General features: G+C 39.5%; 10 protein-coding genes, 1 long non-coding RNA gene and 1 pseudogene across 13 annotated transcripts; 6 read left to right on the forward strand and 6 right to left on the reverse strand.

Moving 5' to 3' along the window:
• LOC109949474 lies at nucleotides 3060-5860 on the forward strand. Its single transcript, XM_020565129.1, has 3 exons — nucleotides 3060-3633; nucleotides 3708-5214; nucleotides 5464-5860. The coding sequence occupies exons 1-3, from the start codon at nucleotides 3060-3062 to the stop codon at nucleotides 5858-5860; spliced, it is 2478 nt and encodes an 825-aa protein (XP_020420718.1).
• Nucleotides 6180-6742, reverse strand: LOC109949475. The gene is made up of 2 exons (XM_020565134.1): nucleotides 6702-6742; nucleotides 6180-6620 (listed from the first exon to the last, which is right to left on the reverse strand). The coding sequence occupies exon 2, from the start codon at nucleotides 6606-6608 to the stop codon at nucleotides 6180-6182; it is 429 nt and encodes a 142-aa protein (XP_020420723.1). The 5' UTR covers nucleotides 6609-6620; nucleotides 6702-6742.
• On the reverse strand, nucleotides 12734-14584 carry LOC18774567. Its single transcript, XM_020566862.1, has 3 exons — nucleotides 13943-14584; nucleotides 13103-13852; nucleotides 12734-12984 (listed from the first exon to the last, which is right to left on the reverse strand). The coding sequence occupies exons 1-3, from the start codon at nucleotides 14552-14554 to the stop codon at nucleotides 12871-12873; spliced, it is 1476 nt and encodes a 491-aa protein (XP_020422451.1). The 5' UTR covers nucleotides 14555-14584; the 3' UTR covers nucleotides 12734-12870.
• Nucleotides 17591-19986, reverse strand: LOC18774026. Of its 2 annotated transcripts, none has more exons than XM_020567466.1 (4): nucleotides 19755-19986; nucleotides 18910-19539; nucleotides 18118-18825; nucleotides 17591-17849 (listed from the first exon to the last, which is right to left on the reverse strand). In XM_020567466.1, exons 2-4 carry the CDS (start codon nucleotides 19534-19536, stop codon nucleotides 17745-17747), a joined length of 1440 nt encoding a protein of 479 aa, XP_020423055.1. In that variant the 5' UTR covers nucleotides 19537-19539; nucleotides 19755-19986; the 3' UTR covers nucleotides 17591-17744. The 2 variants fall into 2 exon arrangements, with proteins under 2 accessions (XP_020423055.1, XP_007205138.2); XM_007205076.2 differs by having other exon boundaries at nucleotides 19734-19986.
• On the reverse strand, nucleotides 21414-24803 carry LOC18772136. Its single transcript, XM_020565334.1, has 5 exons — nucleotides 24536-24803; nucleotides 24340-24398; nucleotides 23123-23860; nucleotides 22261-23046; nucleotides 21414-21769 (listed from the first exon to the last, which is right to left on the reverse strand). Exons 3-5 carry the CDS (start codon nucleotides 23729-23731, stop codon nucleotides 21665-21667), a joined length of 1500 nt encoding a protein of 499 aa, XP_020420923.1. The 5' UTR covers nucleotides 23732-23860; nucleotides 24340-24398; nucleotides 24536-24803; the 3' UTR covers nucleotides 21414-21664.
• Nucleotides 26706-27357, forward strand: LOC109949476. Its single transcript, XM_020565138.1, has 2 exons — nucleotides 26706-27293; nucleotides 27343-27357. The coding sequence occupies exons 1-2, from the start codon at nucleotides 26706-26708 to the stop codon at nucleotides 27355-27357; spliced, it is 603 nt and encodes a 200-aa protein (XP_020420727.1).
• Nucleotides 42451-44449, forward strand: LOC109949478 (annotated as a pseudogene).
• On the forward strand, nucleotides 48750-49720 carry LOC109949482 (DNA repair protein XRCC3 homolog). The gene has a single exon (XM_020565152.1). The coding sequence runs from the start codon at nucleotides 48839-48841 to the stop codon at nucleotides 49718-49720; it is 882 nt and encodes a 293-aa protein (XP_020420741.1). The 5' UTR covers nucleotides 48750-48838.
• On the reverse strand, nucleotides 50210-52069 carry LOC109949485. The gene has a single exon (XM_020565155.1). It carries the CDS (start codon nucleotides 52067-52069, stop codon nucleotides 50210-50212), a length of 1860 nt encoding a protein of 619 aa, XP_020420744.1.
• LOC18775593 lies at nucleotides 54394-56795 on the forward strand. 2 transcript variants are annotated; one of them, XM_007207738.2, is made up of 5 exons: nucleotides 54394-54626; nucleotides 54711-54758; nucleotides 55046-55681; nucleotides 55768-56454; nucleotides 56578-56795. In XM_007207738.2, the coding sequence occupies exons 3-5, from the start codon at nucleotides 55073-55075 to the stop codon at nucleotides 56647-56649; spliced, it is 1368 nt and encodes a 455-aa protein (XP_007207800.1). In that variant the 5' UTR covers nucleotides 54394-54626; nucleotides 54711-54758; nucleotides 55046-55072; the 3' UTR covers nucleotides 56650-56795. The 2 variants fall into 2 exon arrangements, with proteins under 2 accessions (XP_007207800.1, XP_020422300.1); XM_020566711.1 differs by having other exon boundaries at nucleotides 54394-54530.
• Nucleotides 56991-57533, reverse strand: LOC109949878. Its single transcript, XR_002272184.1, has 2 exons — nucleotides 57378-57533; nucleotides 56991-57232 (listed from the first exon to the last, which is right to left on the reverse strand). It is a non-coding gene; the product is annotated as an uncharacterized LOC109949878 (long non-coding RNA).
• LOC18773950 lies at nucleotides 66242-67288 on the forward strand. Its single transcript, XM_007205995.2, has one exon. It carries the CDS (start codon nucleotides 66417-66419, stop codon nucleotides 66897-66899), a length of 483 nt encoding a protein of 160 aa, XP_007206057.1. The 5' UTR covers nucleotides 66242-66416; the 3' UTR covers nucleotides 66900-67288.

The raw sequence follows: 70175 nt of genomic DNA on the forward strand, positions 1-70175 counted from the left end.
TATGCCGATCGAGGATAGCCGCGATACCCAGCATCATACCCCCCGCGATGGTACTTCTAGAAGGAAATCTTCGGAAGATGCCACTCTCCAGGCAGAAGTGGAGCGTCTCCGCGACAGTGTCACTAAAATGTCGGAAAAATACGAGCACCTTCATTGCAGGAATGTTGAGCTAGAACATGACTACCGTGTTTTAAAGCGGAACTGGGAAAGGACTCACACCCAGGATGCCCAGCAAGACCTCACCCAGAACGTTGGGCTTATTCAGTCGAACCAGCCAGTACATTCCAGCCACAGTGCCTCGGCCCAAGCTAGGCTCCGCAAGGGTAAAGACCACCTTCATCCGGAGATAACCCAGTCACGACCCCTTTGCGTTCCCCCACCGAGGGACCGGCCCCATGAACCAGTCAGGATCTACCAAGATTGCAGGGATCGCTTCTCGGACCGTCAGCCAAGGCCGATCCCTATCCCTGTCAACCTCGAAGACCCACGGGTGACACACCTGGGCCCCTCGCCAGCCCCCGTCGGCATACCCGACAAGGAAGGTGTCGGGGACTCGGATACTTGGGAATTTTATAATTCAGAGACTGGCCAAATTACCACACCGAGGCGCTGAAAAATTGGGAACAATCCCCAGTCCCTGTCTGCCCCGCCCCCAGGCCTTTGCCACCTGAAACTCTTCCTCATGCCGACCCGGCCATGAGGCTTCTCTTTGAAAAGGTCAGGCGCCTGGAAAGCGAACAACATCGCAGTCATCAACCCCTCTGGGCAAAACCACGACCAGGGCCCTTTACCGAACGCATCTTCCACTACCACCAGGAGAAAGATATCCAGCCACTCCGCATCGCTTTCTACACTGGCACGGAGGACCCTCTCACCCACATCCACTCCTTCTAGTCTGCCCTTGGGTGCAAAGGCCTCACCGATGAAGGCATGTGCCTCCTTTTCCCTTCCACCCTCAGCGGCGCGGCCCTGAATTGTTCTACAGGCTCCACCCCCGCACCATCAACTCCTTCACTAGTCTCAAGCAGACGTTCCTGGACCATTTTATGATCCAGACTGATCGCCTATACTCTGCCGACGACTTGTATATGCTTAGGCAGGCTGAGGACGAACCCCTTCGGGAATATGCAGCTCGGTTCAGTCATGAATACTCCCGCTGCCAGACACTGACGATAGCGCTGCCTTCGGTGCTTTTAAGAGCGGCCTCCGCGAGTCCAACTTCCGCTACCTGGTTCATAGCAACAGTTGGAACACATATGCAGAGCTGATGAAGCAGGCGGCGATCCATGCTAAGGCTGAATACTTCAATTCCAAGCGTGGCCCAGCCAACCTGGCGGGCAACACTTTCGCCGACCCTCCACCTGCTTCAGCACCCGCCCCAGCCCCACCTCAGCATTCTACCCCTGCCCCGAGTGCCCAGGACAACCAACAACATAAGCGGAAGGATAGCTACCAGCATCCCTTCGGTAATAACAAACGTGGAAGACATGGCAACCACCACCACTCTAGCGGAGGCAACCCTCCTAGGCCTGGTGATCGGGCCCCTCTTCCCTTCACACACAGGCCCAGGTTTGAGGTTTTTACGACTCTCAACACCACCTATGAGAACGTCCTGGTGCGTGAAGCCCCTATCATCCCCAAGCCACCCCCCGGAGACCATCCAACAAGCCTATGCCAAACACGGGGGTCTTCTGCCGCTTTCATCAATTCAGCGGCCATCACACCGAGTCTTGTGTTGCGTTGTGCAACATAATTGAAGGGCTAATACGGGAGGGTAAGCTGGACAACTATGTGCGCAACATACCAGCCCCGCCTAACCCTCACCAACGACAAATCAACATGATCTCCACCATCAGCGGAGGTCCTACCCTGGCTGGCACCTCCAACAACTCCATCAAACATTATGTCCGCTCCACCTATGCGCACCAGGTCTTCAGCACCGAGCAGGGACGCTTGCCAAAGACCCACAGGACTGGCTGGGCCCCCATTACCTTCTGCGAGGAGGAGGAGCGTGGTGTTATCCTCCCCCATGACGATCCACTCATTATCCGGGCTGACATTTCTAACTTCGACGTTGGGCGTATCCTGGTGGACACTGGCAGCTCGGTCAGTGTGATGTTTGTCGATGCCTTCAATGAACTCCAGGTCCCGCCTCACCTACTCGACCGAAGCATCACACCCCTTGTGAGCTTCTCGGGTGATGTGGTCCAGCCCATCGGGAGCATTCATCTCCCTATCTCAATTGGGGCCGCACCCCAGCGGACGACGATCACTACCCCCTTCCTTATCGTCGATTGCCCCACAGCCTACAACGTCATCCTCGGCCGCCCAGCCTTGGCCCAAATGAGGGCTTTTATTTCCACGCATATGCTGCTGTTGAAGTTTCCCACTCCTAATGGCCCAGGCACGGTGCGTGGCGACCAACTCGGAGCCCGAAGCTGCTATGCTTCAGCCGTCAAATCCACCAATCGCCAACACAGGAGTGAAGCCCTAGCAGTAACCAAGGCTCCCGCCCCTCCTCAAGCTGGCACATAACCACCTGAAGACCCAAGGGAGGAGTCCATCGCACCACAGGCCGAACCTATGGAGGACCTGGAGCTGGTTACCCTCTATGACGATATCCCGGATCGACAAGTCCGGATCGGCACCTCCATCTCGCCAGAGCTTCGCTCTGACCTGGTCGCCTTCCTCCGCCTCAACTCCGAAGTCTTCGCATGGTCCTACAATGACATGCCTGGCATATCACCAGACATCATATCCCATAGGCTTAGCGTCAATCCTGCCGTCAGACCAGTCCGACAGAAGCGTCGCGCTTATGATCCCGAGCGCTATGAGGCCATGAGGGTGGAGGTGGATCGATTGAGTAGCATCGGATTCATCAGGGAAGTTGACTATCCTACATGGCTGGCTAATGTCGTGATGGTCCGCAAGCCAAGAAAGGGCTGCGCATGTGTGTCGATTACACCAACCTTAATCGGGCTTGCCCAAAGGACAGCTTCTCGCTACCCCGCATTGACCAGCTAGTCCACGCCACAGCCGGCCACGCCCTCCTTAGCTTCATGGATGCTTATTCAGGTTACAACCAGATCTTCATGCATCCAGAAGATCAGGCCCACACCTCTTTCATTACGGACCGCGGCCTCTACTGCTATAAGGTGATGCCCTTTGGCCTCAAAAACGCCGGGGCTACTTATCAGCGTCTGGTGAATCAGCTCTTTGCCCCACTGATTGGCAATACCATGGAGGTCTATGTCGATGACATGCTAGTCAAGAGTCGCACAGCTGACCAACACATCCCTAACCTCTCTGCCATGTTCACCATCCTGAAGCAGTACAAAATGAGGCTTAACCCCACCAAATGTGCATTCGGGGTGGCTTCCGGCAAATTCCTAGGCTTCATGATCAGCCAGAGGGGTATTGAGGCCAATCCAAAAAAGATCCAGGCCATCTTAGACATGACGGTACCTAAGACGGTCAAAGATATCCAAAGCCTTACAGGGCGTGTCGCAGCCCTGACCAGATTTATCTCCAAAGCCACTGATCGCTGCGCCCCATTCTTCAAGGCCCTTAAAGGCACCAAAAGAACATCACCTGGACTGCTGAATGCAACACGGCTTTCAACGAGCTCAAGGAGTATATGGGCCGGGCCCCTTTATTGTCAACCCCTGAGCACGGAGACATCCTCGTGATTTATCTCTCCATCTCAGCTTCGGCTGTTAGCTCTGTGCTCATCCGATCAAAAGATAACGCGGAACACCCAGTGCATTATGTTAGTAAAGCATTGCAAGATGCCGAAGTTCGATACCCGGACATCGAAAAATTGGCGTTCGCCCTGGTCGTCTCGGCAAGACGCCTCCGACCATATTTCCAAGCTCACACCATCCATGTCTTAACCAACCAACCGCTCCGACAGGTGTTGCAGAAGCCAAAAACTTCTGGGAGGCTGGTTAAGTGGGCCATTGAACTTGGCGAGTTTGATATCCATTACAAACCCCGCCCGGCTCTAAGGGGACAGGCCGTTGCCGACTTCTTATCCGAATTCACGGAGCCTCAAGCTTCGTCAGCTATCCAGCCCATAATCGAACCCAATCCACCGCCCAGCCAGGACCAAACCCCCACCGAAGGCAATCTCGACCTAACCCAGCCTCTGTGGACCTTATTCGTAGACGGCTCTTCTAATGCCCAGGGCTGTGGGGCCGGCCTCGTTCTCATCTCCCCAGACAAGGTTTCCCTCGAGTACGCCCTTCGCTTCAAATTCCAAACCTCCAACAATGAGGCCGAATATGAAGCACTCTTAGCTGGTCTTCGGTTAGCCAAAGAGATGGACGCCAGGAAAATTCAGATATTCAGCGATTCACAACTCGTGGTCCACCAGGTCAACCAGGACTTCACGGCTAAGGATGCCTCTATGACGGCCTACCTCCAGCACGCTCGGCACTTGCTGGCGACCTTCCACGCCCACTCTATCAAGCAAGTGCCGCGCTCCGAGAATAGCCATGCCGATGCACTAGCCAGGTTGGCATCAGCCTTGGAGCAAGGAATGGGTCGCCACATCCACATCAAGTTTTTGGCCCAGCCCAGCACACAAGCCCCACTCATCTGCACTATTGATCACAGCCCTACATGGATGGACCCCATCCTCCAGTTCTTACAGAACCAAACACTACCGGCTAATCCGGCAGAGGCACGAAGCGTTCGCCATCGCTCTGCCCGTTACCTGATCATTAACGGCTCCTTATACAAGTGGGGTTTCAGCCTTCCTTACCTCCGATGCCTGACTCCAGAGGAGGGTCACTATGTCCTCCGAGAAATCCATGAAGGCATATGCGGTAACCACTCGGGCACACGCTCGCTGGCCCATAAGGCAATCCGCCAAGGATACGTTTGGCCATCACTCCACACTGACGCCCAGGAATTCACCCAGAAATGCGACAAGTGTCAGCGATTTGCCAACATTCCACAACTCCCGGCTGAACCGTTGACTGCCATCGTCAGCCCTTGGCCATTTGCCCAATGGGGACTGGATTTCATTGGACCTATGCCAGAGGGCAAGGGTCAAGTCAAGTATGCAGTTGTGGCCGTAGACTACTTCACCAAGTGGGCTGAGGCTGAGGCCTTGGCCACCATCACTGCAGCTCGCATCGAATCCTTTGTGTGGCAAAACATTGTATATCACTTCGGCATCCCCAACTCCATCGTCACCGACAATGACCGGCAATTTGACAACGCCAAATTCAAACAATTTTGTTCCAACCTCAAGATTCGTCTGTGTTTCGCCTCCCCAGCCCATCCTCAGTCCAATGGCCAGGTCGAAGCTGTGAACAAAATTATCAAGAAGACCCTCAAAACAAAACTTGACAAAGCCAAGGGCTGCTGGCCAGAACTACTCCCAGAAGTACTCTGGTCCTACCGCACCACCTTCGGCACATTCACGGGTGAAACGCCGTTCTCCCTATCATTTAGAACCGAGGCCGTGGCTCCGGTAGTGATTGGCCAGCCCACATACCGAACCTCCACTTACGATGCCACGGCCAATGACGAGCAGTTGGCCCTCAACCTCGACTTCATTGACGAGCTCCGGGACCAATCGAGCATGCATAATGTCGCGTACAAACAACGGATCGCCAAATATTACGACTCCCGAGTCAAGCCCCGTGCTTTCAAAATGGGGGACTGGGTCATGCGCAAAGTTTCCTTGGCTACCAAAAATCCCAACGAAGGTACCCTCGGCCCTACATGGGAAGGTCCTTATGAGATTATCAAAATCTGCCGCCCCGGCACTTATCAGCTTCGTGATTCCACAGGCAAGACGCTGCCTCACCCGTGGAATGCTGACCACCTCAAGTACTATTACAAGTAAACATATCTAGACCCTAGGACAATACTTTGGTCTTGATTATTTACTGTAAGGTAGAAGTAAGGTATCTAGACCCTAGACCACTTGTACCTTCTGCCTTTCGGCACCTATTTAAATGAAACGCCTGACTTCGGCTCATTTTCATGCATTCACATGGCTATTACTTTACTAACACAATTGATATCACACAAGTCTCATATCACAAATCAAAACACCCTTGCTCCAGGCAAGGACAAGTGTTCATACATAAACAAAATAAACAGTGTTCCAACACAATCACTAAAGTACATAATCACTATAACACATAACGAAGGCAACGCCTTCAACACTCGGTCGACGGGGCATCCTCACTGGCCGGCTCAGCCTCTGGTGTCGGGGCGCTAGCATCAGCAGGAGGGGTCTGTGCAGTAGGCTCGCCACTGGTGTCAAAGTTAATCTCCACCGAGGGGTTGAACCTAACCAACCTATCTTCCCAGCGAAGCTGCTCATCAACCAGTCGGTCCATGATATAGCTCTTCAGCTCCTCTGAGGATCGGAAGGACTCAATCGCCTCGACTCGGGCAGCAGCCACCTCCTCGGCCTTCGATCTCTTCAGCTCCTCCACCTCCTTGGCCAGGGCCGCCTTTTGAACCAGCAAGGCGTTCTTCTCTCGGATGGCCTCCTGCGCCTCCGCCATTTTGCTCTTGGCTAGCTCATCCTGCCTCTTCAGCCTCTGGATCTCCTTATCAGCCTTAGCCATGCTGACGTACATCTCGCCAAAGGCCTGCAAAACAAAAACCATGTTAGTCAATCCACACAAAAATAATCCAACACAAATACATTCAAAATGGGCCTAAACACTTACATAGGCAGAGGTGAGGATCGTCTTTTAGGCCCGGTCAATGAAGGAAGAAGCTGGAGTCCTCGCCAGAGCCTCAGGGTCGCTCTTCACGCCTTCCAGGAAGACGTTCACTAAAGGCACCTCCTGCCGGTGCATAGCCAGGTTGACCTCCTTCTTCTGTTGGGCGTAGCCTGCCAAAGTCTACCTTCTCTACCCCTTCAGCAAACACGTCCTCCATGCCGAAGGGTAGCTTCGGCGGTGCCTGCAGATCAAAGGGCGGAAGTCTCGGCCCTGACCCCATCATATGCTGATGAGCCTCCTCCAAGGCTTTTCTTTTCCCCAGCACGTCCGCGACCCGACCCTCATCATCATCCCTGGGTCATTTTCCAGCACTCTTCTCAGCTTTCCTGGCCCGAGACTCCCTCAGCCGCTTCTGCATCTCACCCTCATCAATGTCTACGGCCACCTTCGTGCTCCCCCTTATGATGCCAGCCACTGTCAAAACAAACAAAGCAATTCTATTACTCAAACTCACAAAGGCTCAGCACACAACAAAAAGATAACCCAGGTACTTACTTCCTTGCAGCAGTCCGGACTCAAACAAATTCTTCTGCGTGACTAGGTTCCCGCACTCACGCTTAATCTCTGATAGCTGCGCCCTCACCCACTCAACCTCGTCTTCTTGCTCCTTGGAGATAGGGCCCCACTTCGCTGAACCTGCACCGAGAGTTAGAAACTACTTAGCCATTTACACTGGCACAAACAAAGTACAGAACCAAAAATAGGAGCCAAGACAACACAATCAGGCATTAGACAATCTTAAGGGATGGGGCCAAGGACCTATCAACTGGAAGTGGGTAGGAATGTGCTGGACAACGCTCTTCCCTGGAGGACTCTCCCAGTCCCCGTAGGCCATGCACCACCTGTTCCTCCAGGACTTTTGCGTTGTGGGCTTGTGTCCAATAAAATAACCCCTCTCCTTCGCCTTTCGGCAATTGGCCTGTACCCAGCCAAAAGTCCCCTGCTGCTTCGAAATGGAGTACAGGTACATGAATTGCTCAAACGTTGGCTCCCCTAACCCAGCCAACCACCAGGCAATATACACCCCATGAAGAAGAATCCAAAAGTTGGGATTATACTGCCCCGGTGCATACCCCAACTTGGCCAACATCATCTGAACCCACGGATGAAACGGTAGTCTGAAGCCGTACCGATATATATCTGTAAAAATCATCACGGAGCCATCCGAAGGATATCTGACTACATCGGCCTCAGTGGGTAACCTCAAGCCTACATAGGCTGGCACACAAAAATCTGTTCGTAGCTGGGCCAATTTCGCTTCTGTAAGTGTATTCCGCCGCGGCAACGGGACACCAACCCGGATGTCTAATCCCTCTGATACCGAAGCCACGGCTATACCCACAGACCCTGATGGTGATGCCTGGTTGCTCGAACCCACTTCTTGCGTTTGAGGCAAGGCTAAAACCCGATTTGCTATAGCCTCTAACTCTATATAATTTCTCTGCATCTCCCTATATGCAGCCGACCCAGAGTCTCCCGATGGCTCAGCCCTCTCACCCCCAGGCCCTATCATCCTACTTTCTATGGTTCCTTCTACCATACCCTCTGTCTCTGAACTTTCCTCTTCAGAACATATATATTGGCTCGGCTCTTGACTCTCAATATCATCCCCACCAAAGGCAGGGGGGTCAGGACTTTCTCTATCAGAACTTTCAGACATCTAAAATATGCACAAACAAGAAAAAGGAACTAATGCACATGCAGAGATGATCGAACCACAACAACAAAAATTTGAAAAATCTTCATGCCAGGCAAGAATTCTACATGTTCATACATATGTTCAACATGTTCATCATGTTCTTGCTCATGTTCAATGTGTCCTTCCTAGCCTTCAACATGTTCATGCAAAACAATACATTTCAATTCAAAGGTTCTAGCGAAATAAGGTCTAACCTTGTTCGTAGCACCACGAATGGATCGCCGGATATCGCCTCTCCTCCCCTTCAAATTCTCACAATTTTTCTCAACTCAACTCAGTGTGGTGCCTTCACCACTCCAAGTTCCTATTTGTAGCCAACTAAGGGTACCCACGCCTCGTTTCACGAGCAAACCCTAGCACCCTTTCATATTCCTTCCTAAATCCCTTGTACCTACACACAATTTGAAATTCAATTTTCAAATATACAAACAAGAAACAAAAAACAATCGGGAGAAATTTAGGGACCTTGCCGAACGGCAAGGCCCGTGCAAAAACAAAACGGAGAGTCCCCAAAATTTCAAGTGTGCTAACCTACTTCATAAGCCCAATCCTATTACAAGGCTAAGCCCAAATTTGATCAAGGCACCCAAATCCATTTCACAACATATATCATGGGTGGCTTGCCGAACGGCAAAGCCCGGGACGCAACAAAAATGAGACTCACCTGCCGCATAAACGGTCTAGCTCAGCTTTGACGTGCCGAAGGTCCAGCACCTCGGACAGCACTCGGTCTCGGCCCAAACAGAGAAAAATTCTCAAGAAGCCGTGACCCACGGAGCCCGGCTTCCAAATCTGCACACACTCATGGGATCAGCCAACTTGCCAAAACAAAAAAAAAAAAAAAAAAGGGCACATAAAGGAATTTCAGAAGGCCTTGACGAACGGCAAGGCCCACGCGGAGGATGCTGAAGGCTTCGAACACAACTCACCTCAGCCCCAGCCAAGGTCACCAAAGCCCCAGCTCCAGTTCACACCGACTTTCTCCTTCCAAGACCACGATTCAAAGCCTAGCCGAATCTACAGATCACCAGCCGCCAAACCTTGCCGAACGGCAAGACCGTGATCAACTCCGAGACCACTCGAGCTACCACACCAAGTTGCTAAGTCAGGCAACCCAGTTACACACAAGGCTCGGCTATAAAATCACGCTCCGAAACCTAATCCCTAACAACTACAAAAAGGATTGTCACCACTTTAACATAACTCAAAGCTACTTGCCGAACGGCAAGGACACGAAACCGAAGCTACCAGCAAACTACTTACCAACTCAAAGCTCTTTGACGACTCTGCGCTACCAGCCAAGCTTCAGTTGCCCAGCTTCTAAAAGGCCTCACGAAACAAGGTCTGGCCTGAGCTACCTCATATTCGAGCCTCAAGGCGTCCTAGCCTCCGTTGAACAACCAAACTCTCAACACCCTTGCCGATTGGCAAGGGTCGAGCAGAAGCTCCTTAACGGCCTCACAAAACCAGGGCTGGCCCGGGCTACCCTTGCCGAATCTCCCTCTGCAACTTGCAACGTCTCAGGTCCTCAAAATCCACTCGTCGAAGGCATACGGCGCGAACCCTAGCTCCTACTCTCCTCTTATCATTTGGCCAAGGCCCGTCTCGGGTCCAACCCTTGCAAATCATTAGCCCACGCCAGCTTGGTCCCTTGCCGAACGGCAAGGGCCATGAAAATTAAAACAAACACAACACGCCCACAAGGGCCACGGCCCAGCCTTCTTGCCAAAACTTCCTAGGGCCACGACTAAGCCCATCTTGTTTCCTTGCCGAAGCAACTTCGGCCACCACAAAAAAAACGGCTAGACCCTTGCCGAACGGCAAGGGCCATGGAAGAAGTGGCGAGTCTCCAAAATTTTCAAAGGACCCGGCTCCCTCGAAGGCCTAGCTCCCAAAGCTCAAAAAAAAAAAAAAAAAGAAAAAAAAAAGAGAGCTAGACCCTTGCCGAACGGCAAAAGCCATGGAAGACTTGGTTTCTCTCCAAAATTTTCAAAGGACCCGGCTCCCTCGAAGGTCTGGCTCCCTTACGGACCCAGCTCCCATCCTATCTGCAAAATGCCCAAGTACGCAGGTACCCAGCTACCCTGTGTTGACGCAACTCCTAGCTTGCCAACTTGGGGGACTAGGGAGTGCCCTACGACTTCCAACGAAACTGGAATGCTCGGTTACAATTACAAAAACTCACAAGTTCCCAACCCAGAAGTTACTTCTCGACCGCGAACTTGGGGGACTACTGTTTACACCATAGTGAACCGAGCAGACCCAGCATCAAAGCGACTAGCACCAAGGCAGCCACGCCTTCTCCCCTGCCGAAGGAAGACACACTTCTGAGGTGCCAGACACCTGCCGAAGCTCCTAACTGCCAAACCTAATCCCCAGGACACGTGTCGCCACCACGACGACTTGCACAAAGTCCCACATTGGAACTTTGTGCAAACCTCCTACTCTCACCTCCCTATAAATAGGGAACAGTACCCAGGTACAAAGGACAACTATTCTCCCACTTTTACTGTTACTCTGCCAGAATTACTACTTGTAACTGACTTAGGCATCGGAGAGCCTTCGGCCTCACCACACCGGTGTCCGAAGCTTAACGATTGCTTCTCCCACTTTGTCTTCTGCAGGTTTCCCATCAACCTATATTTCACCAAGGGCCTCAGCTCTTTTCCCTGCTGAAGACCCCGCATACCTAATCACTAAGTTGGACTCACTATTGGCCGGGCCATTTTGAGCATCAACAAACTTTCCCACTGAAAGAGACATCTCACGATTCATGGGTTCTCCACACTCACAGAGAACATCTTCGTAATGACTGAATAATTTATGACTGCTGGTGCAAGCCCTGGAGCAAAAAAAGTACCGTGTGGGAGTGGGATCACCATTGTTAATTTTCAACTTGAGATTCTCGCAATAGGATTGAACCCCGTTGCGGGGACGTAGCAACATCTCTCTACATCCTTTAGTCTGGAAAAGACGTTTATCAGCATTCTCAACACTTGCATACAGATTTTTGATGCAACCTATTTCCAGTGGTACCGAATTTTGACACGCACGCCTGATAATTGTTCCCATTGGGATTGTCATGAAACTGAAGAGAACATCAACAAAATCATTATCAGACTCTATGAAGATAACTTTGTTACTTCTCTTTTCCACCAAGGCCTTCAAGCTGATAGCCATAGATTGCAAGATTATGGCTTTGTTATCGTTTCTTTGTACAAATTCACCAAGCAACTAGCACAAACCGTGGTTGGATGAAAACTTCTGATTAATATCAAAGCCTGTGTGTGTTGACCTGCTTAAACATGAAAGGAACTTCAAAATACTAATCAACTGCCTGCAAAGAGAGATATGGCCTTAATCAAATGCTATGGCCAATCATTTTGAAGATATTTCATGGGACTAGTTACATAGTTTTTATCAGACTAGGAAGCTTCAATAATAAAAAAGAACTAAAAAATAATGAATCCCCAGAGATTGACGCATTAATACCAAGCAGATTACTCATTTGAGTCCAAACAACTCAAAATTAATGGGCAAAAAAGAGATCAAACCTTTTTTCTGTAGAACTGCCGAACCGAAGTAATGGATGAAGGTAATGCAAACGCAAAGACTTATAACGAAAGAGTCAGCTGAAAGTTGAAAGCTTCTGCAGTAGAACTTGTAGAAGAAGAAATTTATGACCCACCATTTAGCTTTCCAAAAGGGAATTATTCTTATTTCTTAACTAAGAAGAAATTTATGGCCCCACTGTACCCTGAAGATTCCGACCTCTGGAATTAAATATAGAATTATGACTTTAACCTTCAGCTAATGAGGTGTTAATGGAATCTCCAAAGGAGACATTTATTAAAAGGCAAGAACTTGAAGTTACCCAAAGGATAATGATTAAGATTAAAAAAAAAAAAAAAAAAAAAAGCAAGAACTTGTCTGCATGATCCCTTCTTCATGGCTGAGGCCCTGAGATCTTGTGTTGCATGCTGAATCCTCCATGGCCATGTGGGTCCCATTTCATTGACTTAGCCTCTAATCAATGGAAAGGGAAGTCCTTGGCATCGGCAGAAGGCACTGTGTATGGTATTTCGAAGAGGATTTCATCCATAAAGAACTCAAAACTTATTACAACTTAACTTCTCCTTTCTTTTATTTATTTTTCATTAGTTTTCTTACCTTAGTTAACTTTCATCAATTTTGTGTAAATCAGGTAGGCCTCCGCTTACTTAGTTTTTCTAACGAGATTGATGAACTTAATTGCTAATTGCAACTACAGCAACAACTGATGAGGTTGATTGAATTATACATAGAAATAATACAATTCTTAGAAGAAAAACAAGCCAGCATTAATACAGCAGGTCAATCATATAACAAACGTTCATTAAATAGTCTGCATAAAGAAACCTCTACTAGCAATCTTCATCTATTAGATAACCAAGCTCTCTTTATAAACTCTTCTTGATTCATCTGCCTAATGAAGACATCGGTTAGAGCAGAGTCCCTCAGAAAAGCAGCCACCAAAAGACGCAAAGCCTACGATATCAGTAACAACAGAAGAATCATCAACAGTTGAAAGGGGGAAGGGTGCAGTGAAAGGGGCAACCTGAATTCTATGAACGTAGTTCAATGAAAATTATAAAAAATAACTTACCTCCTTCTTGCCAACCTCAACAGTTTCTTCCTTTATGTCAGTCAAAGGTACCTTAAGTCTATTCAATTCATAAAAGCCAAAGGCAGGAGATATTGGTGTTATGAACAGATCATCAGTTACCATGAACACTGTCGAACCTTTCAAATACCCTTGAGGACTTTTATCATGCTTCAATTTGAGTGGAACTGTCACAGCATTAGAAGGGATGAGGGCTGCATCTGTTGTCAATATATCTTTCAAACGCCCCTTATCATCCTTCCAATATGCATACAAATATGAGGCTACTGGGCCATCCTCCATTCCTAAAAGACGGTTCTCATAGCAAAACCCAGGATAAATCTTAGGACTCAGCAGAATTTCCTTGTGGTAATTTGACTTCAAGTGCTGCTCATCAAGATCTTTGACGCTATTGTACAACTGATCAATGCATCCTTTGAAAGAGGCATCCCTCAAATGCTTTAATATGAAACCAAGTGGAACAGTCAAAAAACTGAGGAGTAAATTAACAAAATCCTCCTCTGCTTCGGCATAACAAACAATATCCTTTGAGACGCTAACTGTCAGCTTAACAACAATCTTTTGTTCTTCCTCCTCATTCATCATGTCTTCAAGCAGTAGAGATTCAATACTTGTCAATATTAGTTGATCAAGGCTCAAATTCGGATTTGGAGTTGGTACAGGATCAAGCTTCAGTAGAGTTTCAGACAGAGGTTTCTTTGATACTAACGAGCGCAGAAGCAAGTTCAAAACCTGGAAAAATAGACCATGAGGTCAAAAACCAAAAACACTACAGTTGTATTGAAAGAAAAATAAAACAATTGGCAAACAGCATTCAATTACCTCATGAGCTCCTATATTCAAAGTCTTTTGTTCAGTGGTGCTATTCTTATTCATGGCTCCAAGCTTTGTAAATACAGGATTGCTTGCCACCGAAAACGGGGACATCACACGTAAATCATCAGTAATTATGAACCTAGCTGATTCTTTTACAAAGATGCCCCCACCTTGCTCAGCAGAGAATGAAACTGAAAGTGAGCACTTCAGATTCATGCATCTTCCACATTGACACAGAACACCTTTGTAATGACTTATTGACTTATTTTCGAAGGTGCATTGCCAACTATCACACAGAAAGTACCCTGTCGGCTCATCATTGTCAATTTTCAGTTTGAGGTTTTCGCAATGAGATTCAGCCCCATTGTGGGGACATAGCAACATCTCTTTACATGCTTCAGTCTGTAAAAGCCTCCTAACACTGGCATACAAATTATTCATGCAAAGTGATACTGAATGTTTAGTGTCACGCCTGACAATTGTTCCCATTGGTATTGTCAAGAAACTCAAGAGAACATCAATAAAATCTTTATCAGACTCTGCGAAGATAATTTTGTTGCTCCCCTTGTCCACCACGGCCTTCAAGCTTATAATATTCTTCACAGTTTTATCAGCCATTGATAATGTAAGAAAGTACAAAGCGGTAAGTTGTTTTCCTGCTTAAACATGAAAGGACTTCAAAATACAATTCAAGTATGGCGAAAGAGAGACAAATTTTGCAGAATCAATAGCTTGAAAAACAGGTCAGAGCTTGAGCAGATAACAAGTATATGATTCAAATCTAAAACCAGCGACCAACATTTTAATCAACATGGCTAGTCTGATCCTAAGTTATGTAGTCCGTGAGGAGATTTTGAATGAATAACCTTTTGGGAAAGCTTCATGAAATTCACCAGTCTTTCTCAGTAAATTTGCAGGTTGGCTTTTCCATTTCTGTTTTATATTAATCTATCTTCTAATTAAAGTGAAATTCATATAACTAATGGGAAAAGAAAATTAGGCATTGATTGACAGGTTCTTCTGTGCAGGAAAGGAAAAGAGCTCTTTCAGTATGCAAGAAATTAATGGACAATTATAATGGAAAATGCCAAACAGCTCAACATCATAAGTACATTTAGAAAAGAAAAAAAGACATGGAGTTCAAAGTTCAAACCTTTTTGGGTAAAACTGCCGAAGAAAAGGATGAAGCTAAAGAAAACACAAAGACTTAAAGAAAGGGCCTGCAGAAAGTAATATATGTAGAAAAAGATCATGAATCTGGAAAGATATTAGAGGGAGGATCACTTGAGATGGGGTGCATGTTATGACCCTCCCTCCATCCATCCTTAACTTTTGAAAAGGGAAGCATTCATTACTTGACTAGGAAGAAACATCCCGCTTCGCCGTAACCTGAAGATTCCAATCTCTTAAACTAAGAATAGCATTCATAAATAAGAATAATACAATTCCAAGAAGAGAAGAAAGCAAATAGCCTACATAAGATGCATCAGGTCAATCATGAAGCAAAATTCCATTAAAATATCAGAATAAAGAAACATCCACCTCCACTAGCACTTGAACCGGTGAGTAATATCCGTAGCACTGACATTGGAAAGTACAAACACATAATAAACCATATACTGAAGTTCCAGTTTGTAGAAACAGGAGAAGCATCATCATCTCTATACAGAGTTTATTGTTCTTGCACTGGCTGCCTAATGAAGACATCGGATAGAGCAGAGCCGCCAAGGAAAGAAGCCACCAAAAGACACTAAGCCTGAAACATAGCCGTGCGGCTATACTTGTTTTGACAGATGACGGGTCTCTCCTAGTATAGCCGCTCGGCTTTACTACGGTATTTTTATTTTTATTTTTAAACAAAAATAGTATCGCGTGTGGCTATACCTATTTTGACACGTGGTCGCCTAGACGCAAGGAGCGTCTTTTTCTCTACAAATAGTATAACCGGGCGGCTATATTCTGGGATATTTTTCAAAATAGTATAGCCGTGCGGCTTTACAATGAAGCATTATCCATTATTAGTAGGCCATTACCCGAGTCTGCATTGTCCCCTTTAATTTAGTTTTTTTTACTTTGCTAGAGTTATTATGCACATAAAGAATTTAGAATTTTCACGTTTATTACTCATATTATACATGTACGTATGTATTTTTTAAAAATACATCCATTTTATGTGCACATCTTATAAACTCAGTAAAATACATAATTTTTAAAAAGCAAATATACAATACTCGTATTGTACACGTACGTACATATTTTTCATTTTTAATAAACATGCTTGTTACAAAATTTTCAAGAATACACACAAAATTCATGTATTATACACATAATTTTCACATATTATGGAATAAAAATAATATATTTTCAAGAAATAGTAGAGCAACGCGGCTATACCTTTTTTGACACGTGGGTTCCTTTTTTTTTTTTACTAAATAGTATAGCCGAGCGGCTATACCAGTTATGTACTACGGTTTTTAAAAAAAAAATAGTATCGCCGCCCTACTATACTTGTTTTGACACGTGGTCGCCTAATCGCTAGGTGGGTCCCTTTGTTTTCTATAAATAGTATAGCCGCGTGGCTATAAGCGGGTTTTTTGCCTTTTTTAAAACTAGTATAGCCGTCCGGCTATACTCGGGTGTTTTTTTTATTACAAATAGTATAGCCGTATGGCTTTACTACGGTATTTTTTTTAAAAAAAAATAGTATAGCCGTGCGGCGATACTGGTTTTGATCGTGGTTACCAAATCGCTAGGCGGCTTTACTGGGGTTTTTTATTTTTAATAAATAATATAGCTGCACGGCTATGCGCTTCAGCATTTTCCCATTAAATACTCATATTATACACATAACATAAGTATGTATTTTTCATTAATACTTTCGCTTTCCGTACACGTCTTAAAGACCTTGTACTCGTACATACATATTTTTCACTTCTTGTTTCTCTTGTCCAGTTAGCTCATTAAGCTTTATAATTTTTGTATAAATTGGATAGGCCTCCACTTAGTTTTCTAAAAGGATTGTAGCATTTAATTGCTAACTGAGACTACTACAACAAGTGTTGAGTTTGATCGAATCATAAATAAGAATAATACAATTCCAAGAAGAAGAAGAAAGCAAAGAGCCTACATAAGATGCATCAGATCAACAGTGAAGCAAAATTTCATTAAAATTTCAGAATAAACTTCCTCCTCCACTAGCAATTGAACCGGTGAGTAATATATCCCTACCACTGACCTAAGAAAGTACAAACACAGAACTAAAGGCTCTGCATACTTCCTTGATTCTAATAAGAGTTGAGAATAACTCCCACATACTGTTGCGAAAGTTCCCTGAATGCATTGGACCAAAACACCAAAACTCTCGAATCTGATTCGATCTGAAGATGGTGGAGGTTTCTCTCAGTAGCCAGACGACAGCCAAGAAGGGCTGCTTCAGCCTCAGCATTGGCGGCAGACGAGGCGATGGTAAGATACTACAAAGAAGGGCGAAAACTAGACTCCGACAACCTTTTTGTAAAAAGGGGCTAGAATCATATATATGAGTTTAGAAGCTGGATTTCAACTGAGGACCTAATCACTGTTTGGACCTCCTGATTGCCAGAATTTTAAGGGTATAATTTTTCCCCCAGTAACCCAGTTAGATACAAAGCAAGATGAAACCAAGACAGGGCACACAGATACAAAGCAATATCTCACAGCAATCCAACAATCATAAGGGTTTCAAGTTGTATAACACAAAACATACAATAGTGCACAGAACAATACATAAAGTAATTAATTCATCTGCAACACAAAATACATCCTCTTCTTAAATTAGAAAACTAAGGCAGCCAAATCCTCGATTTGGCTTCCTAAGGAAGACACTGGTTAGAGCAGAGTCACAAACAAAAGAAGCCACCAAAAGACAGAGTGCCTGCAGTAAGAAACAAGATTGATCAACATATGAAAGAGATTTATAAACTGTCACAAATAGATCAACCACTTTCAACACATGCTAGCTACTTGGGCTTTAACCATGTTGAATGACAACCGTGGTCAAGCAGCAACACTTTATTGAATATTCATCATAAACCAACTGCCTAAAATTTCAAACAAAATAGAAACTCACAGCTAGCTAAGGATTCAACCAGAGTAGTTTAAGGTAAATTACAAATGATAAACATAAATGATATATAACTCACCTCCTTCTTGCCCACTTGTGCAACTTGTACCTCAATGTCAGTGACAGGTACGTTCAATTCGCATAAAATTGACAGGCCAAGAATTGCAGAGATCGGACTTACGTTGAGACTGTCGGTTATCATGAACATCGCAGGTCCTTTCAAAAATCCAAGAGCGTTATCATCTTTGTTACGGTGGGATTTGGGGTCTATGAATTCAACTGATTTCACTTGTTTATTAGAGTGGATAAGGGTGGTATCAACAGCCAGCCGATACGAGGCTTCCTCTATTCCCAAAGGATGGTTCTTATAGCCAAATCCAGGGAGAAGCTTGGGACTCACTAGCATTTTCTTATGGTTATTTGACTTCAAGCATTGCTCATCAAGATCCTGGACACTTTTGTACAATTGATCAATGCATCCCTTCATAGAGTTATCCTGCATCTGTTTCACAATAAACCCGAGTGGAAGAGTCAAGAAACTGAAGAGTAAATTAACAAACTCCTCCCCTGCTTCTGCATAACAAACCATCTTCCTAGATTTGCTAACTATGAGCTTAATAGAAATCTTTTCTTCTTCCTCATTCGTGGCGTCTCCTAACATTCGGGATTCAACATATATTTCTTGATCAACATTTTCATTGCTCAATTCTGGGAGGGGTTCATGCTTCAGCAGAGTTTCAGTCAAAGGCATCTTTGATACTAATGAGCACATAAGCAACTTCAAAACCTGAAGAAAGTGAAAAGATCATCAGAAACTAGCATTTCATTTCTCACTAGAAATTTAACTTTGGTGGTATAACAGATCATTTACCTCATCAACTCCTACATTGACTGTCAACTCCTCAATACTATTCCATCCCGTGCATCCGAGGTTCTTAACTAAATAAGAGCTTGTAGAAGTAAATGGGTGCATCACTTGTAAATCATCACTAATTATAAATCTGGCTGGACCTTTTACAAAGACCTCACCATCTTCAGCACCAGACACTGGAAGGGTGGTCTCCGTGTCCATTAGACGTTCACAACGAGGACAACGAACCTTTTGGTAATAACTAAAAACAAGACTGTTCCGAAAAATTCTGCAATGTGGATTAGAACACATAAAGTACCGCATGGGTTCGGAATCATCAAATTTCAGTTTGAGGTTGTCCAAGAGATATTCTGTCCTATTGCGGGGACGTAACAGCATGGCTCTACATTCTTCAGTTCGGAAAAGCTGTGAGTCAAAACTCTCCACACTTCCATATATGTTGTCCATGCAACCAATTCCCAAGGGTTGTGAACGATGGGAAAGCCTAATAACTGTTCCCATAGGGATTGTCAAGAAACTGAAGAGAACATCAATAAAATCACCATCAGACTCTACGAATATCACTTTGTTGCTCACGTTGTTCACCAAGACCTTCAACTCAATATTGTCCATAGATTTATCGGCCATGGACTGTAAGAAAAGAAAATAAACTTGGATCAAAATCTTCTCTATATTCAAATCCAATGGCAAATAGCAGAAATTAAAAAATTATTCCAGATTCAAACTATAATCAACTCTACCAGATGTTTATACATAAATCAGTCTCAATATTGCAAATAAATTGTAAGAAAATCGAGGTAATCTAAATAATCAGGAACACTCACCGATCAAGGAAGTTCACTAACCTCTGAAATATTAAAATTGTTTTTGCTGATATGAGAGAGACTACAACTTACTTTCCCAAGAGCCAAGGATTTAGTTGTGTGCTGTCAAAAATAAGGGTATTGCTTATTGGTAAAGCTTGTAGACGATGAAAAAGAACACACACTTGTAACCGAAGAGAAGAAAAAGAAAAAGATAAGAACACAAATTCCATTTAGTTTGGTCGCTCAAACTTTATCTCAAAATTGTCCCTAACATGTTTAAAAGTTTTAATCTCACAGTTTATTTATGCAAAAGAATCATTACGTAGACATTGACGAGAAAGACTTCCATGACTACTCGCCATACTCATCAATGATTATCATACCTTTATTATTTCTTTGACAGTATTTGATTGAATTATTATTTTAATTTCTATCGTAATTGTATCCTTTCATTTTGCTAGTTTACTATTTCTAGTTTTATACTTACTTAAAAAAATTTTAAAAATCAGTTTATAAATAAGTTCAGGGATCCGTAGACCCAAATCCAAAGTCTACGAATCTGAGATGGATCGGGGTCTTCCATCCGGTCATGAGTCTAAACAACATATAGTACTAAAGCAAAGTTCACCTGGGTGGAGTAGTAAAGAGGTGCATGTTATTGGCCACCATTTTGGCTTTAGCTTTTATATTATAGAAAGCTAAGCATTAAACGTACGATATGCTTTACTAGGAAGAAATTTAGGGTCCCAGTCCCATTGTGACGAGAAAGACTTCTATGACATGCATGGCATAGCATTATTAGACTAGAATAATAAAACAGTGTTATTCGCGTTGCAACTAAGTTGATTAAGCCCGATTAAACCCAAATCAAATAAAAACTCCAATTTGAACCAAAAGTATACAAACCATATTATATTTTAGCACCTATTCCGTTTGGAACTGGATGGCTAGGACCAAGTCCGATAAGTGTTCCCATGGTGATTGTCTAGAAACTAAAGAGGGCATTGATAAAATCAACCTCAGACTCTACGAAGATGACTTCGTATCTGTCCTTGTTCACCAGGGCCTTCAGGGTGATGCTGTCCAATTAGCAGCCATCACTGGTGTCTGGTGTGTGAGCAATAAATGAAGATATAAAAACTCCACTTTCCTCTCTTGAACTCTTGTGATCACAAGCTTCCCTACGAAGGCTTTATTTATAGCAGTATCTTTAGAAGATTAAAAGAATTCAGTAATAAATTTCAGTAAATTTAATTTATAGGTAATGGTGAACCATTTTGGAAGAAGAAATATAGAACGAATCCCATGAAATAAATTAGTCGTTTAGAAAAACCAAGACATAATTTGTTGATAAAGAAACCAAAATAATTTGTTAGGGATGACAACCCCCTACATAAGAAACTAATTCAATTGCAAAAATATTAATAAATCATGGAGATTCGTTTTGAAATAAAATAAAATAAAATTATAACTCGATAAAGAATTGGAAAGACAAACAATTCCACATATTGATACCATTTGAAAGAAATTCCCATGCAAACGGCAAACTAAACTGCTGCAGAAATGTACCAAGGTATTGGAAATACAATACCTGGGGAACAGAGAGAGGCTCAGCTAATTAATGTATAATAAAAAGAAGATCATGACTCTTGCATGCATATACATATATGCTAGCATGATCCCTCCCACAAATTTAGCTTTTCCAAACTTAATATTTTATATGTACTAATATAAAGCAAACTGTCACGTCAAACATTACATGTATCAATTTGTTTCATGCTGGCTATCTACATCTTTTTCTTCAGCATACCCAGAATTCATATCCGTACGCTAATAGCAACACTCTATGCAGATCACATAGCAAGTACATGTCAACAAAACAAGTATTCTAACACCAAAATGCATATTGGACTTCCATTTTGCAACAACATCTATACATAAGCAAGGTCTCAACATTGTTCTTGCTTTGGCTTTTTGTTCTGCTTCGGCTCCCTAATGAAGGCATTGGTTAGTGCCGAGTCACAAACAAAAGAAGCCACCAAAAGACGCAAAGCCTGTAAGAAGGAACATATTCAAGAGTCATCAACAATTTAAACAACAGATAACCCCTGTCTAGAGATAGCCACTCAGTTTAGAGGACCTTTGTTGGAGAGCCAATAGACTCTCTGGCGAAATATTTGTTCCCTGTTCCAATACGACAACTTCCACAATGCCATTGAAGCCAGCTATCTAATCGACTTGCAGTACTATAAAAGGATTCAATGCTTGCATGTTTTGTTTCCATAAAAGAAAAGGTGAGGTGTGGGCATGAAATAGGTGAGATGTGAGAATGTTGTGTGTGCAGTCAATAACTCGTATAAGGATAGTGTACAAGTCCATGAATCTTTGTGCCATGGGTTTTACTCAACAACTTGAAGCATCAGCATGAGAGATATAATCGCTGTATGTGCAGTCAAGTTGAAGTGGCAGAAGGACAGCAATGGAGGGTTGCAGTGAAAATTAAGCTTAAAGTAACGTTCATCGAAAATTATAATTGATAGCTCACCTCTTCTCTGCGCACATGCACAATTTTCACTTCAATGTCAGTCAAAGGCACCTTCAGTTCATTCAGAAGAGACAGACCAAACATTAGAGATATAGGTCTTATGATCAAATTGTCAGTTACTGTGAACATTACTGTGAACATCGCTTGTCCTCCTAAAAATCCTTGACCTTCAGCACTTTTATCTTGATTATTGTGGGATTTGGGATCCATGACTGTCACTGACTTAATACTAGTCTGAGCACTTTCTTCGCCATAATATGACCTCCTAGTTTTCTTAGCAGCTGAAATACGAGAAGCGATAAGAGTTTTATCAGTAGACAGCATACCAAGTGCATAATAATATGTGGCCTCCTCAGTTCCTAAGAGATGGTTCTCATAGCAAAAGCCAGGTACAAGCTTGGGACTGAGTAGCATTTCTTTGTGGTAGTCTGACTTCAAGTAGCAATCATCAAGATCTTGGACACTCTTGAACAACTGATTAATGCATCCTTTTAATGCGCAATCCCTCATTTGTTTTACAACAAAACCCAGTGGAATAGTTAGGAAACTGAAGAGTAAATTCACAAAATCCTCTCCTACTTCTGCATAACAAACCATCTTCTTAGATTTGCTCACTATAAGCTTGATAGAGAGGTTTCCTTCAGGATCTGTTGCATCTACAACTATTTGAGGTTCAATATTTATTCCTTGGTTGTCATTGCTCAACTTTCGTATTGGTTTATTCTTCAGCAGAGTTTCTGTCAAAGGTGTCCTTGATACTAACGAGCATATAAGCAAATTCAAAACCTAAAAGCAGAAGTGAAGTAAGAATCACTGATACAGTTGTAAGGAAAAAAAATCCACAAGTCAATACTTCAATTACCTCATCAGATCCTACATTGAAAGTCAACTCCTCAGTAGTATTCCCATTCCTGACTCCAAGCTCTGTAAATACAGAAAGGCCTTCCAAAGTTAATGGTGGCATCACTTGTAAATTATCACCAATTATAAGTCTGGCCAGTCCTTTCACAAAGATGCCTCCATCTAGACTCACTAAAAGATTTTTCTCCTCAGTTATGCTTCCTCCACAATCACAAGAACCAATTTTGTTATAACTTAACTTACATTCTCCTCTGTAGTTACGTGAGCACAAAAAGTACTGTGTGGGCTCACCATTGTCAATCTTCGGTTTGAGGTTCCTGCACTGAGATTCTGCCACATTGCGAGGACATAGCAACATGTCTCTACATGCTTCAGTACGGAAATGCTTTACATCCATATTCGTAACACTTGAATACAAATTTTTTATACAACCTATTTCTAATGGTACTGACTGATTAGGGGCCAGCCTCATAATTGTTCCCATCGGGATTGTCAAGAAACTGAAGAGAACATCAATAAAATCATTATCAGACTCTATAAAGATAATTTGGTTGCTCGCCTTATCCACCAAGGCTTTCACGCTAATGGTGTTCGCAGATGTCTCAGCCATGGATTGTAACAGAGTATAACTTCGGCTTTGACTTCCTCTTTTTGTCCAAATCAGGGCACAGATAATTGTTGAAAGATAACTGTCTCTGATTAAGGCCCGAGTAGTACACGCTGATGTTAAGTTGTTTCTCTGGTAACATGAAAAAAAAAGCGTCAAAAAACAAATCAATTACAGGAAAAGAGATGAAATTTTGCGACATTAATAGTTAAAAGAATACAAATGTGATTTTTTTAAAAGGAAAATATGTTACTGTAAAAGATAAAAGCACACTCGGATACTGAGCTATATATTTAGTTATGAATTTCATGAGATTAAAAATCGAACAAACAACCTTCTTTAGCAGTCAAGAGCACATATTATCAACTTAACTGCTTTTGGGATTCAACCCATCTTCTAAAGTCAAATAATTTGTGATAATAACAGAAATCAAATCATCAATTATTACAAATAATAAAAAAAGGAAAACAGTTCAGAAAAACCAATGTGAAAATAACATCATCCCATAGCACAAACCCATCAAGAAACATAAATAATAATAAAATCCAGAATATAATCCACAACTTAAAAAACAAATGGAACTGAGTGTAATGAGAAGAAGAGTTTCATACCTCCGATGGTCCTCCTTCCAAAACTCCAAAACCAAATCCTTCAACCTCCTCAAATAAATCTGACATGCAAACACAGGATATGAACCCAGAAAAATTACTCCTAAAAGCCATTGTTCTAAACACATTATAAGACAACGAGAACCACAAACCCAAATAAGGCAAACACCCATTGGGTTGTGAACTTGTGAGAGCTTACCAAAAGAAAGCTTTACTCTTTCCCAACAAGCATTTCAGCTTCTGAAAGTTATAATAAGAGAAAGGTTTCATTTTTAGGTGAATATCAAGTGAAGGGGGTGTGGGATTTCGGGTATTGTTGGAAAGATTGTAACTTTGGACTTTTTTACAAGGTGCAAACCGTTCCTCTACCAAATGCAAGGTAGTGGTAGATGACCAGAGAACAGTGTAGAAAGCAACGAGCTACAGATATGAAGGGTTTAAGCAAGAAGAGGAACAGAGCTTTATACCCAAACCCAAAAGCACCCTTATTAACCCTAAAACACAAGATTGCGCGGGATAATTGTTGTAAAGGAAGAAAGTTGGGAAATAGCCCTAAATGCCACCATTTTTATAATTGTAACTGAAAATACCACTCTTTTTTAAAAAATTTGGAACTATGACCTATGAATATATTTTTATTGTGCCCTTATTGCACACATATCACTTTTGCTCAAATTTTATTCTCTCTCTTCTCTCGGCTCTCTCTCTTCTCTCGGCTCTGTTTCTCTTCAGTCTCCCGTGGCCGTTCAGCTCGCAATCTCTCGTCCCTCAGCTCCGACTCTCTCTTCTCTCTTCCTCTCCCAGCGACATGTACTGTTCATCGGCATTTTCTTACACTTTAAAGGTTTCTCCGAAGTTGGTTTAGGGTTTATGCATTTCTCTGAAATTGGTTGAGGGGTTTGTTCGAAATTGGTTGAAGGTTTAGGGATTTCGCTGAAATTAGTTTAGGGGTTTGTTCGAAATTGGTTGAAGGTTTAGGGGTTTCTCTGAAATTGGTTTAGGGGTTTCAACGAAATTAGTTTTGGGGTTTATCTGAAATGATCTTAGTTTGATGATTCCTTGTTTCAAACAGTGAATGGGTTTGTTCTTTGTGGACTGATGCTTGCACTGCTGTTATGTTGCTGTTGCTATTGCTGTCGTATTGTGTTTTTTTGCTAGTGTATTGCTAATGTAGTGATGTTGTGTTGGCATTTTAGTGGTGTTGGATTTTTAGTTTTATTATGGTTTTATTATAGTTTTTGTAGCAGTTATTGATTAGTATTTGGTGGCTTAGTATGAGTCTTTATGACCATTGCATTTAACCTTCTTACAAGTCTAATTGGTATCTATTTTGTTTGTTGAAGATGATATCAAAAGTGCAAGACAATTAACCTGTGTATATCATTTTGAACTTGTAAACTCCCAACCATATCATACTTTTTGTTTGAGAATAATGCTTGTTAATTCGACATATTTTTTTATAACTCTGTTTACTAAGTTTAGGGCTTGCATATTGGATATGGATGAGTTTTCTTTAGAACCATATGTGGTGTAATATGAGTTCTTTAAAAGTTTGCTGTTTTGTGCTTGATCATTGTGTGCTTAAAAGAAAGCGGGAAATGAGTGAAGATGGGAACCTACCACCAGCAGGTGTGGTTTAGAGAAATGGGGACATTGATTTTGCTATAAGCTAACTGTTTAAGCTTTTGCTTTTCTTGTTTGTGTATGGATACTTAGAGAACTCTGTTTCTGAGGAGAACTTATAATTTTGTAATTGTACATGTCTTACAAACATTTTATACAGTTTTGATGTTTTATTTATGAATTTATCTTTGATATTTTGTTAAGAAAAAACTGAAGGGATGGTGCCAATTTCTTTCATTTTCTTACATTTGAAAGGAGGGCCATAGTAGAGTCAGTATTGTGGTTGCCACTAATTCATAGGATGTTCCATTACATTATACCTTGAAGTGAATCAATTGTTTCCCGATGTCTTGTTGTTTTTTAAAACTCTTTCTAGTCAGATAGATTTGTATCGTTAGTGTTGAATTGTTCTCAATTAGGCTTGTGCTACCGCACAATCCCATTCTAGCTGAAGCTGTCTCATGATTACATGGTGTGATTATATAGTGTGTTGAGATGTGTGTTTAGATATTAGGGTTATGCAGGAGTGGTAGAGTACTGGGTGTCTTGAAACTTGGCTTTGAGCCATTAAATGAGGAGGTCAGTTGTAAATAGCTGGGGTTTTGTTTATGATATGTATTTGTTGTTTTTTTTTTCACTTCATATCCTATAATAGGCTGTTGATAAGTGGTGATTGTTTATTGCTTGTTATTGTCTAGATTGCAACCGACTGAAAGTTTGTTTATAATATTGGCATGCAGGGAAATATGGTTGATCAAGTGAAGTTGATGATTGCAGAGGAACAAAAGTTCCAAGGGAAAGCATTGTCGCTATCCCATACGAAGACCGCAATCACTACGATGAAGGAGAAATTCACTGAACAGCAGCTGCAAATGTTTGAACAAAGTTGTTTTGGTCATCTCCTACGGATTGAGGACCTCAAGTGGACTTCTCCAATTGTCCACGGCTTGCTGCTCAGGAAAGCTGATCCCAAGACAGTTTCCCAACTGAACGGGATCAAATTCATTGTTGGCAATAAGGTCATCCAATTCACGGCGCAGCAATTTTGCATCGTGACAAGGCTAAGGTTTGGAAACCTTCCCTTTATTCTGATTCCCACTAATGAGAACTGCTCATTGAAACGGAAGTACTTTGCCAACGATAAAACTGTGAACCTGTTGGAATTAGAAAAGGCCTTCCTCAAATGCGATGATGAGGACGATGTATTGAAGCTCGGATTCATATACTTTGCTGTGTTTGTGCTATTGGGCAGTGAAAAACATGTCCACATTGACATGCGATATTTGAAGTTGGCGGAAGACCTTGAAGAGTTTGGGAAGTATCCATGGGGTGCTGTGTGTTATGCGAAGACAAATGCGTCACTGCTGAGGGCACTTTCTGCAGATTACCAGCGAGTGAAACTGCCCACAAAAACTGCAAAAAAAAAAAAAAAATTCTGGAATGAAACCAACAACAACGGCAACTGGTAGACCAAGAGAGTACCACCTCAAAGGTTTTGCCTATGCACTTCAGGTGAGCAAATGTCCATTGATGTTGAAGTTAAATTGCATTTGTTTACAATGACTGACCTTTTATTCCTCAAACCAGATTTGGGCGTATGAGGTCTTTCCAGCGTTGGCTGCACTACATTTGGTGGTGCACGAAGATAATGCGTACATCCCTCGTTTACTACATTGGAGGAGCAATAGTTCGCCGCGTTTTTATGAGCTAATGAGCCAAGTATTCGAGAACCGTGAGGTTAGTTCAGTTTTTAATGATAATGTTAGGGATATGAAAATATAATTACTTTACTGATATGTATATTGTATGTGTAAATTGCAGGTTGATGTGCAGCTTATCCGGCCATCTGTAATGGACAAGCAGCAGCCGTATTGGACTTGGGGTGACAGTGCTGATGACACTGAAGAACTTGTTGACTTGTTGGGCGATGACGCTGAACAAAAAACCGGCACTTCTGCCTCTGTAGAAGAAGAAGATAAGGACATTGACGAAACTGCAAGCCTTCCGTCGTCTTCTAAGGCAAGCATTACATATTTTCGAAGATATACGTCATAATACAATAGGAAAATAACTGCTGTATTGTTGCAATATTTTTTGGCCCGCCTAGTAACACATGCATTATAACTTAATGCAGTGTACAGTCGCGTCCAGAGAGTTACGCACTTTGAAGCGTGACTTTGAAAGGACAAAGGATGAATTGGCCAAAGTTGCCCTATCAAATCGAGCGCTTCGTGACAGAGTGCATCAGTTGGAAGACAAGGTACGGAAGGAGTCAATGAAAGCTGAAAAAGAGTTCGAAAAAAATAAAAAGTGTGTGGAGGATTTGTGCAACACCGTGGCTTCAATGGAGCATTATTTTAAGTTGGAGATAGAGCAGCTGAAAAAACAAAATGGTGGGGTGAATGAAGCTGGGGAAGGACATGAGGACCTCGGTAGTCCTCATATGAATGAAGGAGGCAACAATGACTTGTCGCCATTACATGCCTATGTTAGTCCGCCTACAGAACCGGCAGTAATGGAAACACAAGTCCCCAGTGATGGAGCCGAACCTTCCGCAGCCATGGTAGGTGAAGAGGCAAAAATGGCCGCTTCAGTTCCTCACTTAGAAGTGCATGAAGTAGCTGAGCAGGCAGAATCCGAGACGCTGCCTACCCTTGAAGATGTGGCCGGGTGTGACGAAATCTGCCAAAGAGTCATGAAGCTGTTAGAAGATTGGAAAATCACTAAGAGTATGCCATCGGGAGGTTCGATCAATCCTCCAAGTCTACCCACAGTTACTATGGCTGGTGTTGAAGAAGGTAGTTCGAGTGTTGAAAAAAAAGAAGTGGAAGGTAAAGGGTGTAGACATAAGCGCCCGGCGCAGACATTGTTGAGCCCATTTACTGATCCTTTGAGGAAGAAGAGGACGATGACTGTGTCGGCTGCGACTGCAACCCCGCCATGTTTTGATCCATCAAAACCCTTGCCCATTGAAGATGTGAAGGCAGTAATACAGTTTTGCAGTGCCTGGAAAAGCGATATCAGGTTACGATTCTTGACCTTTGAATTCCAATCTTCATCCTATTCTACTATGTAGTCATAGACTAATGAGAGAATGTAGAGTTTGGTTTAATATACATGTGTATTTTTGTCATCAACAAAGTCAAATTTATGAGATGACTACAAAAGTAACCGTTGCAAGTTTGCCTTTTGTAGTGCGGAGGTGCAGCTGGAATCATTTTCAGTAGGCGCTGATTTTTTCTACAGACTTGTCGATGAAACGGAATGGATGAGCTCAAGGGTAACGATACACAAAGCTCTACTTTATTACGATAATTCAATTGTTTTCTCACCTTTTTTAAGTGTACAGTTGTCACTACTACAAAAAAGCAAAAAGACGACGGTAAATCACCGTCGTGTATTTGGTTTTTCAATGGTCGTGGAATCCACCGTCATCTTTTCCCTCATAAACCACGACGCTAAATAACCGTCGTTGTTAAACAATACAACGTCATCAAAAAATACAAAACGACGTCTTTGTACTGCAAAAAGATCTAAAAAAAGCAATCGAGGATGATAATAGACGACCAATTCTCTAAAAAGACCGTCGTTAAAAAGGGAAAATATGACACATATTAAGAGAACAAGGCCGCAAGATAGACATACAACGACGACAATAAAAATACGCCGACGTTAAATATAATTTTCACGACAATAAAAAATATGACGTCTTTAAATACATTAGAAGACGACGTTATTGATACCTACTACGTCGCACATATAAACACAACCGTCGTACAATTAATTTTCCACTTCGATTTTTCGATAAAAGATGACGTGGAAATAGTTGTCAGTGTCATTATTTACGACGTATGTGTTTCTATAGTAGACGTTGAAAAACTAAACAACGTCAGTTACAAATATATGAGAGTCGTATTAAAAAATTTATACGTCCTATTTTCAGAAACAAACAACGACCATAAATATTAGACGTTGTTAAATACAACAACGTCGGAAAACAATAAAAACAGACGTGTTTAGTCTGCTAAAGTTCTACAACGTCTCTTATTTACAAAAAACCGTCGTGAAATAAATTTTCCACTTCGATTTTTCTAAAAAAGATGACGTGGAAATAGTTGTCAGTGTCATTATTTACGACGTATACATTTATATAGTCGACGTTGTATTTATATGTATTCATTACTCACGACGCACTTAATAATATAGACGACGTTGAACGTCTAAACAACGTCGGTTCCAAATAAATGAGAGCCGTATTACAGAACATATAGACGGCGTAGATTATGATGGGAGCCGTATTACAAATAACGTCGTTTAATTGTTATTAGACGGCGGTTATAATGAATTTCCGTCGGAATTAATTTCGTTCCTCTTCGTTTATAAAAGAACTTGCGACGTGGAAAATGTATGATGACGTCGTATTTTTTAACGTTCAGATTATATATCTCGTTTTTTAGACGTCGGTATTATGGGATTGGAGTCGTGTTATTTTGAATTACATGGCGGTTCTTTATCCTTCACCGACGTGATATCCTGAATAATTGCTTCACAATAGCGTCGTGGTTCTTCATTGTTACGTTGCTTTAAGACGTCGGTAAATATGCTGAATAACTGATTCACAATAACGTCGTGTTTTATTTGAACGTAGAAAGTGAAGAAATCACATTACAATATATTACAAAATTAATGTCATACACTGCCAATTACATAAGCATCATTCAATCCATATATCTTCACACCCATCTCGAATATTTTGACCGCCTAACTCACCTACCAGTTCATCAAATGTGTCAACATTTGGCATCCCTCTAGTAAATGGCTCACACTCAATTATCACATCACCTAATACTTCATCACCAATAACATCATTATATTCTCTACTAGGCATTGATAACACTACCGACCAACCACGATGCATCGGGTCGTCAACAAAAAATATTTGTTTGACTTGAGAAGCCAAAACAAATTGGTCATTCCTATGTCCAATTTTACTCAAATCTACAAGGGTAAATCCAAGTTCGTCGACTACAAGACCAGAACTATCTATCCAATCACACCTAAAGACTGGGATTGTAAACTTTTGGTAGTCAAGGTCCCAAATTTCTTGAATGACACCATAGAAACCCATATTTGAGAGAATTGGGTTTTTATCCTTGGCACTAGCAACTTGCATGGTATGTGCAAGTAAATAAACTCCACTATTTTGAGTTGTCCGCACATCATCTTGTGCCTTGATATTGAATTTAATACCTTTAATAAGATAGCTCCTATATAATGGCACTGACATGTTTGGACCAGCTGCTAGCCACCTTAAATTTTCTGATACGCCATGATTGTCTTCCTCAAGTTCACTTTGAACCTGCAAATTAATCATATCTTAATTCATCCTAACATATAAATAAGAAGAAAATTAAAAGAGAAATACGTTATTCAACAACATATACCTTGAAGCGTAGCCATTGAATGAAAGTGCTATTGTGCTTATCCTGCAGCCACTTTGAAGCGTAGCAAAGTTCAAAAATGCTTCCACCCCAAACTCATATGCCTTCGATCTTCTATCCGAGTGCATCCATGACTTATCCATCTCCGACACTATAACCTATTATCTATAATAAAGTGAAAATACAGGCAATGACCATCACTATAGCAGATTATACAATGATCTAATCGCAAGTAATAAACAACAGAGACGACGGGTTTTAATCAAAAACAGACGTATTTGGCATATATAGACGACGGATTTTCAACAGACGTCGTCTATTATACGTAATACAAACGACGGTTTATGAAAAAACCGTCGTGTATAAGTAATACAACGACGGTAGTTTAAAAACACCGTCGTGTAATCGTCGTCGTACGCCTTAAAATTCGTCGTGTCTCAGTTTATTTTCAAGAACACAAAACCCATTAAGAACACAACATATATATGAAACCAAGCAAGAAACCAACATATACATGAAACCAAGCATGAAAACAATAAATCCATTCCCAATTCAACATAACATAGGGTGATTAAAAGATACGACAAAATTAAATCCATTCCCAATTCAACATAACAGATAATGTAATCCATGAACCCATTAAACAGAAAATCCATGAACCCATACCTATAAGCATTGGTGCACTTTGCACCTTCTCCAGAGCGGAAAATGACAAGATCAAATAAAGGTGTCCTTTTGCTGGAAATCATTTGGAAGTTGGTGATGTGTCTTTTTGTGTTGATTTCCAGCAAAAGTACACCTTTATTTGATCTTGTCATGAACCCATTAAACAGAAAATCCATGAACCCATACCTATAAGCACATTATTAACAGATCGCAAAGCATATACCTAAAACCCTTTAACAAAACAACCTAATATCATTCAATGAATTTACAAGGGGAAGATAGGGTTTGTACTTACAGGTTGGACGAGCTCACAGATTCGACGAGCCTGGAGAGTGCAACTTTTAATTATAGCAGAAGTGAGAGAGCGAAATGTTATGTCGCGTGAAATCTGAAATTTTAGGTTTCAGGGATCGAAGTATAAGACTAAGAGCCAAATCTAAAAAAATTTAGGTCGCGCGAAAATTTTTAGAGCGCGCGCGTTATAAAACGTCGAAAGAAAAACCAAGGCGAAAGTTCTACAAGTACCGACGTAAATTTAATATTCCACGACGGAAATTTCATTTTTCGGATTAAGAACGTAAGGCCGTTCATTTTTCGGATTAATTTTAAATTTATTTTGAATTTTTTATATAACGACGACTGAAAAACCACGTCGGTGTTAAGAAATTAAAGACGTTGTAAATTATATAAACCGACTTACATATTAAAATAACGTCGTTTAAAGCGTAAACCATGTCGTATGTTTTACTGTACGACGTAAAATATGTATTCCACGACCCAACCACCGTCGTTAAAAATTAATACACTAAACCCATAAAATTAAATTATACAATTTAAAAAATTAAGTTTATAAAAGGTTTTATGGTTTTAAAGCCTAACATATAACATAGACTACCCAAAAATTATACTTTAAAAATAAACCCCAATAAATAACAACACTAATCTCTAAACCCTAGACTCTAAACCCTAAACCATTAAACTAGAAGTGATTTTATGACTCATCAAAACAATTTTGTTTTGGATGGTCATTTTAAATTTTTGTTATTCAAAATGAATTTTTTCAAGGTTTATGTGGAAGAAAATATATCAATGACTTCATAGGAGTTGACTTTTCAATTTTCTGATTTATTTTATATTTATTTTGAATATTTTGATATAAAAATAATAAAATATTCTTACCATACAACAAACCACGTCGGTGTTAAATAAATTGTAGACGTTGTAAATTGTAATAGACTACTAAGTCGTTAAAATGACGTCGTTAAAATGAGAAACCACGTCGGTGTTAAGAAATTAAAAACGTTGTAAATTATATAAACCGACTTACATATTAAAATGACGTCGTTTAAAGCGTAAACCATGTCGTATGTTTTACTGTACGACGTAAAATATGTATTCCACGACCCAACCACCGTCGTTAAAAATTAATACCCTAAACCCATAAAATTAAATTATACAATTTAAAAAATTAAGTTTATAAAAGGTTTTATGGTTTTAAAGCCTAACATATACCCTAGACTACCCAAAAATTATACTTTAAAAATAAACCCCAATAAATAACAACCCTAATCTCTAAACCCTAGACTCTAAACCCTAAACCATAAAACTAGAAGTGATTTTATGACTCATCAAAACAATTTTGTTTTGGATGGTCATTTTAAATTTTTGTTATTCAAAATGAATTTTTTCAAGGTTTATGTGGAAGAAAATATATCAATGACTTCATAGGAGTTGACTTTTCAATTTTCTGATTTATTTTATATTTATTTTGAATATTTTGATATAAAAATAATAAAATATTCTTACCATACAACAAACCACGTAGGTGTTAAATAAATTGTAGACGTTGTAAATTGTAATAGACTACTAAGTCGTTAAAATGACGTCGTTAAAATGAGAAACCATGGCGGCTATTTAACTATACGACGTAAAATATATATTTTACGACTTAACCGCAGTCGTTACATAAACGTCGTCGATTATACCCTGAACCCTTAAGAAATTGAAGATATTGTAAACCATTAACGACTCAATTGTTCAAAGAACGTCGTCTAACTATTTTTTTACGTCGTATTTGTTTAAAACACGCAACAACAAAATACGACGGTTATTGACTTTATTAGGTCGTTGGAAAAGTATTACACGTCGGTTAAGCAATTTGTATGTTTGTTTTTTTTTTAATTTAAGAAAACCTCAACAAATTTTTACATTACATATTATAGAGAAAATTGGTACATTATACATAAATATCAAGTGTTCAATAATTGCCCTGTTTAATAATTTGGAAAACAAACTCTGCCCATTCATTCCGGACTTCATCAATGGCTTCTTGGGGGTATGAAGCTTCCTGGTTTCCCTTGGCATACTGCATAAACAATGACTATTAGGGTTTATAAATAAAAAGAAATTCAATCACAGACGACGATATTTTTCATAACCGACGTAGTATATCCATTCAACGACGTTAATTTTACACGACCGTCGTTGATAATACAAAAAACGACGTGAAATGTATGAAGGTAATTTCTTCTTACCTTATTCTCAAACCCCAAGGAATGATCCATGATGATGTCCCTCATGAAGCGCATTACATAATACCCGCATTCGACATTGCTGGGTTGCTTTGGTGTGCCTGAGAGAGTTTTCCAAATTACATTTTTACGTCCTGCTCGGGCTATGTGGGTATTATATATTTTTAAAGCACTGTTCACGATGTTTTTGGCCTCTTCATCGACCACACGATTTCCTGGCAGAGGATCCAGAAAATAGACGGTTTCTCTCTTTGCTCTTACAATCAGCAAAATCCAATGACGGCTGCACAAAATTAATATAAAAACGACGGTTATTTACAAAAACGACGTATTATAGTATTTCACACGACGAAGTAAAGTAGCTAACGACGACATTATATATTTATCACGACGATAAATAAATACCGACGTGGTTAGTAGTTTCAAACGACTAAATAAAATAAAACACCGACGTGGTTAGTTTATAAGCTGTCATTTATTGAAAATCATAAAAACAAAATCCTAAGGAGACTAACCCTGGATTGTAAGGCATCATGAAAATCTGTTCACCGTCTGTCTTCTGAAGTCGAGCTGCTACCAGTCGTGATCTGGCAGTTATTGTGCCAGAGTTGGCACTAACTGTAGCAGGGTCGATAAAGCCAACCATACTGCACATATTGGCTTTTTTCAAAACATCGTGTAAGTACCTAAACAAATAAAATAATATAAACAAGTCAGCACACAAAACACGACGGTTATGTATAAAACAACGACGTATTATAATATTTCAAACGACGTACTGAAATAGATGAGGACGTTATAATATATTTATCACGACGGTTGTTAGTTAAGACGACGTGGTTAGTTAGTTACAGCCAATATATAAACCAACGAGTTATTATTTTAGAAGTACAAACCTCATATATACAGCCAATACAGTAGCTCCAATTTCTTCCATGCCTGCAAATTGTGTAATATCTTCAGGCAGGAGGAAGGTATCGCGCTCACCACCAAACACCTCCTTATCAATTGTAAATTGGACTGTCTTATCCTCAGGCAGGAGTGTCGTTTCCACAAAACGACAAAGGGTTTTTAAAGAAGATGGCGCCTCCATTTTTGAATAAGCACCAACTTCAATAACCTGTTTAAAGAAATAAAAAAAATGACGTGGTAATTCAATAAAGACGACGGTTTAAGGAATAAAACGTCGTTTTAAAAGTATTTAAACGACGGTGAAAAAATTGTCGTGGTAATTTAATAAAGACGACGGTTTTATGAATAAAGAGTCGTCTGAAACCTTTTAAACGACGGTGAAAAAACCGTCGTTTAAATATTTTATTACGTCTTAAAAAAATTCCGCCGTCTAAGTTGTAAACAAACGACGGATTAAATAAAAATATCGACGTCTGAAATTTTGAAAAACAAATAAAAAAGTTATGTTAACATACCTTGTCGTCATGCTTTTCTTCATCTTCTTTCTCCTTTTCTTCTTCCTTCTCTTCATCTCTTTTTTCTTCTTCCTTCTCTTCATATCTTTTTTCTTCTTCCTTCTCTTCATCTCTCTTTTCTTCTTCCTTCTCTTCATCTGGCTGATGTTTCCCCATTTTGGCAGTATCATCCTCCAAATGTAGGGATCTCACATCACCTCCAGAGCAGCTAGCTTTGTCAGACATTGGATTTTTGGGGCTTTGGCTAATTCTTGGTTTAAGCATGCTTGGATCAAAATTGGGAATTAATTGGGAAAGCTGACTCAGGAAATGCTCCCTCTCAGCCTCTACCAATTGTTTTGTCCTAGCCTCCATCCTTAAGGCCTCTTCCCTTGCCTTAGCCTCCATCTTTTTAGTCTCTTCTTGAAGGAGAACTCTTAAACTCTCCTTCAAACGGTCGTCAAAGCTCACCCTCTGTGGTTTGGGCAAATTGAAATATTGCCTTGGGGAAACACCAGCACCAACTCCCCTCACCCTGCCTGGATGCTCGGGGCCCAAAGCCATGGTCAGCACATCATTGCTGCCATCTACTCTGACTTTGCCTTCCGAGACTTGTTTCTGCAATTCATCCTAAAACAAAGATAAACAAAAAAACACACGACGGTTATTTATGTACAAACGACGTATTATATAATTTCACACGACGCAATAACATATAAAACGACGTTATTATAACTTATCACGACGGTAGTTATACCGACGTGGTTATTTATTTAAAACGACGAAATGAATAAACAACCGACGTCTTATGCTATAATTAAAGAAAACAGAGTAGTGATTCCTATTTAGACCGTTAACGACGTTTTTAACAAAGTTTCGACGTGGTAATATCATTCACACGACGAACAATATAACACACGACGTAATAAGAATAATTCACAGTTTAATAAAAATTTAAAACAGAGTGATAGTAGGCTTACAATTAATTTAGCTTTCTCTGCCACCTTTGGATCAGGGATGTTACCATGTTTGTCCTGTCTAGCTCTCTTCCATAAGGTAGATCGATCAATTTCTACCCCAGGCATGGTTTCCTCCAATTGATCCTCCAATCCAGCATATCCTTTTCGAGACAATCGATGATTGTACTCGAGTTTCTCCCTAATCTGTGCATGTTGAGAATGCACAGACTCAAAATCTTTGGATAGCCTTGAAGCTACAAAGGCATCCCATTGTGCTTTCTCTATGAATTTATATGTTTCAGGGGGTTGGCTTAATTTCTCCCTGTCATTGGTGTATGGAAGGATATAATGCCTCGTTAGTGTAGACTTGAAATCCTTCCATTTCTTCGAAGCAGAAGCTAAAACAGAGGTCTTGCCCCCTTGGCCTACGACAAAAGTCATGTCAACTGCTTCCCAAATCTGCTCCTTTATATCCTTGGGGATTTGGGACCATTTCTTGTCCACAAGTGGGATCCTGGAGCGTGCCAACACACCAATATACGACTGCATCTCAATATGTGCTTGGCCAACACCTTTCCCCCTTTTATTGTACTCAACAATTGGCCTCAGTTTCTGAAGCTTTCTCTTCACAACACGAGGCATTGTGCTCATACCTCGACCAGTCTTTGAATCATCAGAGATTGTTGTCTGGCTGGTTGGTTCTGTCTCAGCAGATGATGAAGCAAACTTCATCTTCTTCGAAGACTTCATCTCCTTCGAAGACTTGTCTTGAGGAGCTACCATTCCAAGCTTCTTGGAGCCAGAATCCTTAGTTTGTTGTTGAGAAACCATTTTAACAGACAAAACTGCAAGTGAAAATATTTCAGGAAAACATTAAGAACACAAACGACGGTATTAAAAAATACGACGTATGATATGATTTTAGACGACGCAATGAAATAATCTCAGATGTAATAAATGTTTAAAACCATTATTTATATAACGTCGTGGTATATATGTTCACACGACGTCAATAGTAATACACCGTCGTGGTAAACTATTATTTATATAACGTCGTGGTATTTATGTTCATACGACGTCAATAGTAATACACCGTCGTGGTATTAACATTCACACGACGTAAAACAATAAGATATTTTGTCGTCTATATTAGATACCAACCCTAGTTTCTTTTCTTTATATTTTATCAAATAAGGGAAAAACAAAAACCATTGTTCAGAGAAATCAAACCTGCAATTAAACAAGCATATAAAAAAAGACTATTATTTTAAAAACAACTTTGTCAATTTTCAGACGACGCTAGAACAACTTACGAACCGTCGTGGTCTACCGTCGTCTTATTTAGTTGAGGTAGTTGTCTTCAAAGTTGGAAACTTTCCCTCTTTGTCTGTATATTTTATCAAACTTGGAAAGAAGTAAAATGATTTTGGCCAGAAAAAAGGTAAAAAGATTTTTCAAACAAAAAACGTATGAGCATGCAAAACAGTAACCAAAATAGTGAAAATGAAAGCTTACCTTTTGCGTGCAATGAAAGCAAGAGGAAGATGATCGATGTTTAAGTTCAAGGACGACGAAGAAGACGAGAGGAAGACGATGAGAAACTCTGACAATGCTCTAACAAGGAAAAGAGACGAAAAGGTTTCTCTGGAGATTGAAATTTTTAATCGGGTTTGGAAACAGTGCATGTGTAAGTCCAAAAGTTGCTTACATATAAAACCATTTCAAAAAAATAATACGGCGGTTACATTTAACTACGTCGTTTTTAACTAACACGACGCAATATTTTTAGTTCGACGTGGAATCATTTCATTTAACGTCGTTAGGTTTAATATAACAGACGTGGATTTTAATTTTTAAATTATGAATAGAATTTTTTTTTTCCCGTGACCTTTCAGTTTATTTTTCAATTACAGTGCGTTATAAATAGAGTTTTTTTTCCGGAGGAAATTTAAAACGAAGGAAATTAATATTCTGCAATATGTAAAGTTTCTTTTTTGGATGACAGATTTAAATAAAATAAGAATATAAAAACAACTAATGTGTAAGTCAAGTAGACGAAAAGTTGCTTACATATAAAACCATTTCAAAAAAATAATACGGCGTGGAGTTCTGTAATGTACGTCAGTAATACCGACGTTGATTTTACAATTTAAACGGCGGTTTTTTGGTAAGGACCGCCGTTGGTTTTAAAAATTTATTCTATAAATTTGTCGCTTTCATTCATTTTCGCGGTTTACATTTAGGGTTCCAAGTTCTTTCTCTCTCAGAGACACTGTCTCTCACATCTCAAAGACAATAATTTGGAGGTCTTTCTCAAAGAGAAATTGAGCTTACATTTAGGCTAGTTGACAAGAAGAAGCTTGTCAACTAGCCTTCTCACTTCCTTGATCAAGCCTGATAGGACACTTAGTGCTTCTGAATACTCCTTGCTTTCCATCAAAAGAGATGCAAGCCTGGCCTCCACTCGCTGTCGAAGGAAAGTTCGCTTCTCAGGGAAATCTGAAGATCAGATGTGCCTGATCCTCTGCTTGATTTTTTTGACTAAGAAGATCCGTCAGATTTGTGATAGCCTCTTCCTTTACGTAGAGCTTCAGAAGAAGAAGATGGGTTTCAAGAATGCGATAGAGAATAGAAATGGCTTCAGATGGCCTCTAAAGCATGAGCAATCGAATCAGTAGTTGCTGGGAGATATGATGAAGACATTGTCAATGCTTTGAACTATACAAGTCCTGCAGAAAGATAAAGGACCAAACTGTTAAAGAAACTGAAACAACGGCGGTTTTCTGTTCTACCGTCGTCTTTTCTCGTCGTCTATATAAAGGTAAGATGGTGGTATATTTATAATTACCGACGTAGATTATTTTGTTAAACGTCGTTAAGTGTACTACAACCGACGTGGATTTTATTTTTAAATTATAAATAGAGTGTTTTTTTCCCGAATTCTTTCAGTTTTAGTTTTCAATTACAAAGCGTGATAAATAGATTTTTCTTTCCCGAGGAAATTTCAAATGAGGGAAATTAATGTTCTAGAATTTGTAAACTAACACGACGCAATATTACTAACCCGAGGAAATTATAAATAGATTTTGCTTTCCCGAAGAAATTTTAAATTAATTCAGTTTGAAACAACGACGGGTTTTTGTTATGACGTCGTTTTTAACTAAAACGACGCAATATTTGTTTTGCGACGTGGAATATTTTCATTTAACGTCGTTAGTTTTAATATAACCGACGTGGATTTGAATTTTTAAATTATGAATAGAATTTTTTTTCCCGTGACCTTTCAGTTTATTTTTCAATTACAGTGCGTTATAAATAGAGTTTTTTTTCCGGAGAAAATTTAAAATGAAGGAAATTAATGTTCTGGAATATGTAAAGTTTCTTTTTTGGATGACAGATTTAAATAAAATAAGAATATAAAAACAACGACTGTTTTTGTATTACTGTCGTCGTTTTTCGTCGTCTTAAGTAAGACTAAGACGACGTAATATATTTGTTTAGCGACGTTGATTTGTTTTTTAAACGTCGTTAGGTATAATATAACCGTTGTTGAAAATTGTCTCTCTGATTGCAAATTTGCAACGACGTTAGGTATAATATTTGTAGATACACAAACGCACACACATCATCAACTTCCAAAAAATTGTCTCTCTGATTGCAAATCTGTGGAACAGAGTTCCATCTGGTAAGATTTCGTAACCCTTGGGATCTCAGAAAAATCTGATTATGTCGGCGGTTTTCTGATTATGTCGGCGGTTTTCTATATAAACCGTCGTGGTTATTTCAATTCTTGTCATTAAGTAGATCTACCGACGTAGGATAAGAAAATCAAAGAAAAAAACGACGTATAAAATGAATAAATACGACGTTGAATTTTATAGTACGATTTAAAGATAACGTCGTAGAACTATACGAGAATGACGTCGATATATTTATATTTTTCGTCGTTGTACATTAATTTAATACGGCGATATTTTGTATTTTAAAGCCTTGGATTTGTTTGTAATTATACGGCGTCTTATACGAAAACCTCGTCGTGTTATTTTATGAGTAAACACGGCGGCTTTTATTGAAATCGTCGTCTTTACTTTCTACGTCGGTCGATTCATAACTTCTGCCGTTCTTTGTTGGTTTTGATTTTACACTGCCGAAATCTGTTTCAAATAGACGTCGGTTGTTTAATTAGGTACGTCGTTGTTTTTGAACAGCCATTTGAATCTCCATTTTTAGTTGTCTAAGGTGGTATTACACGACGGTGTTTTTAGAACCGTCGTCTTTTTAAAAACCACGACGGTTTTCACCTAGACCGTCGTTGTTTTCTGGTCGTCTTTTTCACTTTTTGTAGTAGTGTGTATGAAATTGTGCTAATATTATGTGTCAACTTTCAGCACCTGGACATGGCAACCTTTCTTATTCGGAAAAGGCAACTCTCTCATCCGTTAGTTTTTGGAACTGACTGGACAACGGCAGATTGTTGCTTGCAGGTAAACATGTAACCATGTTACATTCACTGCTTCATTTGCTGTCGGTTGTGATTTTCTAATATGCCTTCATTTAAATTTCTGCAGCAATTTCTAGAGCCGTTCAAACCGACTGCCAGGACACGTGGATCGAAGAAGGCAGCTGCTTCAAACACCGTTGACCTTCCACCCAGCAAGCTGAAGAATATACATCACTTTGTGCGTGGTACGTGGCAACACGGGTATGCCCAAGCTTGGACAAAAGTCCGGAAGGTCTATTTGCCATATAATCTGAAAGGGTCTCACTGAGTTGCAATCGAAATTGATTTCGTCAGACATACTGCAACTTTGTATGACTCCTATGTTGATTTTACCAAACGTTCAAAGCTGGTTACACTTCTGCACCCTATTAGCGATACGCTGGCACGAGTGCTATATGATATGCACTTTTATGATGATTCTGAGGTTGACGAGGTGAAGCAAAAGGGGCTGACGATGTCGATGTATACGCCATTCTCAGTGTGCAGCATTGCAGATGTGCCACAACAACGAGATGAGTAAGCTTTGTGAATTTAGTGCAGTTTATCCAAATTTTACATAACTGCCCCCTCTAATTTCCCAACTTATTGGCCTCACAGTGCGTCTTGCGGAATGTTGACCGTCAAATTCATCGAGCATCTCAGTGCTGGGATTGAAGTAGATAAAGTTGACCCTTTGAAGATCAAATATTACTGACTGAAGCTTGCAATTGTGGGTTTAAGGGGGGAGGCATATTTATGAGGTAAATGTCTTCTGTCATCTGAAGTCTTTCCAGTCATTCAACTCAAAATTTGTCGCCTAATACTGTGGAATGGCAGAACAAGTGTTAGGAGGCCATACATAAATAGCCACAAGTTGTCATACATGTATATCAAAAGTGTGAAGTTGAAACCTACATACGACAAGGGAAGAAGGAAGCTTTGTCCCATACAGGTGAATCGTGGAGTAAACATGTTTATGCCACCATACCAAATTGACTGCCCCCTTGAATTGCACTTGACGCTACCACAATAGTAGGGGTGGACCTTGGCCAGGGTCTGCGGGAATGGATATTAAAAAGTACATAAAGGTTGAGAAGGTTCCTGGTGGCCAGTTGGAAGATTCAGTGGTTCTCAAACGAGTAATGATTAACAAAGATGTTATTGCACCTGGAAAAATGAGAAGAAAGATTTTCAACCCACGCATCATTCTTCTTGATTGTCCTCTGGAATATAAGAAAGGCGAGAACCAAACAAATGCTGAGTTTCTTAAAGAAGAAGATTGGGGAGTCCTGCTAAAATTGGAAGAAGAATACATCGAGAGGCTATGTGTGCAAATATTGAAGTTTAAACCAGATGTGGTTATCACATCAAAGGGGCTTAGTGACTTGGCATGCCATTATTTTAGCAAGGCCGGCGTCAATGCAATCAGGAGGTTGCGGAAAACAGATAATAACCGAATTGCCAAGGCTTGTGGGGCTGTAATTGTTAACAGACCAGATGAATTGCAAGAGTCTGATGTTGGTACAGGCGCTGGGATATTTGAGGTTAAGAAAATTGGTGATGAGTTTTTTGCATTCATTGTTCATTGCAAAGAGCCTAAAGCATGTACTGTACTCTTCAGATGACAGTAGTAAAGATATTTTAAATGAAGTGGAAAGGAATTTGCAGGTATAATGGTTTGACTTCTTTGTCCCCATTACGTAGAATAAATATACTATGCTGAAATTTGTTATTTACTCCCTTATATCTGGTCATAGGATGCCATGTCTGTAGCAAGAAACATCCTCAAGAATCCGAAACTTGTTCCTGCTGGTGGTGCTACAGAGTGAACTGTATCTGCTACATTGAAGCAAAAGAGTTCATCTATATAAGGTATAGAAAAGGTAAAAGCTCCTTTCCTCATCCAAAAGTTTGGTATTTCTTGTGTAAAACTCGTCGAAGAATAACTCCTTGTGGAAGTAGAAATCTAAATTCTATGAATAAACTGGCTGTCACTTCACTTCACATGCTCCTTGACATACTTAAGATTAACAATTAGTTGTGGTTTCACTTTACATGCATTTTAATGGAGTTTTATGGCTACACGTGTTTTGATGGTAAAACAGTGGGCGTATGAAGCTGCTGCTATAGCTTTTGAGGCTATACCACGTACTTTGGCTCAGAATTGCGGGGTGAATGTGATTAGAACAATGACGGCGCTGCAGGCAAAGGTTTAAATCTGTTTTGTATGGCTTTGTTCTATTTTTTTTTTATGATTTGTCATTTCTATATACGTTCTGATGCATCATTATCTTTTGTGGTCACAATATGATGCATCATTGATATCCTAACCACAATTTTTTTTTCATAGCATGCAAATGGTGAAAATGCATGGATTGGCATTGATGGTAACACTGGTGTGATAACTGATGTGAAAGAGAAAAAGGTAGGTGGATATCTTTTTGGCTTACTATTGTTGCTCTCTTTTATTTCCTTCACTATCTCAATATTCACATTTGTTGGGTGATTGATATTTTCTGAAAGCTCTGAAATAGGACTTTTAATGTAGTATTGTTCTCAAATGTATCCATTATATGTCCCTTTATTGATATGGCATAAGCGTCAATATTCTGGTTGATATTGTCGATTTGCTTCAGTAGTAGTTATAGTTTACAGCTTCTCCCAATATATTTCGACAGCACTCATGTGAGGGGAAGTGCTGTTGTCGTGGTTATTACTAAAGTGAACGCCATTGCTTATATTTGAGCATCCATGGAGTCTTGAATCTGAAATTTCTTTTGTTGGTAAGGCTGTTAATTTATAGCAATTATGATGTCAGATATGGGATGCATACAACGTGAAGGCCCAGACTTTTAAAACGGCCATAGAAGCTGCTTGCCTACTTCTCAGAATCGATGACATTGTGAGTGGGATCAAGAAGAAGCAGCCTCCTGGTGCCAAAGCTGCTTCGAAGCCTCAAGTTGAGACAGAAGGCCATGCAGATAATGAGCAAATAATTCCGGAGTGATTATCGAAAGCACGTGGTTTTCTCAGTTTGAATGAAGTTTTGCTTTAAAGAAGAAAAAAATGAGCATTATAAGTTTGATGAGGATATTTTGTAGGTTTGTAATGTCACCTTCACTTGGTAGTATGTGTTTTGTCCCTCTTCTTTCTTTCTCAATCCACGAGGGGTGGGAAAGAAGAGAAGTCTTCTTATTGGAGAATGGTAATGTTAGTTTTACATGTCATCTGTGTATCGAACACAATTTATTTGTTGAACTTCGTGGATTGGCACAATGGAGCTTATTTCTACCATTCTTCTGAATGATTGTTAACAGTCAATTTATTTTGAGCCTGTGGGAGAAGGCTAGGGTTGCATACAAGCATGGGACGCCTCTTGAAGGAGGCAAAATTGTTGATTCTGAGCCTGTGGATTTATTTTCCAGTGCTCATAATATTCCAAAGGCTCAAGCTCAGGCTCATCATCATCTTCATGATGAAGATTCTAATCACAACCACTCCCAGATGAAACAAGATGAACTTAATAGAAGGGAATAGTAATATAAGGGCAATACGATAGGAATTTTATCATTACATCGAATGTCGCAATATGGCCACAATAAATATACAATACGAAGGCAATATTAGGGCAATATAAGCACAATAGGAAGGCAATATTAAGGCAATATACATACAATACATACACATTACAAACAACATTTCACACATGCCAAAGAAATTGCCACCGAACCTTAACAATACTCTCTATCCGGCGAAGGGAAAATGAAGGCAACAAAAGATCCATGTACTCGGGTGAGATGAACTGAAGTAGCATTCACCGTTACTACAGGTCCATCAAAAGATCCATGTCTTTGTCCTTTCTTCTCGCTGCATGCACGAGGCTATGATTAGCCATTCCATCAGAACCCATATTCAGTACCTGCCAGACACCAGCTACATCAATTTCACTCCAATTGTGGTCTGGTGAGATGACCGAAGCATAATCTCGGAACATTTCGAAGCCGTTGTTGAAACATTCAACCATTTCATGGTTATATTCTTCAGATTGTGTGAATGTTTCGAGGGCATTTTTCTTTCTGTCTTCCAATTTCAACTTCAAGGACTCTAACTCTTTGCTCTGACTTTTTGCTTTAAGAGCTTGCTTCACCTCTCCAGCGTATGCATTGTTCAACTTGTTGGCCAAGTTTCCCATAACTTGGCCATGAATATCGCACTTACTCTCCCACCAATCCGTTGCCTTTGACATATATTGGAGGTGGTGCTTGACGGCAGAGATATTGTCAAGCGGATCATGACTCTCAGCCTCACTTCCAGATGAAGTGGGATCATGATTGGGAGTCCGAGGTGGAGATGGGAATGGCACATGCCACGGCTGGTCCCCCGGGTAACTCACATGCTCGTTAGGAGGGCGTACATCCGACATGTTGAAGTATTACTGGGGACAATTCACAGCTGTTGCCTGCAACAAAATAAATATAGGTACATTCAGTCTCCAGTTGTAAACGACTATATGGTTAGCTTGAGTGGAGAATATTTGCCTTTCAGTAAGACTAATTACCTTTCCCGTTAAGAAGGTGCCTCTGTTGCAGTTCTATATAGGAAGGTTCAGTTATATGTACGAACTGATATGAAGTAAATTGGGTATTGTGTTGGTGCATTCAATTGATGGGATTGCAAACTACACCATTAACTCCTTGGCTGTAAGTTACAGCAGTACAACATGACATTAACAACAATAAAATTGGCTTCCAAACGACAAAAAACCAAACCTGAATGGGAGATAGGAAATTGTGGATTGGAACCCAAAATAGGACTATGTAAGTAAGCATTTATTGTGAATTTCAGAACACAAAATTGGAAAATAGGAAAATAGCAAAACACGAAAATTGGAAATTTGGAAAAGTGAAAACTTAAAACTTGGATATGGGAAATAAGGAAACTTGGAAAATTGGAAATTGAAGAAATGGAAAATTGGAAAATCGGAAATATGAAAAAATGGAAAGTTGGAAAATTGGAAAATTGGAAAAAGGAAATAAGGAAAAATTGGAAACAGGAAACTAGGCAATAGGATCAAATGACAGTTGGAAAATTCGAAAATTGGAAAAAGGAAATAAGGAAAAATTGGAAACATGAAAGTAGGCAATATGATCAAATGACAGTTGGAAAATTGGAAAAAGGAAAAAAGGACACTTGGAAAATAGGAAATTTGGAAATTGTAAATTGGAAAAGAAAGCAACTTGGAAAATTTGAAAATTTGAAATTGGACAAAAGGAAACTTGGAAAATAGGAAAATAGGAAAATAGGAAATAGGAAATAAAGGAAACTCTGAAAACATGAAAATTCGAAAATTCGAAATAGTAAATAAGAAAAAAGGACACTTGGAAAATAGGCAAATAAGCAAATTGGGACATTGAAAATTGAAAAATTGGAAAAATGGAATATTGGATAACTGGATAAATGAAAAATAGGAAATAAGGCAACTTGGAAAATAGCAAAATTGGAAATTGAACAAAAGGACAGTTACCAAAATGAAAAATTTGAAATTGGAAAAAAAGGAAACTTAGAAAATAGTCGAATTGGAAATAAAAACATTGGATAATTGGACAAAAACTTAAATTTTGAAAAATGGAAATAGGAAACAGGGACACATGGAAAATCAGAAAACTGGAAACGAATTGAAATTGTGGAAATGGGAAATAAAACAATTACCATATTGGACAATTTTAATTACTGTCTGAATTAGGCAAAGTAGGCAACTTTTTTTAAGTACATAATGGGGGGAAATGGGAACATTGAAAAATTGGAAAACTGGAAATAGAACAAAAGGAAACTTAGGAAATTGCACAATAGGAAAATAGGGAATAGGAAAAAATAATGAAAAATTGAAAAATTGGATGACACATGGAAAATAGGAAAATATGAAAAATGGCAAAATGGAAACGAATTGAGATTGCTGAAATGAGAAGTAAGACAATAACCATTATTGGTCAATTCGAATGAGTTGGTGAATTAGGCAAATAGGCAACTCCCTTATTTCAAATACATAATGGAAAAATGACCAAGTTCGGAACGTCCAACATACAAATATATTACAAAAAGGCATAAAGTCAACCTGGGTAATAACTCCCGCCCATACTATCCCGCCCAATACTATCCCGCCTAACACTCCCGCCAATCCCTCCCGCCAATTACTCCCCCTAATCCCTCCCGCCAATAACTCTCTGACTTACTGGTTTGGTCATTAAAACCTGCCTATATTAATCAACCCAGCTGTTTGGCTCAGAAAACTTCCATCACATTAACTGCTGCTTACAGCCATTACCTTCCCCACTGATTTCACTCACATCGCATTTAGTCCCCTGTTGTTCCAATGAAGTTGTAGACCAGGCAACAATAAATATCAAAGACCATGGACCATAACCTCACACCAAACCCAACGCTTTCAATTACTGAAGGAGGGGAGACTGAAACAGAAGCCAAGTCACCGAATTCACTCCCTGCAGACTTGGTCCATGGCATACAGCAATGTCGAGGCAATACCATGTTTTGGAAAAATCTTCATGCAGACATAGTTTCAAAAATTGTGGAGGGCCAAGCTAGATGGGGTGTCATAAAAAACCGCACAATTCGCTCTCGTTATCATGCGCGCATGCATCTCCTATATATAAAGAGAATGAAAGAAAAAATTGAAATTGCCCCTGCCACTGCAATTATGGTATTCAAGGAATCAGAAGCAATGGCCAAGTTGAAGCAAGAACAAGTGGAAAGGGGATTCGAACTATTTCGTAAATTTGCAAAAATTGTGGATCCGGCAGGAAACTGGGCCAACATCACTGTGGCCGGGGTCATGAATTTCATGGGTCGCGGTCACCGCACTTGAAGAGTATGCAACTTCGAATTTGTCAACAGCAGGGAAATGGAACTATGAGGTGGCGTATTTTTGTATTATGTAACGATGGGGTGGCCTGTTGTTGTATTATGTAAGTTTGGAAATAGGATTTTATGGAATGATGAAGCCTGTTGTTGTATTTGTATTTGTGCGTATACAGTTTATCGGTCTCCAGTTCTGTGGCGATATAGCAGCAATAAATATGCAATAAACATGCGGATAGTGGCAATATTATGTCAATATCAGTACAATAGAGTGGTGATAGAGATACAATATGATCCTATTACAGGACGTACTGCATCAGAATATGTTTTAAATTATATGGTCCAAAAAAATACTAATAAATGAACAAAAAAGTAATTACAACCTGGAAAAAGGATGAATTATACATCCCTTAAAAGACAGATGGCCTACAGTACAGACCTTCAAAATGAACTCTATATATATATATATATATATAATGCATGCCTTGTAGCACCATCACATCCCCCCTTAAATTACAGAAACATGACACCCCAAAACCTCATGCTCCTTCCTCTTTCAACCCCTAAATTATCCATTGGATGCCCAATACTAGATCACTGCTTGGGGGGTGGGATACCCTGCAACTCCATAACAGAATTAGTAGGGGAGAGTGGTTCTGGGAAGACGCAGCTTTGTCTCCAACTTACGGTACGAGCTCAGCTCCCACCCTCACATGGCGGACTAGGGGGCTCCTCCGTCTACATATTCACAGAATTCAGCTTCCCATTTCGTCGATTGCAACAACTAGGCAACCTTTATCATGCATCATACCCCAACTTAATAAGGTTGGAGCCATTGGAAGACATATATGTTCATGGTGTTCATGATGCTCAAGAACTCATCCATTTCCTTGGAGACATAGAAGCATTTATTGCCATTGATCACACCCGCCTACCTGTGAAACTCATTGTCATTGATTCCATTGCTGCATTGTTCCGATCACAGTATCAAACAACACCGGCAGATTTGAAACGGCGGTTTGAAATGTTCTTCAACATATCTGGGACATTGAAGGGTTTAGCAAATAAGTTTGGGTTGGCGTTGGTTGTCACCAACCAAGTGGTGGATTTTATTGGGCCACATGATGGAGTGAATGGGGTGAGGTTGGGAAACTTGGAGTCCCTGGACACATCAGGCAAACGGGTGAGTCCAGCTTTGGGACTGGCTTGGGCACATTGCATAAATTCAAGAGTGTTCTTGGCAAGACATGAGCAATCTATTGAGGTTGACATTCGTAATGCTCCTTCAACAAGTATATGTAGTCAAACACACAGGACATTTCACCTTGTATTTGCCCTACATCTGACCTATGCATCAGCCGAATTTGTAATCAAAAAAGAAGGTATAGTCGGAGTATCACAGTAACTGTGTAATATAGGAATTCTAAGAACTTTAATGTTTAGGATCCATTTGGAATTACATTCCAGTCCCTTTAATTTCGCACTGAAATTATAATAGCAATCTGGAGGCAATACCGGTACAATAAAAGGTCAATATAATAGCAATCTGTCAGCAATACAGCATGCTGTAGCAATGCAACCCAAATAATGCAAATTTAAAAGAATTCCCATTCACCATAACACGAAACCCACCACAAATAAAAGTAGAGTTTACATGACCTACTAAACATTCCAGTCCCTTTAATTTCGCACTGAAATTATAATAGCAATCTGAAAGCAATACCGGTACAATAAAAGGTCAATATAATAGCAATCTGTCAGCAATACAGCATGTTGTAGCAATGCAACCCAAATAATGCAAATTTAAAAGAATTCCCATTCACCATAACACGAAACCCACCACAAATAAAAGTAGAGTTTACATGACCTACTAAAGCAACACAAATCATATTGTCTAAGATACATTGCGCAATGGAATATTGCTTTTACAGGTGCTTTTATTGTGGCCTGCGGAACCACACCTTGAGCACTTTCTTCTAATGGTGCCCTCTCCTTGCGAGGGAATTCTTAACTTCTTTCGTCTGCCTGGCATGACCCTTGCCATGGGAGGCAGCACAACTCGACTTCGAACATCTTCAGGAGTATCCCACATTCCGTGAGGTTGTACCGGGTAGATGCTATCCGAATAAGCATCCATCCAGGTTTTCTGAGTGTAATACCGAGAAGCCTTTGTGTATACACTTACTTTCAAGAAGCGGCAAACTGCAACTACATGCTTGCAAGGTAGCTGCTCAAGCTGAAACTTTCTACAACTACAACTGTTGTTCGTCAAATCTACAAGGTCGTCCATATCACCGTCCAAAACATTATACTGTGCATTATTAACTTTAACCACATTCATCCTTGCAGCATCCTCCAACCTGTTCCTCAACTTCTTCTCTCCAAAATTGGGGCACAATGTTGTTGTGCAATTCAAAGCCAACTCACGACGTTCGGTGAACCATTTCACAAGGAGATTAACAATTTCCCCTAGCAAATGAACCACTGACAGCATTCTTGCAAACCTAAGGACTGAGTTGATTGACTCCGCAATATTTGTTGTCATTACATTGTAACGGCGTCCATCCATGTGAGCTCTAGACCACTTATGTAACCCTGCCTCTTCAAGATATTGAGCAACATGTTCCTTTCGCTTGATCTTGTGAAAATGACAATCAAATTCAGCAATGGAATAAGATTTCGCAGCCTTCTCAAAGTGCATAAGTATGTGATCACGCTTTTTCAACTTGCAAGTGCGTTTCATGTTCCCCTTCATATGATAAAAGCATATGCCATGTTGTGCAGTTGGAAAAATTTTGTTCCACACATTCTCTATGCTAACATTGCGATCAGAAATAATAACAAGATTGGGACACTCACCAATGGCTTCATGAAGTTTAGTGAAAAACCAATGCCATGATGCATCCGTCTCCAAATCGCCGATCCCAAAAGCAAGAGGATATATATTTCGATTACCATCGAATGCATTTGCTACAAACATAACACCCTTGTACTTGGATTTTAAATGAGTGGCATCCACGGCTATCACTGGGCGCATGGAAGAATGGAACCCTCTAATACATGCGTCAACCGCCATAAATAAATACACAAAGTGATTGTTCTCATCAGTTCGAATGTGTGTTTTTGTGCCGGGATTCATACGCTCCAATTCATAGCAATAAGCTGGAAGGATATAATATGCCTCCTCCGCTGATCCTCTAATGGACAATAGAGCTAACTCCCTTGCTTTCCAAGCTTTCGAATAATGGATGGTGCAACCAAAGTTGTGTTTCACATCTCTCATAATGTCACTTGGTGTGTATATTGTCCGACAATCCTTCAACTTCCTTTTAAGTGAAGTGGCTACAAGTGCTGCGGTTGCTTGACGATGCTTGTCACTTACGAACCTCAAATCACATTCATGGACAGTTGTACACCTCACAATCATGAAGTTGTATTCTCCAATTCTCGATGCTCGGACCCGCCATGGGCATGGACGTTGACAACAAACCACAAGCAACCTCTTAGTGCAAGAGAATTGCACCTTAAATTCAAAGTGGCCTCTTAATGCCGTCAACCGTAACTCCGTCAACAATGCTTTCTTACTAGAGAAAATTTGCCCAACTGTAATTTTCGGATTCCAATCGCTTCGTGAAAACCCGCTGTCCAAATATGCTTCTTCATCATTTACACCGACTGCATTATACCGATTTTGTTCACCCATTTGACTCCAATAATGTTGACGAGTGGGTTCAGATTCTCCTCCTAAACGCATTTTTGGCAACTGGGCAGCTGTGTTCAAGCACCCCAAATTATGAGGGGCAGAGTACACTGACACTTCATTTCTTTCAGTACCATTATCACCACCATGCATCTCCTCCACCTCGCTAAAATCAATCATATCCATAAAATATGTCCCTACTTCACCTCCCAAATCAGTGACATTTGTATTATTCCAAGTTACTTCATTGCTTTCAACAATGGCAACTGAAGAATGACCCATCCGACTACTATCTGTCGTGATATGCATACTATGAACTACATCATTTGTCAGTCCTTTATCTTCTATACTCACGAGTAAGGGAGCTAGTTTTGAAGGTGTTACCTCGGAATTGTACTTCATAAAAAAATTGACATCATCATCGTCCCCAATCTTTATGTGCTTCCACTCATTCGAGGCCACCAAAACTGAGAATTTTAAGCAAACCTTGTCTTCCCTGCTGTTTGTATTACCAATCTGATGCACACGGTCCAACAGTCAGCCAAATTTGATGGTCCGTGGAACTATTAAGCCTTTTGAGTCACCCCCTTCGTATTTGCACATCTTCTTCGAGGTGACCCATTTTCCATTGTAGCACACGAGAATAACAATTGTCTCCATTTCTGACCATGACAAAACAACATTTCATTCACACAATATAACCACAATAACCATACAATACAATAGCAATATAACCACAATATAACAGCAATATATAGGCAATATAATGGCAATATAACAGCAATACGACTGTAAAATAAGAGGAACACATCAGAATCACACTATACAGATCTACTACATCAAATAGAAAATCCCAAGTTTCAAGATTCACATATCCAGACCAATCTAAATGCAATTGGTACAAACCCAGATGAATGAGCATGAATATTCAACAAAACCTAACCCAAATAAATTAAAGCCAAAACGAATTTAACACAAACCCAAACAATCAAACTATAACCCATTTCACATAATACTGATATTAAGAAAATAACCATCAACACTACCTTTTCGAGGTTGGCAATCCACTAGAGCTTCAAGGTTGCAAGCAGCTATTCAGAAGACATAGCTAAAGGGAGGGGTTCGCGATTCCAAACAGAGAGCAAGAGATCGAATAGGGGAGAAAGGGACATAACGAAGCTAGAGAGAGACAGCTGCGCTATGAGAAACAGAGCAAAGAGAGAGACAGAGAGTTGTGCTAGAGAGAGAGAGAGAGAGAGAGAGCCAAGAGAGAGAGAGCCAAGAGCGAGAGAGCCAAGAGAGACACAGAGAGGTGTGATAGACAGATACCAAAGAGAAAGAGAGCTGTGCCAGAGAGAGAGAGAGAGCTGTGTGAGCTTCTTCTCTCCAAAATTTCTGAACTTGTGAAAAATCAGCAATAAGTGGACAATAATTTTATATTTATAGGTGATAGTTGTACAAAAATTGGGAAGGGATGGTATTTTTAATTAAAATTATGAAATGGGTGTCATTTAGGGCTATTTTCCAAAAAAGTTTGTACCTTTCGTATGCCACGTGCCCAAGTGTTGTTGGAACCGATGCACCACAGTCAGTTGCCAGGTGGTGCACCGGATATGTAAACAGTATAAGTGCTGATTATCTTTCTATTTAAATTACTCTTCGTGCAAGAACTCATTAGTGTAGTAGTTTGAAGTAATTGTGCTTTAAGTATGAGTTCTGAGTTTGAGTCTTAACATTGATGTAGTATGTATGTGTGTGAGTTTAGTATGTTATAGGTCCTCTCAATAGGAAAAGTCCTCAAAATTACTCTTTTTATCGTTTATCAATTTATGCAGAATTACTAGATGAATGTAAAGAGAAGAAGATCTAAACTCTTATTTGTTTGGAAGAGTGTATAATTGGGGGTGATGGCATGGAGAAACACCATAACGCAATAAAGATTGCGTAAAATTCCTAATCAATAATGCAACGACGCGTAGACTATACTTCAATTAAGGAGGGGTGAGCAAAAATGTAACAACTACCATGTTTGCACAACGTGGATGGTTCGTGACTTAGGAATCAATCTTCTTATTAAAAATTCACACAATGCGGCCAATACAACTACAACCTAAGACTAGCCACACACAACTAGATATCGAACTTATACTAGATCAAATGCTAATTTGACATAATTTTACGGGCTAGTATAAGTTCAATAAAAAATAATTCTATATTCACAACACGTGTTAGAATTTGCGTGGACTTATAACTTTATGTGGAACATATTTTAACTTTTGAGTCTTTAAGTACAAGTAAACTTTCTAAATATATATATATATATATATATGTCCAAGTAGACTTCCAATCTCATACAAGTGCAAACACCCGTTTGAATGTTTTGGCTTTAGGGTTTATCGCGTGGCGTGTCTCTGGCTATAAAGCTCTGCTCTGCTCCTTGCTCAAGAGTCAATACTGCTCTGCTCTGCTCCTTGCTTGCCATAAACGGCATCATCACAACCGCTGCCTCCTCAAGGTCCTGCTCCCTTCAGTTGACCTTGTTCTCAAAACGAAGCTTTTTTTATATTCTAGCTTTCAGAATCCTTGTTGGAAAAGAGCAAACTTTCGTTTGGTACGCTCCCGAAACCCCAATGGGTTTTTGTTCTGTAACTTTTCTGGGTAATTAATCCAGCTTTTGCTTGTGTTATTCGAGCAGGTACGGTTGAAGGCTTTTGTTCTGGTGTCTTGGACAAGACCATTGAAGGTAAGAAACACTTATTTTCTGTTCTGTTCAAATAGTTTTTATTATTATTAAGAATTAGTGTTGCATGAGTTCGAAATTAATGCCTGCAAATAACTGAAAGCAAAATGCAGGTGTAATTGTAGTGGCAGTCACTGCTTGATTAATCTAAGTACATGTTTTGTACTGTTGAGAAGTTATGTTTTTTAAGTTGTGGAATTTTTTTTTAAAAGCTTTTTATGATTTATATTTTCTAATGGGCTTAAATTGGTTTTGTGAAAATTGTTCTCCTTGTTAATTTGTGATAATAGTGGAAGCAGCCCAAGTTATAACAATCCATGGCGGATGAATCTTTGAACAATATCAGCTTGAAGGCCTTGGTGAATAAAGGGAGCAACAGAGTTATCTTCATAGAGTCTGGTCATGAATTCATAGATGTTCTCATCAGTTTCTTGACACTGCCCATGGGAACAATTATCAAGCTTGCTCGCAATCATTCTGCACCACTGGGAATAGGTTGCATGAAGAATTTGTATGCAAGTGTTAAGGATATTGATGTGCAGCATTTTCGGACTAATTGTTGGGACATGTTGCTAAGTCCACGAAATGGAGCTGGACCGATTGTAGAGAACCTCGAAATGAACATTGATGATTGTGATAACACACGGTTCTTTAGATGCTCTAATGGTCCTTGTTGGACTCCAACTAGGCTTAGTTATTACAATACCGTTCCTTGTCGTTGTGGAAATCTAATGAACATCGCAGTCGATGTTTATGCTAAAGCTGGTCATGAGGTGTTTGTAAAAGGACCAGTGAGACTAATAATTAGTGATGATTTGCAAGTCCTGCCCCCAGAAACTTCAGTAAGCTCTTCTTTGTTAAAGAAGGCTGGAGCCATGGATTCAAATACTATTGAAGAGCTGAGTTTGGATATTGGAGCTGATGAGGTAAGAATTATTCCAATATCTTCTTTTTCTTCTTCAAATTGCAATTTTGTTTTCTGATCTTTACAAATTTCGTCTCTCCTTTCCAGGTTTTTAATTTACTTATGTGCTCATTCGTATCAAAGACGCCCCTGACCGATATTTTTCTGAAGCGTAGACCACGATCAATGTTTAACAAGAACATTGGCACTCAACAAATTAGTATAAATTCTCGAATGATAGAAGAGGCGCGCAACATGTATTCTGAAGCTAATGAAATTTTTGTGAAGCTTATAGTTAGCAAATCTAAGAATGTGGTTTGTTACGCAGAAGCCGGGGAGGATTTTGTTAACTTACTTTTCAGCTTCCTAATGCTTCCACTTGGTTTTATATTAAAAGCAGCACGTGATGTTTGCTTGAAAGGATGCATTGATCGCTTGTACAAAAGTGTCAGGAATCTTGATGGGCGGTTATGGAAGTCTGATACGCGCAAGGAACTGGTAGTTAGGCCCAAGCCTTCCCCTGGATTTTGTTACCAGAACCATCCTTTAGGAATTGAAGAGGCCTCAAATGTTCTTGGTGATCAAGCCGAGATTGTGGACCCCTTATCACAATATTATGAGGATGAAAACGAAGACTCAAGTCTAGGTTTCTTAAAAGGACCTGCCATGTTTATGGTAACAGACAGTCTTGTTGTAAGCTCGATATCTCCGATCCTTGGCCTGTCTGTTCTGAATGATATGAATGTGCCTATCACTGATGTTGAAGTGCAAACAGTGCATGTGGGCGTGGAGGAGGTGAGAGTTTTGATTTATAAGTTTTGATTTCCTCAGTTGTCCAAGTTTCTGTCGAAAGAAAGTATATTTTGATAGTTAAATCTCGCATGATGTTTGATAATTTGGTTGTGTTTGTTAATGCAGGCTTTTGGTCTTTTGGTGGCTTCTTTTGGTTGTGAATCTGCTGCTCTGACCAGTGTCTTCCTTAGAAGATAAAGCCAGAACAATGAGGATCTATTGGAAACTAAGTGTAACCATGCTGGTTGAGCAGTCTAGTTTTGTAAAGCACATTATAAATCCTTCTTTCTCTAGGTCTAATTTTACATACACTTTTATGGGGTTTAATGCGTTTTCAATTTTAAGTATTTTAACACCACTGTGGGATATTCATTTGAATAACGCCATCTGGAGCAATTTACCAGATTGAATTAATGGGGAGAACCTAGAATGTTGATACATCGCATTACAATAAAAGAAAAATTAGGTGTACAATCTTTTTAAAGAAAATCTTTATATAAGATAATATATAAGATTCAATGAAAAGCCTAGAGATAATATAATAAAGAAAATGTAATGCCATTACAGTTTCATATAAGCTTCCTCAGAATGGATTCAAACTAAAAACATAACTTCGGCCATTTTACAAGCTGGATTTAGCAGGGATATCATATCAGCCAGTAGAAATTTAGGTAAACCAAGCCATGTATCCTGATCCTCGTTGTTCTTGCTTTGGCTACCTCAGCAAAACACTGGTTAGAGCAGAGTCGGTAACAAAAGAAGCAACCAAAGGACGAAACGCCTGCAGTGCAAAGACAATTAAAACATCACAAACATGAAAACAGAAAATAATTTCACAATACATGACCAGGATATTATGTGTGTGTTTGTCTAAACAAAATTTGAGATTAAGAAACAACCACAAGCCACAAAATGAAATAACTCACCTCTTGGTCGCCCACATTCACCACTTGCACCTCAATATCATTGAGAGGAACACTCAGTTGGTTCAGAACAGACACACCAATGATTGGAGATACTGGTCTCCCAATGAGACTGTCCTCTACCATGAACATGCCTGTCGTTTCAAGAATCCTCGAGCACTGCCATCTGCATCATGCACGTACAAAACACATTGACGTGAGGTTCCATTTTGTTCGTGAGATTATTGACGAGGGAAATATTCTTCTTCAGAAGATTGGGACCGCTGAGAATCCTGCGGATATGTTGACAAAGCCAGTTTCGTTGCTCTTGTTCCTGGTGTCACCAACCAAACGGGAATTTACATTGATATTTTGGTCACGAACGACGTTGGTCAAATACAATACGGATTTTTGCTTCGAGGTTTTGAGCCAAGGTGGAGATTGTTGATGATTGGCTCAAAAAATTAGTCAAAAGCAAAACTGCTTTCGGTGCTTTCGGCTAGCAGAAAAATTGGAGACAAATTAATGGCTAGCATTGATGGCTTACTTTTACCTTTTGACTTGTGTGTTTTGCTTTTGCCATTGGGTGGTTGAGGAGACAAATTAATGGCAAGCATTGATGGCTTACTTTTACCTTTTGACTTGTGTGTTTTGCTTTTGCCATTGGGTGGTTGAGGAGACAAATGTTTGGCTTATAAAAGGGAACATGCATTTGGGAAAAATAAAGAGCGGAAAGCACCGAGAGTTGATGAGAGAAGAGAGAAGTTGGGAGAGAGAAAAATAATAGTTTGGGCAACTAAGCTTTTGTTGCTATTGTTGGTTATTTTTCCCTCTCTAAATTGTACTCAATTTGTATCCCCTTTATATTCTTGAGTGTGTGAGCTTGGGTATATTTGGGGCTTGAGTTTTCTGAGTGGTTAAACACTATTGTATTCTCTCATTGATTATAGTGGAATACTCCGTCGTCTCCAAACTGGATGTAGGCAATTGCCGAACCAGTATAAATCTTGGTATTGTTCTTGTTGATTATTTTGTTCTATTTTTCTCCTGCCAGTAGTTGTTTATTTTTCACTCACAGTTGGTTGACGCTTCCGCACAACATCTTTGATACTAATGAGCAGATAAGCAAATCAAAAACCTGACAAAGAGCGTTTTAAAGCAAACCCAAGAGCAATGGTTAGGAAACTAAAGAGTAAACTAACAAAACGCTCCCCTGCATCTGCATAACAAACCATCTTCTTTCATTTGCAAACCATTAGCTTCACATAAATGCTTCTTTCCTCATTCACCCCGTCTCCTTCCATTCGTGGTTTTTCACATATTTCTTCATTAAAATTTTCATTGATCAATTTTTGTTATGGTTCATCCTGTAGCACAGTTTCTGTCAGAAGGTGTCTGACTCAAGTTTGCACATAAGCAAGCTCAAAATTTGTATTGGAACAAAAAGTGCTAGAAAGGCATGGATGTTGTAAAGCAAATATATGTGTAGCCCGCATGTTGGAAGGGCTTTTGCCTATAAAAGGGTTCACCCTTCCTTTGTAATATGCAGATCAAAATAAGACTGAAGCTATAGGAACAAATCCTACATTTTCTCTGCTTCTAAATTCTCTCCTCAATCTCTTAGTTTTATATCACGTTATCAGCCCGATTTCTCTATCTCTAAATTCAGAGCCTCAACGCTCTCTCTCTCTCTCTCCTTAACAACTCTATGCACCTCCTCCCAATTCTGGTTCCTGGAACCGAATCTTTGGCCTGCTGATAAGAAAGCAAGACTCTGCAATGATGAGTTTCTCTTTCATCCACATGTCCAATAATGGATGCTCCAGATCCAAGTCCCAAGTCAAGGTCCAAATCTTTCAAACCACACCAACTTCGTTATCAGAAGAAAGAATTTTTTTGATCTTCTCCAAGTCCAAGTCTCCACCTCGAAATTATCATAAGAATTCATATCATATATTTTTGTGTTGTCTTACCAACCAAACCCAGCCTTGCTTTCAGTATCAACCACTGTGTGGCCACCGTTCCTCATCTCCTTTAATAAGCTCCCCATCAAAGCTCCAACCTTTTGCTCTCTTCTGCAAATAACACAAGGCTTACAGAGCTGCAATGGCAAAAGCCTCCGCTCCGATAGCCCCCCAACTCTTTCTCAGATTATTCAACAAAAGTAATGGGGAAGAAGAGAAAGCACAGCGAGGCTGAGGCTGCGACTCGAGAAAAGGAGGAGGAGGTCGCTCCAGAGAGGCCTAAACGAACGCTTTCCGGTTGGAAGGAGAATAAGGATGACCAAGTAAACCAAACTGAATCAGCGACATTCTTTAGGAACAAAGAGAAGGTATTGGTTACTTGTTCTCGTCGGAATAGCTACAGTGAATGCTGTGCACACAATAGGGGAATTGAAGCTTACTGGAAATCATCTAAAAAGAGTCAAGACCTATTCTGATTTGTTTATTATCCAATTTTAATAAAGATGCCCACTGGAAACTTTTGAAGGAAATGATCACTCAGCAAGGGCACAGCTTTGGGTGCTGAGATTATTGGCACAGCACCCTTGTTCTCGTCCACAAATTTTTCTCAGCCACTGACCCAAGGAAAGTGCTAAAGCATCTTTTGATGAGAACAGCAAAACCCACCGAAAGAATAAGCGATAAGATCTCCGCTCCCTTATCTTCTCTATTATTTTAATATTATATAATTATATTGATCATAAAAAGCAAGTAAAGATGTACAGGAGGAACTTGTTCAGGTTCACGTTCATCCACTTTATTTACAAAATTATAGGAAGACTAGCCCTATGGTTTGTCTCTACTTTTCTAGTTACATATATTAATATATTAATATATTAATATTATATTATTTCCTATTTCCTCTAGTTTTGCGGGGAATTCCACCGAAAGAAAAAAAAATGGGGAGGCAATTCAAGTTGACAATATATATATATATATATATATAATATAGTATATTTATTTGCTATTCTATTACTAACCACTAACAAAAATGGATTTTTGATAATATTAAACATATTATTAGTGGAAGGCCGTTAGTAATACTAATACTTTTCTTATCTTATTCAGTGGTGGTTTTATCCCCACATTTATTTTATTTACTGTATGGTGTAGGTTCATTACTCATACAATTTATTTACTGTATGATGTAGTTTTATTACCTATACAATAGGATTTATTTAAAAGTGTGGCGCGGGTTTATCGTCCACACAACTGCCTTTACTTTTATTTAAAAGTATGGAGTAGAATTAGTGCCCATACAAGTACATTTACTTTATCGCACATTTACTTTATTATTTAAAGTATGGTGCGGGATTATCGTCCATACCAGCAATTTAATTCATGAATTTATTTTACCGCACATTTACATTTATTTAAAGTATGGTGCAGGATTATCGTCCATACCAGCAATTTGTTTACAAGCAATTTAATTCATTAATTTATTTAAACGTACATTTACATTTATTTAAAGTATGGTGCGGGATTATTGTCCATACCAGCAATTTATTTACTACCAATTTATTTACAAGCAATTTATTTTATGGATTAATTGTACAGTATGATGTGAGTTTTTTTTTTTTTCTTGATCCTCATCATACAACTACATCATGACTTGAAAATCATTGATGATGATAATGATATGAGAGCTGGCAGTCTCTCCGGTACTATATTTGTAAACAAGATATCGGACTTGAAGATCCTTGATCCTTGACATGTGAATAAGGATCTAGAGTTCCTTGATAATGTAAAAGTACCGTATTGGTTAATATGCCGTACATATGAATAGATATGTATTCATGACCTGATGAATAGTATCGTATACATGAATAGTGACGTATACATAAATATTAATCATTTTAGGAAAACCTTCACTATATACAAAAGGGAACCTGCAGTTCCTTAAAACTCATGGATGGGCAATTAAATGAGATACCAGAAGTTCCTCAAAATATGGACAATTATGTAAGGGCCTAAAGTTCTGAAATATATACAAGAAATTATAAAAATGTTCATACCATGAGAATACATGATTTTGGTCCGAAGTTCAAAATTTGACAATATTGAGAACCAAAAAGTTCCAACAGTTAAATAGACAACCCTTGAGGTATTATTGCAAATTGTGGTACACCACATATTTCTTTGGCATAAGAAAATGATGAATTTAATAAAGTTCAATTTTGTTATAATCGACACCTTAAGGAAGAAATATATTTTGTGAATTCCGGTTGTTAAGAATACACCGTGAAATGGATAATATCAGGATAAACCTCAAATGATAAATTGAGGCTTCCCACATATTTTGTTATATTATATGATTTGGGCCGGAAGCCCATGAATCCAAATATATGAGAAATCCAGAACCTAAAGTTTTGGGTATATAGTAGTTAATTCTCTTTACTACTACATTGCAATATTATCATGGTTTTTGCTCAATTTATACCTCATGCCCATTTGAAAAGGACAAATAAATTTTGAGGTCGTGTTTAGCCCGGGCCAGAAGTTTCAGACTCACATGCATTGAAATATGTAATTTGAAAGATTTCATATGGTTACTTGAACCTATAAGGCACAAGGTTCCAAACCGTCATTTTGAAAATACGTGAAAATCACATGTGCAAGTTTAAGAATTTGCCCAATTATTATAACAGGAAAGTCTTAGAAAAGCTGAATTTTCAGAAAATGGAGAAGTTGAGTTGAAACGCAGTTACTCTAATCAGGTCTTGCAAAGGCAATATCTATAGGCGGAAATATGGCAACGGTTTCCAGGATCCCAATATTATCTCGGATCCCCATATTCTCTTTTTCTTTCCCAGATTCCAAAACTTCACGTGGCCTCCATTAATGTTTGTCGGCACTTTCGGCATTTTCAAGATTATTTTCGTCAAAGCCGATCTTGCTTTTCGGATTTCAAGGAGCTACTTTTTCAAAAGCACCCCGAGAATCTCACAAATTTCCTATGGTTAATTTGAAATTCACTGGTTCTACCTATTCCTCTCGTTTGTGTATAAATATATTACTAACGAAATTCTCTTTGCAGAAGACATCCAGTTTTCTCCATACATAGTGATGTGATATCCACTTATTTTTCCTATTAGTGAGCACTCGATGTGCTTGAGAAGCGAGCCTACATTATATAGCTTTAACCCAGCTATTTATACATCTTTAGGGAATCGCTTCTAGCGATATGCTCCGTGCATTTAATAACCCTTAAAGATAACATATTGGTCTTCGCAAATGTGCAATAAGAAGATACGATTGCATCTGTAAATATGGAGAAACCCAATATTCCTTGTTTCTGCTAGAAACATTGTGTCATACAGAATGGGTATATTCTATTTTGTTCCGAACATCCAACTATAACTTTCAGTATTAACATCTTTTGGAGTTCGTACTGTGGGTTTGTTCATTCACGTTCATTCTCATCTATAATGGAATTGTCTCTTTCCATTTTGGCCAATGATATTGTCGACATTTAATAATAGAACGTGGTTCCAATCAACACAGCCCATTGATGATTTGAGTATCTACTCCAAAACCAAAAATTGTCATTCATCAATTCATGATCTCATCATTCTCATGTGCATGCGCATGCATCAATTATAAGTATTTCTTTGCTTTTGAGTACCCAAGCCACTTCAGGGTGCTTTTATTGTCTTTTTCCAAACAGACATCTCTTATAAGATGAATTATGTGAGAATGTGGATCATAACCTCCAATGGAGCGTTATTTTACAGTAGGGCGTGAATAATCTCCATTTAGGGAGTTGGAACATTTAGAACCCATATATCTGTCATGCTGCAGGCATGCTACAAAATAATACATACATGTCAATTTAATTGTCCTTCTGGGACTTTAAACCATATAATTTGCTACACATTAAGCATGCACCGTATTAATGTTGACGTGTTAAAGGATTGTCTTTCCGGGACTTCAATCCATATTATTTGTTAAGCAACAGGTGCGCATCAATATGATCACCACTATACCCATGTTCTATTCTTATGGGACTTTAATCTATGCAGTGTATCGTTAATGTATTCAACTTGTAATCTGTGAAATTTGCATTAATAATTCATGAATACATATCAGAATGATACAAGCAATTCTTCTGAAATGGTCATAATACAAGTCGTTCTTCTGGAACGATCTATAGTGCAAGTCATTCTTCTGGACTGGTCCTTTGCATGGCATTCTTCTGGAACAGCCTTATCTCCCTATTTGGTTACCTTCAAGGATGTTGTACAAAGTATCAAAATAAAAGTACAAGTATGAAATAACATAAGTATCGCTTACATCCTTAGGTGGGAGAAACTTTTCTCAAGTATCATTCAAGCTCGTATTCGCTCAACAAATATAATGCAAGGCTTGATGATCTAGTTATATCTTGCAAGAGCAAAAATCACAACTCTTCTGTCTTTGTCAAAACAAATAACCTTCAGAGTTAGGATCACTTCATGGATTCTTTCTTCGGATGTTCGTTCTAAATAAAATAAAATCCCTTATGAACAGAGAGTTATAAAAAGAAAGAAAAGATACAAAAATTATGATATTGATTGCAAGGTAAGGTAAGCAATCAAGGAAGAAAGCTGGTGAGAGCAGATAACAAACTCTCATTTCTCCTAGTCTAGAAGAACTTCATGAGATTAGAGCATGTGGTCACCTTTACAGTTCCCTGATGTAGCGGAAACGTGATCAAGGATAGTCTCGCTTCCTGAATGGATGATAGAGATAATCTCGCATATCAAGCACATTGAGTGCTCACTAATATATTTAATTACTAAACTACATGAATTGTTGGTGGTTACATCATTCACTCAATCCGAAAGATCTTCCCTCTAGAAAAGGATAGTCATGAAGATTTCAGGAGAAGATATTTTTTAGGGGGAGCATCCAACAATATTACAAGATTGATTCACAGAAGCAATGCCAACTATGATTTAGAAAGATGATCAACAGTATGACTTGAAAATATTTTGCTAAGCATCAGGGGAAATATGCTATCAATAAAGACCTTCACACACTGTACTCTTTTTCCTTCGTCCAGGTTTTTATCCCACTGGATTTTTTCTGGTAAGGTTTTAACGAGGCAGTGTTGCACGCGTGTCAATATACACAAAATTTTATGTTACACATGGTTATGTATTCTTTTTCCCTTTGACTAGTTTTTGTCCCACTGAGTTTTAGTAGCAAAGTTTTTAATGAGGCATATTCTATACATGGTGGTCTCCAATGAGGCGTGTTGTAAAGCAAATATGTGTAGCCCACATGTTGGAATGGCTTTGCCTATAAAAGGGTTCACCCTTCCTTTGTAATATGCAGATCAAAATAAGACTGAAGCTATAGGAACAAATCCTACATTTTCTCTGCTTCTAAATTCTCTCCTCAATCTCTTTGTTTTATATCAATGGTTGTGTTTTATTTTTTCCAAAAGGGTAAATTGGGGTTTTCATGCTTTCTTGGTACCAATAGAAGCTCGACGGATTCATAGCTCCTCAGACTCAGGGACAAGAGTATTTAGGCCATCTCCAGTCATGGGCTATATTCCAAATATAACCATAAAATAATGTAAAACTCATCTCCAGTCATGGACTAAACAAACTTTTGGCCAAATTTGGATGGTCATATTTGGCTCTTTAGCCCTCCAACAGGGCCACATTTAGCTTAGCTCTGGCCTAGGCCAAAATTTTTGTGGGCCCCATGCATGTGCTTTTGGAGAAGATAATGCAAATGCATATCCAACAGCCAACCATAAAAGCACTGACGTAATCGATATATTTTTAAAAGCCTTTTTAAATGTTTTCAATTCGTGTTGTTTAAGAAATATTTATAAAAAATTATTGGTCATGACAGTTAGAAGTCAGACCATTGAAATCCAACTTTTTTTTTTTTAAATTTTAAATGTGGTCACCTTTTTTAATGTTTTCAATTCGTAAAAAAAATTATAAAAAAATATAAAAAATTACAGGTCATGGCCGTTGGAGGTCAGACCATTGAAACCATCCTTTTTTTTATTTTTTTTTATTTTTTTTTATAAATGTGGTCACCTCTTTAAATGTTTTCAAGTGTCGTTTAAAAAAATTATAAAGAATTCTTGGTCATGGAATATTGTCTCTAAATAGTAGTTTAATTAAATTAAACAATATATAGTTGTGGAATGTATGAGTGTTGTACCATAGTTTTTCTCAAAATAATAACATATGAAAGACCTTAAAATATAGCCATGCATTGTTGAAGATGAAAAAAATTTAGCCATACACTATTTTTTTTTAAATTAATATTTTGGAAATCTAAATATTTAGTCATGGACTATATTTAGCCTTATGACTGGAGATAATGAGCTCACAAGGGTTGGCTCATTTGGAGAAACTTCGGAAACCCCCTATCTAATATAATTGTAATATTGTATAAATATGTGGTTAATATGTTATACTGTTTTCTTTTATAGTTCATTTGTCATGTTGAGACGTTAATCTATGAAAACATTATAAATCCTAAAGAATTGACAATTTATTTGGTATTGGCTTTTTTTTATTTATTACATTGGAAGAAAAGAAATTTTAGAGTTTCGATCCAGAGTGCCAAGCATGGGAAAAGAAGAGGGCCACAACCACTATAGTAACCTTGTCAACTTTCAACATACCATTAAGAATGAATTTCTTTTCATTTTTCTTTTAACTGTGTTATATATTCCACTCATGATTTCTTCTTTCCCTGTTAACTGTGAAAAAAGTCTACTCTGATACAACAAGCTTGCACTTATAATGTTCTTACTGTTGTAAAGTCAAGAATGTGGAGTCCAAAATGGTAAAAATGCTTGCCTATAAATAAAGCTTCCCCCCCCCCCACCCCCACTTGTATTTAGTGATAGAAATGAGTTGAGAAAAGATTCAATGAAAGATCAGGCTTCCATGCCTTCTCTCTATTCTCTCCATAATCTCTTAGTTTCATAAACGTTATCAGCACGATTTCTCTATCTCTCCTCGGTCTCTGTCTCTCTGTCTCCTCCGCTCTTCAGCCTTTAGCCACTGTTGAAGATTATTAACTCCTCCATCATCTAAAAATGAAACAGAACGATCCACCGACACTCATAACAATCCCATCAACCACAGCCACACCATCGGTCTTCAGGAAGGACACCTCACCTTCTTCTTCTTCTTCTCCATCATCCAAAGGCAGAAGCTTTTTGGACAAGACTCGCTACAAGTTCTGGGTTTTAGCTGCGATTCTCCTGCTGGCTTTCTGGTCCATGTTCACCGGATCCGTTACCCTCAAGTGGTCCGCCGGCAACTTAACTCGCCTCTCCGACGACTTAGACCTTCCATCCTTCGACGATCTCGATATTCTGGAGGTGGAGGAGAGAGAGAAGGTGGTGAGGCACATGTGGGATTTGTACACCCAGAGCAGCAGAAGTAGCAGCAATCGATTGCCTCGGTTTTGGCAGGAGGCTTTTGAAGCAGCTTACGAGCATTTGAGCAGTGATGTTGCCCCTGTTCGAGACGCTGCCGTTTTGGAGATTGCCAAGATGCCTCTTTCTTTATACTAATATCAACTGCAACTCTTGATCATAACTGGGTTTCTTTACTTTTGATGCCTGCCTGCATATCCTCCTCTTTAGTTGTCCTTACTTTTATTTGGGTTTCTTTTCCTTTCTTGCTGACTAACTTTGATTTCCTTGCTGGGGTTTTACCGCAAACAAAAGGAATGTGATGAAATTTCATTTGGGTGACAACAACAATTGTACTGGGAGGCTCATTCGTGTTGTCATTGGCAAATGAAGCTCGAGTTTTTAGACATCTGGCTGGGTTACTTCTCTGGGAGTGCAGGTTCAATGTATGGTAGCACCCACCGAAATGATGAGCTTCCCACCAGCACCCACAAAACATGATAAAGAACAGCACATTCGCTGGATAACATATTATACACCGTAGCAATACTTATATATATATAATTATAATATTAATGGCAATATAATATATTATATTTATTTGCTTTCCAATTACTAATTAAATTGAACGGTTTCACCTCTTATATTTTTAGTGGTGGTTTTTATTCCCACATTTATTTTATTTACTGTATGGTGTAGGTTTATTACCCATACAACAGTATCTATTTAAAAGGGTGGTGCGGGTTTATCGTCCACGCCTTTACTTTTATTTAAATGTATGGAGCAGAATTAGTGCCCATACAAGCACGTTTACTTTATCGCAAATTTACTTTTACTTAAAGTATGATGTGGAATTAACCCTCATACTTTATGAATTTACTTTACCGCACATTTAATTTTATTTAAGGTATGGTGCGGGATTAACGTCCATACAGCAAGCAATTTAATTTATGAATTTAATTTACCACACATTTAATTTTATTTAAGGTATGGTGTGGGATTAACGTCCATACAGCAAGCAATTTAATTTATGAATTTATTTTACCGCACATTTACATTTATTTAAAGTATGGTGCGGGTTTATCGTCCATACCAGTAATTTATTTACCCGCAATTTATTTTATGGATTAATTGTGCTGTATGATGAGTTTTTACAGTATGCAGATCAGGACCAGAAGTTCCTTGATCCTCATCATACAATTACATCAGGACTTGAAGATCCTTGATGATGATATTAATATGAGAGCTGGCAGTCTCTCCGGTACTATATTTGTAAACATGTGATTGGACTTGAGGGTCCTTGATCCCTCACATGTAAATAAGGACCTGGGGTTCCTTAATGATGTAACAGTACCGTATTGGTTCATAGTGTCGTACACATGGATAATAACTGTACTGGCAAATGTACTGTACACATGAATAGATACGTATTCATGACTTGATGAATAGTACCGGATATATGAATAGTGACGTATACATAAATATTAACCATTTTGGGTAAACCATCACTATTCAAAAAGGGAACTTGTAGTTCCTTAAACTCATGGATGAGCAATTAAATGAGATGCCAGAAGTTCCTCAAGATATGGACAATTATGTAAGGGCTTGAAGTCCAGAAATATGTACAGAAAATTGTAAAAATGTCCATACCATGAGAATATGTGATTTTGGCTTGAGGTTCAAAATCTAACAGTGTTGAGAACCTGAAGTTCCAACAATTAAATGGACAACCCTTGAGGTATTATTGCAGATTGTGGTACGCCACATATTTCTTTGGCATAAGAGAATGATGAATTTAATAAAGTTCGATTCTGTTATAATCGGCACCTCAAGGAAGAAATATATTTTGTGAATTCCGGTTGTTAAGAATACACCGTGAAATGGATAATATCAATATAAACCTCAAATGATGAATTGAGGCTCCACACATATTTTGATATATCTGGGCCGGAAGCACATGGATTCAAATATATGAGAAATCCCGAATTTGAGGTTGTGGGTATATAGTAGTTAATGCTCTTCACTACTATATTCCGATATTATCGTAGCTTTTACTCAATTCATATTTCATGTCCATTTGAAAGAGGGCGAATAAATTCTAAGTTTGTGTTTAGCCCAGGCCAAAAGTTCCAGGCTCCCATACGTTGAAATATGAAATTTGGGAGAGTCAATGTGGTTATTTGAACCTATAAGGCGCAAGGTTCCAAACCGTCATTTTGAAAAGACGTAAAAACCACAGGTGCAAGTTTAAGAATGTGCGTAATTATTATAACAGGCAAGGAGCATACAACAGATAGATTTTTTCCACCTGCAATGAAGGTGCAGGCCCTGTAAAATCTATAAAAATACATTATGTTCTGGAAGCCTCTGAAGTAAGAGGACGACGCCTCTTAAGCTTAGCCATGAGCCTCTCGTGGTCTCCCAAAATTCTTTCATTGGAGACCTGCAGCATGTCTAGCCTTCTCAGTGTATCAACAGAGTACGAACTCACCAGTTTCAACAAGGCATTATTCTCTCCTTTAAGTTTCTCAACCTCCTGTTGAGACTCATGAAGCATTCTTTGAAGAGATGAATTTTCAGTTGTTAGCTTCTGAACCTCGTTTGCTCTAGCACGCAAACGATCAGCCATGTTAGAAACAGAAGCAGCACTGTGAATGCTAGAAGCCATTGAGTCATCAATAGCCTCTTCCTCAGACCTCCCTGTTAACAGCATTTCATCCATTGGAGTAATGAAATTTCTAGCTACTATGACAGCAGTAGCATCATTCATCATCATAGAATCATTAACTGTGAGATGACGATTTTGGGATACAAAGGATGGACGCCAAACTTTGGCGTCACTGGTTGCTGTGGGAGCATCATTCAAATTGAAATAATTTGGGCAGGAAGAAGAGGAAGCCATTTTTAAGAAGGTTTCGAAGAAAGTCTTAGGAAAACTAAAGTTTCAGAAAATGAAGGAAGTTGAGTTGAAACGCAGTTGCTCCAATCAAGTTTTGCAAAGGCAATATCTATAGGAGGAAATATGGCTACTGTTTTTCAGGATTCCAATATCTTCTCGGATCCCCATATTCTCCTTTTCTTTCCCAGATTCCAAAACTTCACGCGGCCTCCATTAATGTTTGTCGGCACTTTCGGCGTCTTCAAGTATTATTTTCGTCAAAAGCCGATCTTGCTTTGCGGATTTCACGGAGCTATTTTTTCAAAAGTACCCCGAGAATCTCGCAATTTTCCTATGGTTAATTTGAAATTCACCGGTTCTACCTATTCCTCTTATTTGTGTATAAAAGTGTTACTAACGAAATTTTCTTTGCAGAAGACATCCAGTTTTCTCCATACCTAGTGATGCGATATCTACTTGTTTTTCTTATCAGTGAGCACTCAATATGCCCGAGAAGCAAGACTATCTCTGATCATCCATTCAGGAAGCGAGACTAT

This window comes from Prunus persica, chromosome G6 (assembly GCF_000346465.2).
Source record: "Prunus persica cultivar Lovell chromosome G6, Prunus_persica_NCBIv2, whole genome shotgun sequence".
Taxonomy (NCBI): Eukaryota; Viridiplantae; Streptophyta; class Magnoliopsida; order Rosales; family Rosaceae; genus Prunus; species Prunus persica.

What these genes read in the sequence shown, in the direction of transcription:
- LOC109949474 (XM_020565129.1), top strand. Translation starts at nt 3,060, where the DNA reads ATGGATGCTTATTCAGGTTACAACCAGATCTTCATGCATCCAGAAGAT. An exon ending in GCTTTCAACGAGCTCAAGGA is followed by an intron (nt 3,634 to 3,707) that starts GTATATGGGCCG and finishes TCTCCATCTCAG; the next exon opens with CTTCGGCTGTTAGCTCTGTG. An exon ending in ATCGTCACCGACAATGACCG is followed by an intron (nt 5,215 to 5,463) that starts GCAATTTGACAA and finishes CCTATCATTTAG; the next exon opens with AACCGAGGCCGTGGCTCCGG.
- LOC109949475 (XM_020565134.1), bottom strand. Translation starts at nt 6,608, where the DNA reads ATGTACGTCAGCATGGCTAAGGCTGATAAGGAGATCCAGAGGCTGAAG.
- LOC18774567 (XM_020566862.1), bottom strand. Translation starts at nt 14,554, where the DNA reads ATGGCTGATAAAACTGTGAAGAATATTATAAGCTTGAAGGCCGTGGTG. An exon ending in TGAATATAGGAGCTCATGAG is followed by an intron (nt 13,853 to 13,942) that starts GTAATTGAATGC and finishes CTATTTTTCCAG; the next exon opens with GTTTTGAACTTGCTTCTGCG. An exon ending in TTGAGGTTGGCAAGAAGGAG is followed by an intron (nt 12,985 to 13,102) that starts GTAAGTTATTTT and finishes CTGATATCGTAG; the next exon opens with GCTTTGCGTCTTTTGGTGGC.
- LOC18774026 (XM_020567466.1), bottom strand. Translation starts at nt 19,536, where the DNA reads ATGGCCGATAAATCTATGGACAATATTGAGTTGAAGGTCTTGGTGAAC. An exon ending in TCAATGTAGGAGTTGATGAG is followed by an intron (nt 18,826 to 18,909) that starts GTAAATGATCTG and finishes CACTTTCTTCAG; the next exon opens with GTTTTGAAGTTGCTTATGTG. An exon ending in CACAAGTGGGCAAGAAGGAG is followed by an intron (nt 17,850 to 18,117) that starts GTGAGTTATATA and finishes TTCTTACTGCAG; the next exon opens with GCACTCTGTCTTTTGGTGGC.
- LOC18772136 (XM_020565334.1), bottom strand. Translation starts at nt 23,731, where the DNA reads ATGGCTGAGACATCTGCGAACACCATTAGCGTGAAAGCCTTGGTGGAT. An exon ending in TCAATGTAGGATCTGATGAG is followed by an intron (nt 23,047 to 23,122) that starts GTAATTGAAGTA and finishes TTCTGCTTTTAG; the next exon opens with GTTTTGAATTTGCTTATATG. An exon ending in TGCATGTGCGCAGAGAAGAG is followed by an intron (nt 21,770 to 22,260) that starts GTGAGCTATCAA and finishes TCCTTCTTACAG; the next exon opens with GCTTTGCGTCTTTTGGTGGC.
- LOC109949476 (XM_020565138.1), top strand. Translation starts at nt 26,706, where the DNA reads ATGGTTGATCAAGTGAAGTTGATGATTGCAGAGGAACAAAAGTTCCAA.
- LOC109949482 (XM_020565152.1), top strand. Translation starts at nt 48,839, where the DNA reads ATGACACCCCAAAACCTCATGCTCCTTCCTCTTTCAACCCCTAAATTA.
- LOC109949485 (XM_020565155.1), bottom strand. Translation starts at nt 52,069, where the DNA reads ATGCGTTTAGGAGGAGAATCTGAACCCACTCGTCAACATTATTGGAGT.
- LOC18775593 (XM_007207738.2), top strand. Translation starts at nt 55,073, where the DNA reads ATGGCGGATGAATCTTTGAACAATATCAGCTTGAAGGCCTTGGTGAAT. An exon ending in TGGATATTGGAGCTGATGAG is followed by an intron (nt 55,682 to 55,767) that starts GTAAGAATTATT and finishes TCTCCTTTCCAG; the next exon opens with GTTTTTAATTTACTTATGTG. An exon ending in TGCATGTGGGCGTGGAGGAG is followed by an intron (nt 56,455 to 56,577) that starts GTGAGAGTTTTG and finishes TTGTTAATGCAG; the next exon opens with GCTTTTGGTCTTTTGGTGGC.
- LOC18773950 (XM_007205995.2), top strand. Translation starts at nt 66,417, where the DNA reads ATGAAACAGAACGATCCACCGACACTCATAACAATCCCATCAACCACA.